The sequence below is a fragment of the Heterodontus francisci genome, chromosome 10, assembly GCF_036365525.1.
Source record: "Heterodontus francisci isolate sHetFra1 chromosome 10, sHetFra1.hap1, whole genome shotgun sequence".
Lineage (NCBI taxonomy): Eukaryota > Metazoa > Chordata > Chondrichthyes > Heterodontiformes > Heterodontidae > Heterodontus > Heterodontus francisci.
In genome coordinates this window covers 107636681-107708769 of record NC_090380.1, presented here as the reverse complement: position 1 = coordinate 107708769, position 72089 = coordinate 107636681, and the positions used below count along the sequence as shown (strand labels likewise).

Genomic DNA, 72089 nt, shown 5'->3' with positions numbered 1-72089 from the left:
AAAAATCGAACATACCCTAATTCACAGAAAGATGCAAACCTTCACTATAGACACCAAATCATTTAGTTAAATGACCATGTAGTCTAACATTTATCCATATGATCACACTATTACTCAACAATCCCAACTGTACACACACAGAAAGCTACATTCAGACAATGGCTTGAAATCACAAAGACAGGGCTAAGTATAATTTATGTGCAATGAAAGCCATGGCCTGACATGGTAGCACTCCTAAAGGAAACATGACTCCACTCATTTGCCAGTTTGATCGCATGAAGAGGTCAGGAACAATGTTGCCAGTTTCTGGTTGCTTAGTAGGACAGCCACCATAGAAACACAGTAAATAATTCTACAGGGCTGATCACAAGACTCTGGATGGAACTTTACTTTACCAATTACAGAGACATTTAGTCGTGAATTGCGGCTGGTGCTTGTTGTTCTGCATAGCTCATTGTAACACTTGTTTGTTCTCAAAAGAACTGAGTGTGGGACTGATCAAAAGATTTGAATAGATTTTTGCATTTCAAATAGATAAGAAGCAGTAAAATTGGTATCTTTTGTGTTACATTTTTTCTCACATTTTAAATCAAATTATCAAAAAAAAATCAAAAATCAAATAGGGAATTCAGAAGAAGCTTCTTTACCCAGAGAGTGATGAGAATGTGGAGCTCGCTATCAAAGGGAGTGGTTGAAGCGAATAGAATATATGCATTTAAGGGGAGGCTAGGCAGGTATATGAAGGAGAAGGGAATAGAGGATTATGCTGGTAGAGTTAGATGAGGAAAGACAAGAGGAAACTTGAGTGGAGTATGAACACGAGCATTGACTGGTTGGGCTGAACGGCCTCTTTCTGTGATGTGTATCTTATGTATGTAATTCTACGTATGTACGAAGTGATTTCAACCTTAATCTCTAAGGCTAGTCCTCCTCCTCTACCATTTTCCCTATCTTTGACTTGTTCTTTGTAGACAGGACCTACTCAATTTTCCACTTTGTCGGGTAGATGCCAGTGCTGTAGCTGCACTGGAACAACTTGGCTAGAGGTGCAGCTAATTCTGGAGCATAAGTCTTCAGCACTAACCCGGATGTTGTCGGGCTCATAGTCTTTGCTGTATCCCGCGCGCTCAGGACTTTCTTGATATCCCATAGAGTGAATCTAATTGGTTGAACTCTGGCATCTGTAGTGTGGGAGCCTCCAGAGGAGTCCAAGATAAATTTTACATTTGGTGCTTCTGGCTGAAGAAGTTTGCAAATGCTTCAGCCTTGTCCTTTGCACTTATATTGGGCTCCCGCATCATTGAGGATGCTCCCTCCTCCTCCGGTTAGTTGTTTAATTGTCAACCACTATTCACAACTGGATGTGGCAGTACTGCAGAGCTTTGATCTGATCTATTGGTTGTGGGAGCTCTGAGTTCTGCCTATGCTACTGCTTCCGTTGTTTAGCATGCAGGTAGTCCTGTATTATAGCTTCACCAGCTTGGCACCTCATTTTAGGGTATGGCTGTTTCTGTTCCTGGCATTCTCTCCTACACTCCTCTTTGAACCATGGTTGGTCCATTGGCTTGATGGTAATGGTACAGTGAGGGATATGCTGGGCCATGAAGTTATACATTGTGGTGGAGTACAATTCTGCTGCTGCTGATAACCCACAGCACTTCATGGTTGCTCAGTTTTGAGCTGCTAGATCTGTTCTGAATCTATCCCATTTAGCATGGTGGTTGTGCCAAACAACACGATGGAGGGTGTCCTCTGTGCAAAGATGGGACTTCTTCTCAACAAGAACTGTGCGGTTGTCACTCTTATCAATACTGTCATCGATAGATGCATCTGTGACAGGTAGATTGGTGAGGATGAGGCCAAGTAAGCTTTTCCCTCGCATTGCTTCTCTCACCACCTGTCACAGGTTCAGTCTGGCAGCTATGTCCTTTAGGACTTAGTCAGCTCGGTGATGAGGAGAAATTTCTTCACTGAAGGGGTTATGAATCTTTGGAATTCTCTACCCCAGAGGGTAGTGGATGACACGTCATTGAATATATTTAAGGTTGAGATAGACAGATTTTTGGTCTCTCAGGGAATCAAGGGATATGGTAAACAGGCTGGAAAGTAGAGTTGAAGCCGAAGATCAGCCTTGGTCGTATTGAATGGCGGAGCAGGCTCGGTGGGCCGTGTGGTCTACTCCTGCTCCTATTTCTTATGTTCTTATGCTCTTGTGGACACTTAAGTCTCCCACCCAGAGTACATTCTGTAGCCTTGCTACCCTCAGTGTTTCTTACAGCACTTCTTCTACTTCACCTCTTGGTCAAAGAATTAGGTATTAAGGAGCATCTTGAAGGAGGAAAGAGAAGTAGAGAGGTGGAGCGGTTTAGGGAGGCAATGCCAGAGCTTAGGATCTAGGCAGCTGAAAGCATAGCCTGCAATAGTGGAGCAATTAAAATTGGGGATGATCAAGAAACCAGAATTAGAGATGAGCAGATAGATTGGAAAGTTGTGAAGCTGGAGGAGATTACAGGGATAGGAGCAGCAAAACCTTGGAGTGACCTGAAAACAAGTTTCAGAAATTTAAAATTGAGGTGTTGCCTAACCGGGAGAGAATTCAGGTCAGCGAGCACAGGGGTGATGTGTCGGTGGGACTTGATAAAGACACATGCAGCAGAGGTTTGGATGACCTCAGGTTTACAGAAAGTAGAATGTGGGAAGATAGCCAGGAGTATGTTGAAATAGTCAAGTCTGGAGGAAACAAAGGCATCGATAAAGGTTTCAGCAGCAGATGAACTGAGGCAGGCAATGCTACGGAAGTGAAAATAGATCTTAGTGATCACACAGATAATTAGTCAGAAGCTCACCTCAGGGTCATATATGATGCTAATGTTGCAAACAGACTGGTTCAGCTTCAGATTATTGCCAGGGAGAGGGACAGAGTTGGTCGCTAGGGAACATAGTTTGTAGGCAATGGCTTCAGTCTTCCCAATATTTAATTGGAGAAAATTTCCGCTCATCCAGTACAGGATGTCAGACAAGCAGCCTGATAATGATGGCAGAGGGGTCAAGCAAGGTGGTGGTGAGATTGAGCTGGGGTCCGCGTATATGTGGGAAACTGATTTGGTATTTTTGGATGATGTCGCAAAGAGGCAGCATGTCAATGAGAAATAGGAGGGGGACAAGGATAGATCCTTAGGGCACACCAGAGATAATGGTGTGGGAGCAGTAAGAGAAGCCATTGCAGTAATCTCTGGCTACAATTAGATAAGAATGGAACCAGGTGAGAGCAGTCCCACCTGGCTGGATGACAGTGGAGAGGCATTAGCAGAGTTGGAGTGGTCCACTGTGTCAAAGGCTGCAGATAAGTCGAAAAGGACGAGGAGGAATAGTTTAGTCAAGATCACATAGGATGCTATGGATGAGATGCACTTGGAAGGGGGTAGGCTGCTGTGGAGAGAAATTTGGGAGAAATGGGGGTTTAAGGCTGGTGTTGGATACATGGAGGTTTGGTTTGGTGGGCAAGAAGAAGGGGAGAAAGCAGCAGAGACAGCTGAATGAATGGTATCTATCTTGATGTTCAGGAACTCATCATGCTTGCTGTTGCATGTGAGGGTGGAATGAGAAAGAAAGAGGGATTTAAAGAGATTTTTATTGATTGAGAAAGGAAGCTGAGAATCTTTACTCAACAGTTTGACCCAGAGGAGTAGATGGTTTAGGCAGAGGAATGTGAAGCCTTGTAGATGTGGTCCAGTCAGAAATAGTAATGCATGTCACAGCCAGTTGTGTGCCAGATAAATTCAAGTTTATGTCCCTTGGATTTCAAGTAGCAAAGTTGGGGACTGCACCGGGAGAACAACTGGGATGGCAGATTGAAGGTTTCACTCGTGCCAAAGGCATCAAAGATGGGATGAGGGAGTGACTGAGCAAATCAGCAGATGCAGAGGTATTGTGTGAATGGAGGACCAAATCCCAGACAGTTTGAAAGTGCAGTTGTGAGTGACTTGGGCTGGATGCAAAAGGAAATGAGGTTGGAAGGGGTAGGCCGATGTGGGTTGTGAGGGATATAATGAGGAAGTTGGACATAGTCTTTTATAGTAATTAATAGCACTTCTTTTTCCTTTAGCCACTCTTAATTCAGTCCAAGTCCATCCAAAAATTGAATACTGCTCCCATATCTGGAAAGACTCTTCAAACACCTCTCTCTTGTACTTCTGGAAAGGAGCCAAGGAAAGTGTATTGACTGTTAGTGACCTTTCTCCCAACTCAGGCAACCAATCTTTCTCTCCATTGAAACCTCTTGATGTCTCAATTTACCATTACTACTATGGTCATAACTCCTTTGAAGTTTCCTCTCTGGCTCCTTCTAAGTTCCAAATATATCATGCTACCTGGTTAATGTCAGCCATAGCTGAACTGGTAGCACTCTTGCTTCTGAATCAGAAGGTTGTAGGTTTAAGTCCAACTCCTGCACTTGAACACAAAAATCTAGGCTGACACTCTCGTTCATTATTGCAGTACGGATTGTATCAGAAGTTGTCCTTTAGATGAGAGGTTAAATCAAAGCATCATCTGTCCTCTTCAGTTGAATATAAAGCAACCCATGGCATCATTTTGAAGAAGAGCAGGGGAGTCATCCCCAGTGTCCGAGCTAATATTTATCCCTCAATAAATATCACTAAAAACAGATTATCCAGTCATTATCACACTGCTGTTTGTGGGACCTTGCCTTGTGTAAATTGGCTGCCGTGTTTCCTACATTACAACAGTGACTACACTTCAAAAGTATTTCATTGACTGAAAGGGCTTGTAACGTCCTTTGATCGTGAAAACTGCTATATAAATGCACATCTTTTTTATTTTTTTCCTTCAACAATAACAACAATATGTAATTATATTAAACCTTTAACACAGTAAGACATCCCAGTCAACCATCCCTCTAAGCTATGCAGCTGTGCAGCAACCCAAAAGTCCCTGATCAGGCCGCGCACAAGTAAGCCCCTGTAAACTACTGCATGTGTGTGGCCACACAAAAAAAAAGTTAAAGGGGCCACACACTTACACAAATCACCCATGCACTCCAAAGAAAGGAGAGGAAACGGTAATCCCAAGGTACTTCAGACAAATATTGGCACCTTCTCATAGAGTCATACAGCACTGAAACAGGCCCTTTGGCCCACTGAGTCTGTGCTGACCATCAACCACCCATTTATATTAAACCTACATTAACCCCATATTTCCTACCACATCCCCATCTTCCCTCAATTCTCCTACCACCTACCTACATTAGGGGCAATTTATAATGGCCAATTTACCTATCAACCTGCAAGTCTTTGGCTGTGGGAGGAAACCCACACAGTCACTGGGAGAACTTGCAAACTTTGCACAAGCATGACCCAGAACTGAACCCAAGTCACTGGAGCTGTGAGGCTAACCACTGCGCCACCCATGCCAAAGGAGATATTAGGATGGGTGACTATAAGCTTGGTAAGTATTAAGGAGTGTCTTAAAGGAGGAGAGAGAAGTTGAGAGATGGAACTGTTTAGGGAGCTTCCTCTATATTGGCATTGTGGTGGGACAATGGCGCAGTGGTTAGTACTGCAGCCTCACAGCTCCAGCGACCTGGGTTCGATTCTGGGTACTGCCTGTGTGGAGTTTGCCAGTTCTCCCTGTGTCTGCATGGGTTTTCGCTGGGTGCTCCGGTTTCCTCCCACAGCCAAAGATTTGCAGGTTAATAGATAAATTGGCCATTATAAATTGCCCCTAATATAGGTAGGTGGTAGGTGGTAGGGGAATATAGGGACAGGTAGGAATGTAGGATTAGTATAAATGGGTGGTTGATGGTCGGCACAGACTCGGTGGGCCGAAGGGCCTGTTTCAGTGCTGTATCTCTAAATAGATCTCATTTATATTGAAATCAAAACTCATCACACATTCTGCTTGCCCATGTCATTCTTTCCCAAGACATGGATGGGTGGGTTGGAGGTGGATGGGATGCAAAAATTTACAACATATCAACCCTGACTCCAACTTGCCCCCAACCTGGCCACTTCAAGTTTTTAGAATCATAGAAAGTTTAAGGCACAGAAAGAGGGCACTTGGCCCATCGTGCCTGTGCTGGCCGAAAAACGATCCACCTATTCTAATCCTATCTTCCAGCATTTGGTCCGTAGCCCTGCAGCTTACGGCACTTGAGGTACATATCCAGACTCCTTTTGAATGAGTTGAGGGTCTCTGCCTCAACTACACTTTCAGGCAGAGTTCCAGACCATCACCACCTACTGGGTGAAAAAGTTTTTCCTCATCTCCCCTCTGATTTTTCTACCAATTAATTTAGATCTATGTCCTCTCATCACTGACCTCTCTGCTAAGGTGAATAGGCCCTTCACCTCCACTCTATCCAGGCCCCTCAAAATTTTGTACATTTCAATCAGATCTCCCCTCAGCCTTTTCTGTTCCAAAGAGAACAACCCCAGCCTATCCAATCTTTCCTTATAGCTGCATTTTTCCAATCTTGGCAACATCCTCGTAAATTTCCTCTGTACCCTCTCTAGTGCAATTACATCCTTTCTGTAATGTTAGGAGGGTGGGTTGGGAATCATGCCACCAATCCGCTTTCAAATGGAGGATTAGTCAGTAAATACGTTTAGCGTGATTATGTGGCTCCATCATAACAGGAGTTTTTATTTCTAACCCATGGATGACTGGTTTCCCAGAGCTTGGGAATATTGGCTCCCACTCCTCCCACCATGTCCTTCCACTCTTCCCAGCTCCACTCCGCTGCAATCTTCAACACCCAACTTCCCCACAATCTCTGATTCCCTCCATCCCCCATGATCGCCAACTCCCCACCCCACCTCCCGCGATCATAGAATGCTCACGGGCGAGGCCCAAACTTGAAAGGTGACGACTTAGGCATGTTACCAGAGCATGGTCTGCATTCAGGAAAGAATTTGCCTCTTTAGAAAAGGAGAACTGGAAGGGTGAAATTGATGGAAAAAAGACTGATAGAAAGAAAACAACATTAATTTCCAATCCTGATGAAATGTGGGGGAAAGGCACTAATCACTAACACTACTGGACTGTTAGGGGACAGACATGTACTTCCTCAGCATTTTTGAATGCCCTTAACCAAGAGCTGTCACTGTGAACTGGGGGAGAGGTGAAAGTATGGAAAATTAATCCTGATTTTGAGGCTGAAATTTCTGCTTTCAGAGCTTGTTCACGTCGCCTTAGGTGCGCAGAAAGAACCAATAGATGGCGCCACGTGCTAACTGTTATATGTGTTTTGCATGTTGGTCGCAATTCCGAGAAAACTCAAATAATCTGAGTGAAAAAGGAATGCAACAATTAGTCTCAGCTCCTCTGCATTAGGGAGAGAAAATAATCACCCAGCAATTCTGTTCCTGATTGCTATTCAGATTCCCTTGCTGGACCTCAGGATCGAGTTTGGCTTTGATTGCCTTGGAGTCAAATTGCACCCTGATAACTCACTCTCAGACTCACCTATAATGTGGGTACTTAAGGCATGGTATTGAAGGGATTCCAATGTTCAGGGAACTGTATCCTATTGAAGATTCGCATCCATGGAGAGGACAATTCCAAAGTAAAGAAAACTGACAAGAGAAAAAGGGAATATATTTGGGATCATGTCCTACGATGAGATTGATGTGGAAATTGGAGACACAGTAAAACCAGATTAACTCAGATTGATAAGGGTAGAGTGCTGCACACTCATAATTTCATTAGCAATTCATTGACTGTGCGCTATCTGCTATTGTTATAGTATGGGCATGGATAAGAGAGAGAGAAGACAATTTTTCTCTTCTCTATCTTGGGGAACCATGCAATTTGGAGCAGGAGTGCAAAGTCTATAAATTAATAACAAAATTGCGTTTGTTGGCATCACCCAGGACCATAGAATGTTTACAGCACAAAAGGAGGCATTTGGCCCATTAAGCCCATGCCAACTCTCTGCAAGAGCGGTTTAACTAGATCCACTCCCTCACCTTTTCCCCATAGCCCTGTAAGTTTTTGGCCAGTACCTCTTCAATTTCCACCCTTACTTCCCTCAGCATTCTTGGATGCATTCCATCCGGTTCTGCTGATTTATCAACTTTAAGTATAGCCAACCTGTCTAGTACCTTCTCTTCATTAATTTTAGCCTATCCATTGTTTCAACTAGCTCCTCTTTCACGATGACTTTGGAAGCTTCTTCTTCCTTGGTAAAGACATTTACAAAGTACTCATTTAGTACCTCAGTCATGCCCTCTGCCTGCATGAATGGGTTTCTTTTTTGATCCCTAATCAGCCCTACCCCTCCTCTTGCTACCTATTTACTATTTATATGCCTATTGAAGACTTTTGGATTCCTTTTTATGTTAGTTGTCAGTCTCTTCTCGTACTCTCTCTTTGTCCCTCTTATTTCCTTTTTCACTTGCCCTCTGAACTTCATTTATTCAGTCTGGTTCTCACTTGTATTATAACCTGACATCTGTTATACGCATCTTTTTTTCTGCTTCATTTTACTCTCTACCTCTTTTGTCATCCAGGGAGCTCAGGCTTTGTTTGGCCTTCCTTTCTCCCTTGTGGGAATGTATTTTTCAAGACAACTCATTGTTTGATTTCAGTTTTGCCTGCCAACCTGATTCCAATTTACCTGGACAGATCTGTTCTCAATCCACTGAAATTGGCCCTCCTGCAATTAAGTATTTTTACTCTAGATTGTTCCTTGTCCATTTCCATAGCTGATCTAAACCTTATGATACTATGATCACTGTTCCCTATATTTTCCCCTACTGACACTAGATCTACTTGGCCCAACTTATTCCCCAGAACCAGATGGAACAATGCCCCCCTCCTTGTTGGGTCAAAAATGTACTGATCAAGAAAATTCTCCTGAACATACTTCAGAAACTCTTCCTCTTCCCCCCTCTTTCCCCTTTACACTATTGCTATCCCAGTCTATATTAGGATAATTGAAGTCCCCTATTATAACTAACCTATAATTCTTGCATTTCTCTGTAATTTACAAACTTGCTCCTCCATATGTTTCCCACTAATTGGGAGCCTATCGAATACACTCACTAGAGTAATGGCAGCTCTATTGTTTCTTAACTCTAACCAAATATCCTTGACCCCTCCAGGATATCCTCTCTACAGCACTGTAATATTCTCCCTAATCAATCTGCCACATCTCCTCCTTTCTTTCCTTCTATATCTTTCCTGAACACCTTGTATCCTGGAATATTTAGTGCCCAGTCCTGCCCTTTTAAGGGCCAGGTCCCCAATATCATCACAACATCATATTCCCATGTGGCTATCTGCACCTGCAGCTCATCAACCATTTTAATCTCTCTTCATCTGCTTATATACATGCACTGTAAACCTAATTTAGATCTTATTGTATCCCCCCCTTAGTCTGACCCCACCTAATACTTTACTATTTCTTGCTATAGTGAGATCTGTTTTTCCCAATCCTTTGTGCAGATTTTTTAAAGTAGGGGGAACCAGTATTCTGGTAAGATTGCAAAAATGTGGGAAATTTCAACTCCTTTTGATTGTCTTGCCAGAGACTCATTTTAGTGAACAGTGACCGAATGTGACTATTTTATATAGTGATGACTACTTTGGAGGATGAAATCCCACAAAGTTTGAGATCTCAACCACTATCATTAAAATGGCGATCACCTTTAACTATGTTACATATGTACAAAAGGCATTCAAACAACTGCTTCCTCCTGTCGTGAAGAAGTAGATCCTCTATGGCCATGTTTTCAGTCACTTCATCGTCTTCATGATCTCACCTCACCTCCACATTTTTCTATAGCCTTTCTAGTGTTATATATTTGTTCCTACCACCCTGCTCCAACAGCACAAACAAGCCATCCTGAAAGGACATTGGTGCCGGTCTGTTGAGGTGCAACCCAGCATGCCTGTATAGGTCCCACCTCCCCCAAAACCAGTGCAATTATCCCAGGAATCTAAAGCCCTCCCTCCTGCACCATCTCTCCCACCACGTATTAATTTGCTCTATTCTCCTACTTCTATACACACTAGTGTGTGACACCGGGAGCAACCCAGAGATTACTATCTTTGAGGTCCTGCTTGCGTGTTTCTTTCTGAGCTCCCTAAAATCTGCCTGCAAAGCCTCATCCTTCTTTCTATCTATGTAATTGGTACTGATAGGGACCACAGCCTCTGGCTGTTCCTCCTCCCACCTCAGAGTGCTCTGCAGCCGCTCAGTGACATTTTGGACCCTGGCACCAGGGAGGTAACACACCATTCTGGAATCCCGCCTGGGGCTGCAGAAATGCCTGTTCTCTTAAACTATTGAATTGCCTATCATTATCACTATCACTTTCCTGATCTTCCTCCATTGGTCCTGTACAGCTGATGTTGCCATGTTGCCATGGACTTGACTCTGGCTGCACTCCCCTGAGGAACCATCACCCTCACCAGTATTAGGAACTAAAAACTGGTAGAAGAGTGAGATGCACTCAGGGGACTCCTGCTTTACCTGCCTGGTCCTCATTGACTGTCTGACGGTCACCCATTTCCTCTTTGCCTGCACACCCTTAAGCTGTGGGGTGACCACCTCCTGACATGTGCTATCCATGTAGTTCTCAGCCTCACAGTTGCAACATAGTGACACCAGCTGCTGCTCAAGCTCCAAAAGCCGGAGCCCAAATTCATCCAGACAATGACTCGTCCTATATATGTGGTTTTCTAGGACACGACGTGGTTCCCACATGGAACAGGATGTGCATTTGACAGGACTGAGATTCCCTGCCATGCCTCTGTTTATTAGACAAATTAAACTTACCAGAAATAAACTAGCTTGCTCCCTGATGCTTGCGCTCCCTGCGAGCTCTGGTTGCTCTGTTGCTCCACCCCGAACTCCCTCTGGTCCACGCTGCTGACCTCCGGGCTCTCTGATTGTTGGCCACATCCCCTACTTCATATATACAATGAATATACTGAATATACAATGAGCACAGGACAGAACAGTAGCAATGGAGACAATTACTTCCTGGGAATATTACACTCCCCTGGAGGGAAAAAAAACAAGGATTGACAACACGGATTACAAAGAGACATGGGAAAAAAGAGGGAGCTGAAACAGATTTTTTTAAGTAGGAGGAACCAGTATTCTAGTAAATTGCAAAAATGTGGGAAATTTCAACTCCTTTTGATTGTCTTGCCAAAGACTTATTTTAGTAAACAGTGACAGAATGTGACTATTTTATATAGTGATGACTACTTTGGAGGATGAAATCCCACAAAGTTTAAGGTCTCTGCCACTATCATTAAAATGGCGATCACCTTTAACTATGTTACATATGTACAAAAGGCATTCAAACAACTGCTTCCTCCTGTCGTGAAGAAGTAGATCCTCCATGGCTATGTTTTCAGTCACTTCATCGTCTTCATGATCTGAACTCACCTCCACATTTTTCTATAGCCTTGATGCACATGTGTGATGTGCTCTGTGAAACTTTGCAATACAGAGTGGGGAGGCCTTGCAGGCAAGGTAGAGACACGAGCAGGAGGCATCCTCAGACAATGATGTTACAGCGAAGGTGCAGCAGCACACGTGCATGGGAGGATGAAGATTATGGAGGCATCGCTGACAGGGTGAGCAAAGAGCAAGGGATGTTTGGCAACACCTTATTGCTGAGTGCTTCCACTACCCCTGAGGTGCAGAATATGCTCCCCATCTCACACATCACCGTGCTGCATCTGGTAGGCAGTCTCCTGCATCTGTGACATCTGTGTCTCCACCATTACCAGCAGCAGATGACTGAGCCATTGCCCATGTGACTGCACTGGCATGGCGATGATGTTTTTCCATACATTGGCATTGCTCCAGGGCAATGATGTCATAAGAGGAGACATAGTCGGCACATGCTGGCATGTATCATTCACACAGTAAAAAGGAGACACCTGTTAGACAAACTCAATTAATGAGAAGTTAACAGAACATAGACGTTGCACCGTGATAATCCATACCAGACATGGTGTCTTTTTTAGCCACTTGCGGGTGCTCTTTCTCTGTGCAACCTCTGCGCTAGCAGCTTGACTGGAGGCAGGCTCTGATCAGGAAACCCTTTGGCTTTGGATGACTTGGGCGGTTGTCCTCTGGGTGCACAAGGCCTGGAGGGCCCCAGCTACCTGAGGGCCTCCTGCACCAGTGCAGGGCTCTCCTCGGACGTCATGGCTGCTGGAGCTGGTCTCACCGGTGGACGGGCTGAGGAGCCGGTGTCCACATTGGAATTGCCCTGAGAGGAGACCCTACATATGGACGGCTGGCTCTCCACCTCCCTCTCAAGGCTGGTGGGAACCTCGCTGCTCTCCTGAGAAGGACCAGGTGCAGAGACCCTCTCCAGACCCCTGGTCCCTCTCTCGCCTAGCCACTGCTGCATCCAGCTCATGGCCGACGTGAAGGTTTGCAGGTCAGAGTGCATCTGTTGGATGTGGCTGTCCATGAGGGTCTCCATTCTCTCCATGGAGGAAGCCATTTGCCTGGGACATGGCAGCTGTCATGGCCTGGATGGACTCCCCCATCGTCAGCTCATAGCTGCGCATGGCCTGTGGCATTTCCGCCAGATGTTACCTTACCTCTCTCTGCAACTCCAGTAAGCCCTGTGCTGTCGACACCAGAGGGTCATCATCAACCTGGGTCTCAGCATGGGCCTGGCCAGTCACAGTCCTCTAGCTGTCAGAGGCCTCGGCTGTCTCAGCCTCAGCCAGCTGCTCAGGCATGTGTGTGGTGCTATCACTAGCTTGTATCCAGACTCTAGAGCCGAATGCATTCACACCGAGGCGAGTGTTTCTGCACTGGTGGAAGGTGCGGGAGTGTCATGGGATGCTGTGTCTTCTGAGATTGTCTCTTCCTCACAGGTGCTGGCACTGTCTGGGGACTCCGTCGACACTCCGCAGCATCGCCCTGCTAGATACAATGTGAAGAGCACAGTCCACAAAGGAAATGTTTCAAATAATCATTGTATTTGTCAAAGAGATGAATGTTCACCCCAGAAGCCAAGCTCCAATTCTGAATTTGGATGTCATCCATGACTGCCATGTAGTCCGGGGGACTCCTCCTCAGCTTGGGTCAGTGGTCGGAAGTCTGGCACCCCTCCTCCAGTCCTGGAGGACTCCACATTGTGTGCACTCTTTGCCTGGAAAAGCAAGGATGCAGATGTTAAACATTGACATTCAACAACATGATGCTTTGCACAACAGGGGCTCTAAAACAAAAGGTGAGTGGCAATCAGTGTGTCAGACAGACTCAGCTTGTCATGTAGGTGCCATGGACTGGGTGCACATGAGGGATTAACTCTTTCACACATGCAGAGACCCATGTAGCATCAATCCTCCCTGCCTGACCTCCCTGTGTTTGACACAGCAGTGGCACCATGTGCCACTCTGTGTGAGCAAACCTGGGTTAGATGGGGCCCCAAAAAAACTCTGAGCGAATGAGATTGTTCATTCTCTTGTGGCACTGGTTGCAGTCATGGTGGGTGACCCCATGGCAGCTTACCTCCTCTGCAATCTCCACCCAGGCTTGCTTGGTCAGGCAGGAGGGCCTCTGCTTGCTATCGCTGGGAAAAAGGATCTCCCGCCTTGCCTGCACAGCCTGGAGGAGACTGATCAGGGCGGCATTGCTGAATCGTGGGGCCACCTGGATAGCACCTCTGACATCTTTCAAAGTTGCAGGGATGTTGTTGTCAAGATGTTTCTCTGGATTCGGAAGTGTGCAGCAGCAGACAAAACGGTTCACCTTTGTAAGTAATGTAGGGCTGGTTGCCGTTTAAATACGGCACCAGTGCCTGATAAGTTGTCACTTGATGCCATATACGGCGTCGTTCAGCCCGCCCCCTCCGTGTCATTGGGAGGGTGGGGGGGGGGAGACATGTGGCCATGCGAATGAACCGTCACATTTGCAATCGCGGTGGTTCTGCGACGTGTGTTCTTTACATGCGGGCCGCAAATTTTTCTGCTCACTGCCGATTTGGCGGCAGGCTTTTAAAATCCAGACCATCATGTTTCCATGGGATGCCAGGAGGCCCTCTAGGACCACCCTCATAAGGGGGTGCAAGCAGGCGGTCAGGGACGTCAATTTCCAGCATCTAGATCAGAGGATTTGCCACAAGACGTCCAATGACTAAGATCAATGAATGTGTATTCACATGACATCTCCTACCCACCTCTCCACCAGCCTCTCTCACACTGCTCAATTCACCACATCCCCCTCACTCATTCAGTACCAGACCCTGGCACTCAGGACTCACGCATAACATCTGGATACTCCAACTCACCCTCACACACTTACCAATGCTGTTCGCCTCACACCCACCTCTCACTGCCTCCGCGTACCGCCAGCTATTCAGCTATGCAGGCACATGAGCCAAACATAGTACGACACAATCTTACTCTTTCTCGCAGGAAGGGGTGGCAGAAAATAGAAGGGAGCAGTGCGGAGACAGCAGTGGATAAGGACGCCCGCATCTCCTGAGCCTTACGGAGGAAATGGTTCTCTGCATCAGGACCCATGGTATCCAGCATTGCTGGGAACATTGATGACAATGGTACGTTTCCGCTTTATTCCCCCTTCTCAACCCCAGCTCACCCTCATCCTGCTATCTGCCCTGATGAGCAAGCTGCAGATGATGTTACCATGGACCTCTTGCTTTCCACCCCACCCCCTTTCCCTCACCCCAATCTTCACCTTCTGATTTCAGATTTTAGACATCCAAGAATTGTCACCTGCTCAGCCACAGCAGCCCCAAGGGAGGAGAGAGAGCCACAGCACGGTTCTAATGAAGAGCCCCATCACTTGATCTGGCACTCGCAACCACCAGTTCAGAGAGTGGCACTGCACATACTTTGAAGGCGAGTATAGAGTTGGGGTTAGCACTTGATGAGTCACTGGGCATCAATGGGCTGCAACCAGGCCAGAGGTTCTTTTGTCAGCTCAACTCAATGAGACATCATACAGGAGAATGCTGACAGGCATCCAAACCAAACAGCTCCTGTCACTGCTAAGGAGCATGGAGAAGTCCAGCTCCAAGTTAGCAGATTGCATTACACAGAGCTTAGCCTCTCTGCAGCTTCTGCTCTCTCTCCCTGTCATGCTGCAGACACAGAGGAACTGCACTTGCAGCCCCCATGCCTGTTGCAGCCTTTATGTGGCCAGGTCACAAAATCCTCTGCCTCTGAGGATGCAGCAGCACTCTCTGCCATATCCAGGAACTCACCACCACACCTCCAAAAGCAGTCCAGTAAACTTCCAGAGAATTTGCAATCGCAGAAGTTCTTCAAAATTACCTTTCCTGCGAGTTGAGTGCCTGATCCTTGAAATAATGCTCGTGATGGGCCCCTCTTGCAGCTAAATGCTTGATTTTTGATGAGTGAAATGTGTGGTCGAAATTTGGAAAATGAGCATCACATCGGCCAGTCGGGCTGTATGACGACATGATAGGACTAGTTCAGTTGCTTCTGGCAACTAGGGGATGCCCGCACAAGCACCTGCTCAAGATGATGCACAGCGCGGGCCTCACCAGAGGCAACTGGAAGAGTGCACCCCCGGAGGGCCATCAGATTTTGTAGCACCACAGGTAAGGAGCCTACGGCTGCTAATGGGAGTGTGGCAGGGTGGGGCGCAAGCAGATGGGGTCCGATCCCTGATTGGGGATTTATTTGGGTTGGAAGGATCCGAACCCAGTGAAGGAGGTACGTTTGGAGGACTGGGGGTGGGGAAGCACTCCTGCTCCTCTTGACCCACAAGGATTGTTGTAAATGTGCTTATCTTTTCCCCGTTCTCCCTTGAACTGTTGATTTCCTGAGGCCTGGGATACCTAGCCGGCCAGGACAAGCAGGTTAAATGTGAGGCTCCCAGTCTCATTATAATATTAAAATGGCCACCACACTTCCTGGGAGTGGCTTGGCTGCCCACCCTCTATCCTGCCTCCTTTAAACTTGGATCTAGCAGATTGGATCAACACTGCCCTTGTAGTAAAGGGGCCTCTCGGGAAGAATGGCCATAATACAATAGAATTTTAAAATGTGTTTGATAGTGATTTATTGAAGACTGAAACTAGGGTCTTAAATCTAAACAAACTACGTAGGTATGAGGGGCAAATTGGATAATTTAGAAAACCACATTTAAAAGATATGACAATAGACAAGAAATGGCTAGCATTCAAAGCAGTAATACATAATTTGTAACAAATATACCTTTCTTTAAGGCACAAAAACCCCATAGAAAAAGCATTTGAACCACAATTAGCAAGACGAGTTAAAGATGATATTAGATCAATGTTGCCAAAAAGAGTAGTAAGCCTGAAGATTGGGCCGATTTTAGAATTCAGTAAAGGAGGACAAAGAAATTGGTAATGAAAGAGAAAAGAGAATATGAGAGTAGACCAACAAGAGACAGAAAAACAGATTGTAATTATTTCTATAGGTATGTACATGCACCTGAAGTGCTGTAACCTGCAAGGCTATGGATCAGGTACTGGAAGGTGGGATTAGATTGGGTGGCTAGTTTTTTTCAGCCGGTGCTGACACGATGGGCTGAATGGCCTTCTTCTGTGCTGTAATTTTTCTATGGTTCAATGGTTCTATGTAAATAGGACAAGATCAGTGAAAGTAAATGTGGGCCCATTAGAGATGGACATGAGTGGAATTATAATGGGGAATAAATAAAGGGTAGAGACGTTAAACAAATACTTTGTATCTGTCTTCACAGTAGAAGACAAAAATAATTCCAGAAATAATGATGAAGCGAGGGTCTAATGACAATAAAGAACTTAAAGAAGTCTGTATAAGTGAAAATATAGTCCTGGAGAAATTAATGGGACTAAGTGGTGACAAATTCCCTGGACCAGACTACTTGTATCCGAGGCCGGGATTTAACCCTGGGCAGACTGGAGCTGGCCACCGACTGAAAAGTCGGTGGCGAATCTGCTTCTGCCACCCCTGGGGATCTGACCCGTATTTTGTGGGTCGCTGGGCTTTAATTGGTGTGAGGTGGGACTTCCACCTACTTGCGGGCTGGCAGCTAACTGTCCCAGCAGCGCCACTGGGTGTGGTGGCCACTGCTGGGACTATAGCCCAGCTTGAAGAAGAAGATGTCAGGGAGCCCGGAACAAAGGTAAGGTTTGGTTGCCTCGCCGGGGCCTGACTGATCACCCCCAGCGAGGCAAGGGTGGTCGATTGGGGGGACAGTGGGCATGTTGGGGGTGGTTGGGGCAGTGGGGGCGAACCTCTGTCGGGCACAAACGGCCATTAAGTGGCCACTCAAGGACCTTGATTGCCCTTGGGCGGGCGGGCTGGCCATTTTTCACCGCCGCCACCCTGCGTAAAGTGGTGGCAGAGGCAGGAGTGGGTTGGGAAGGGCTCCCGAAGTCTCCTGCTCCATTTTACGCCACCCCTCCCACCACCATCCCGCTCTTTGGGGGAGGTGTAAAATTCAGCCCCTAGAGTTTTAAAAGAGGTAGCTACAGAGATAGTGGATGCATTGGTTTTGATCTTCCAGAATTCCTTATAACAGTGCCCAAGGATTGGAAGGTAGCCAACAGAACCCTGCTACTTAAGAAAAGAGGAAGAAAGAAAACAGGGAACGATAGGCCAATTCATCAGTTAGTTACATCAGTAGCAGTTAAAATTCTAGAATGCCTCAGGTAATAGGGCACTTAGATTAAGCAGAGTCAACACAGATTTATGAAAGGGAGACTATGTGTAACAAATGACTATTAGGTTGGATAAAGGGAAACCAGTGGATGAAGTTTATTTGTATTTTCAAAAAGCATTCAGTAAGGTACCACACAAGAAGTTATTACACCAAATTAGGATTCATGGGATTGGGGGCAATTTGTTAGCATAGATTGAGGATTGGTTAACGGACAGAGAGTAGGATTAAACAAGACATTTTCTGGTTGGCAGGCCGTAACGCGCAGGGCACCACAAGGATCAGTACTTGGACCTCAGCTATTGCTTCTTCTTCTTCTTCTTTGGCCTCCTTGTCTCGAGAGACAATGGGTAAGCGCCTGGAAGTGGTCAGTGGTTTGTGAAGCAGCGCCTGGAGTGGCTATAAAGGCCAATTCTAGAGTGACAGACTCTTCCACAGGTGCTGCAGATAAAATTGGTTGTCGGGGCTGTTACACAGTTGGCTCTCTCCTTGCGCTTCTGTCTTTTTTCCTGCCAACTGCTAAGTCTCTTCGACTTGCCATGCTTTAGCCCCACCTTTATGGTTGCCCGCCAGCTCTGGCGATCACTGGCAACTGACTCCCACGACTTGTGATCAATGTCACAGGACTTCATGTTGCGTTTGCAGACGTCTTTAAAGCGGAGACATGGACGGCTGGTGGGTCTGGTACCAGTGACGAGCTCGCTGTACAATGTGTCCTTAGGGATCCTGCCATCTTCCATGCGGCTCACATGGCCAAGCCATCTCGGGCGCCGCTGCCTTAGTAGGGTGTATATGCTGGGGATGTTGGCCGCCTCGAGGACTTCTGTGTTGGAGATACGGTCCTGCCACCTATTTACAATCTATATTAATGACTTAGATGAGGGGACCGATTGTAATGCATCCAGGTTTGCTGACTGTACAAAGTTAGGTGGGAAAGTAAGTGAAGAGGACGCAAAGAGGCAGATGGAATGCAATGTCGCTAAGTGTGAAGCTATCCACTTTGGTAGGAAAAATAAAAAGAATATTTTTGAATGATGAGAGACTGGTGTCACGATCTCGCAGGGAGTAACTAAGAAATAAAAAATGAACTGAGGAATTGAACTCCAAAATGGACACTTTGCGACAAGACAAAATGGAGTAAGAGGCCAGATGACCTCTCCTATACTGCGAAATCACATGGTAATTGCTGGAAATCTGAACCAGACGTCATGTCTGGTCAAGTGTTGAAGAAACATTGGAAATGCTAATGGCCCGTTCTATGTTAATGGCTACCTTTTTCAACCAGTTGGACTAACAATGACTTGGCAGACATAGGGCTGGATTTAGTCCTCCCCCAGGCGTCGGGATCCGTGACAGAGGGAACCTAAAGATGCCTCTGGGCGAGGGCTGCCGCCCACCCTGACGCCGGGAGGGCCCGGCCCGATATTGCCGGCGGCTGCAAGGCCTTGTGGTGGCCCACCCCGCCGCTTGGCGACAGGACCGCCATTTAAATATTTAATAAATTAAAATTAAAAATGAATTATGCTTACGTCCTGCCGTCCTTCCTGGTGCGATCATCGTGCCCCTGGCCTGTACTCCCACCCCTTTGGATTCCTGTCCGGGAAAATGAGGCGCCACACTGGTGGGGAATATAAGAATATAAGAAATAAGAGCAGGAGAAGGCCATTTGGCCCCTCGAGCCTACTCCATTATTGAATAAGATCATGGCTGATCTGATTGTGGCCTTAATTCCACTTTCCCCTTAACCCTTTACTCCTTAGTTGATCAAAAATCTGTCTAGCTCAGTCTTGAATATATTCAATGACCAGCCTCCACTGGTCAATGAGGTAGAGAATTCCAAAGATTAAGAAAGAAGAAATTCCTCCTCATCTTTGCCTTAAATGGAAGACCCCTTGTTTTGAAACTGTGCCCCCTAGTTCTAGAATCCCCAACCATGGGAAACATATTCTCAGCATCTACCCTGTCAAGCCCTCTCAGAATCTTATGTTTTAATAAGATTAGTTCTCATTCTTCTAAACTCCACTGAGTATCGGGAGGGGGGGAGGAGAAACGTTTTTCAGTGCAGGATAGTGGGGGGGAACCAGGGTCAAATTTACATAATTGGTGTAGGGGACAGTGTGAAGGGTTTTAGGTTAAAGTTTATGCACTTTAAAAAAAATTTGTTCATGGGATGTAGGCATCAATGGCTAGGCCAGCATTTTATTTCCCATAGTTTGATACAAACTGAGGGCATTTTAAGAGTCAACCAGATTGATGTAGGTGTGCAGTCACATGGAGGGCAGCAGATTTCCTTCTCTAAAGGGTATTAGTGAACCAGATGGGTTTTTACAACAATCGACAATGGTTTTGTGGTCACCATTAGACTAGCTTTTAATTCCAGATTTTATTAATTGAATTCAAATTTCACCATCTGCCCTGGTGGGATTCGAACCTATGTCCCCAAAGCATTGGCCTAGGCCTCTGAATTATTAGTCCAGTGACATTACCAATATGCCACCGCCTCCCCTTTTGGTGGGGGTGGGGGGCGGGTGGGTGACGGGGGGGAAAGGTCAGGTGTGGACAAGGTAAGTGTTTTGGGGGGGAGAGGGCAAGTCATTAATTTGATGGTTATTGGAGGGGTGGGGGCGGCGGCCCGCCCCAGCCATTCAATTGAGCTGCCGCACGGAAGATTGCGGCGGCTCTACAACATGCGGGTTGGTATGGGTGGGCCGCCGTTTTTATTGCGCACTGCCAACCTTGGTGGCGGGCACAAAAGATGCAGCCCGGCGAGTCTCCGAACTCAAACTCAAGATAATAGGTGTGAAAAAAACACCACTGTATCAAGATGGCATAGAGATGAGCAACATCCAAATCCATTGTCTAACCAGGGCCGCACCACCAAACTATTGATGAAAACACAATGAGAGAGAAACCTTGGTCACCTGACAGAAGCCAAGTCCCTGATGAGGTTTTAATAAGACACTTTGCTGAGCCACAAAGACAGAAGCCAGGAGGCTAAGAGAGATCAATTCCAGCAAAGAAGAAGACACTGCCAGAATACCATTTTAAAAACTTCTCGCGGCCGAGACAGAAGGTGACCTTGAAAACTACCTACCTGAGGGATTGTAACAAGTCTTTTTGCCATTGGACTGTGACTGAGATTTAACCAAAAATGTCTGCAGCAAAGCATCTGTCCACCTGAAACTTTCCGAGTTTAACTACAGTGAACCATTTAAATTTAAATTTTCCTCCTGGAAAAGCAAACAAGGTTTCAAACAAACTCTTTTTAGAAATACCAGACCTAAATGCATGTTATCTTTTAACCTCCGTCTTTACTTGTGCGTGCATGTGCGTGCGTGTGTGTTAACAGGTGAAGTCGCGAATTTTCAGGTTTTGGTTAATAAACATTTATCTTTCTTTAAACCTGTGAGAAAACCTATCATTTGTCTGTTTATTGACCATTAATATGTTCAAAGGTTAAACACAATTCTAATCAAAACACTGTGGTCAGTTGAGAGGTGACTAAGGAAAACCACAATCATTTTCCATAACCCTGGAAAATGTGTGCATTCAGAGGACCTGGGTGTCCTTGTACATGAATCACAGAATGTTAACATGCAGGTACAGCAATAGGAAAGCAAATGGTATGTTCGACTCCAATCCCTTTCTAAAAAAAAAAGCTAAGAGTAAAGATGTCTTATTGCAATTGTACGAGGCATTGGTGAGGCCACGACTAGAGTGCTGATTGCAGTTTTGGTCTCCTTACCTAAGCAAGGACATATTTGCCCTAGGGGGAATGCAATGTAGGTTCACTAGATTGGTTCCTGGGATAAGGGTTTAGTCATATAAGAGATTGAGTAGACCAGGCCTATATTCCTGGTAGTTCCAGAGATGTAGAGGAAAGGATAGCGAAGATGATTCTCGACAGGAGCGAGAGTAACAGGGTAGTTGTTATGGGGGACTTTAACTTTCCAAATATTGACTGGAAATACTATAGTTCGAGTACTTTAGATGGGTCAGTTTTTGTCCAGTGTGTGCAGGAGGGTTTTCTGACACAGTATGTAGACAGGCCAACCAGGGGCGATGCCACATTGGATTTGGTACTGGGTAATGAACCCGGCCAGGTGTTAGATTTAGATGTAGGTGAGCACTTTGGTGATAGTGATCACAATTCGGTTAGGTTTACCTTAGCGATGGGCAGGGACAGGTATATACCGCAGGGCAAAAATTATAGCTGGGGAAAAGGAAATTATGATGCGATTAGGCAAGATTTAGGATGCGTAGGATGGGGAAGGAAACTGCAGGGGATGGGAACAATCGAAATGTGGAGCTTATTCAAGGAGCAGCTACTGCGTGTCCTTGATAAGTATGTACCTGTGAGGCAGGGAGGAAGTTGTCGAGCGAGGGAGCCGTGGTTTACGAAAGAAGTTGAAGCGCTTGTCAAGAGGAAGAAGAAGGCTTATGTTAGGATGAGACGTGAAGGCTCAGTTAGGGCGCTTGAGAGTTACAAGCTAGCGAGGAAGGATCTAAAGGGAGAGCTAAGAAGAGCAAGGAGAGGACACGAGAAGTCATTGGCGGATAGGATCAGGGAAAACCCTAAGGTTTTCTATAGGTATATCAGGAATAAAAGAATGACTAGAGTTAGATTAGGGCCAATCAAGGATAGTAGTGGGAAGTTGTGTGTGGAATCAGAGGAGGTAGGGGAAGTGTTAAATGAATATTTTGCGTCAGTATTTACAGTAGAGAAAGAAAATGTTGTCGAGGAGAATACTGAGATTCAGGCTACTAGGCTAGATGGGATTGAGGTTCACAAGGAGGAGGTGTTATCAATTTTGGAAAGTGTGAAAATAGATAAGTCCCCTGGGCCAGATGGGATTTATCCTAGGATTCTCTGGGAAGCTAGGGAGGAGATTGCAGAGCCTTTGTCCTTGATCTTTATGTCGTCATTGTCGACAGGAATAGTGCCGGAAGACTGGAGGATAGCAAATGATGTCCCCTTGTTCAAGAAGGGGAGTAGAGACAGCCCTGGTAATTATAGACCTGTGAGCCTTACTTCGGTTGTGGGTAAAATGTTGGAAAAGGTTATAAGAGACAGGATTTATAATTATCTTGAAAAGAATAAGTTCATTAGCGATAGTCAGCACGGTTTTGTGAAGGGTAGGTCATGCCTCACAAACCTTATTGAGTTTTTCGAGAAGATGACCAAACAGGTGGATGAGGGTAAAGCAGTGGATGTGGTGTATATGGATTTCAGTAAGGCGTTTGATAAGGTTCCCCATGGTAGGCTATTGTATGGGGTTGAAGGTGATTTAGAGCTTTGGATCAGAAATTGGCTAGCTGAAAGAAGACAGAGGGTGGTGGTTGATGGCAAATGTTCATCCTGGAGTTTAGTTACTAGTGGTGTACCGCAAGGATCTGTTTTGGGGCCACTGCTGTTTGTCATTTTTATAAATGACCTGGAAGAAGGGTGGGTTAGTAAATTTGCGGATGACACTAAGGTCGGTGGAGTTGTGGATAGTGCCGAAGGATGTTGTAGCGTACAGAGGGACATAGATAGGCTGCAGAGCTGGGCTGAGAGATGGCAAATGGAGTTTAATGCGGAAAAGTGCGAGGTGATTCACTTTGGAAGGAGTAACAGGAATGCAGAGTACTGGGCTAATGGGAAGATTCTTGGTAGTGTAGATGAACAGAGAGATCTTGGTGTCCAGGTGCATAAATCCCTGAAGGTTGCTACCCAGGTTAATAGGGCTGTTAAGAAGGCATATGGTGTGTTAGCTTTTATTAGTAGGGGGATCGAGTTTCGGAGCCACGAGGTCATGCTGCAGCTGTACAAAACTCTGGTGAGACCGCACCTGGAGTATTGCGTGCAGTTCTGGTCACCGCATTATAGGAAGGATGTGGAAGCTATGGAAAGGGTGCAGAGGAGATTTACTAGGATGTTGCCTGGTATGGAGGGAAGGTCTTACGAGGAAAGGCTGAGGGACTTGAGGTTGTTTTCGTTGGAGAGAAGGAGGAGGAGAGGTGACTTAATAGAGACATATAAGATAATCAGAGGGTTAGATAGGGTGGATAGTGAGAGTCTTTTTCCTCGGATGGTGATGGCAAACACGAGGGGACATAGCTTTAAGTTGAGGGGTGATAGATATAGGACAGATGTCAGAGGTAGTTTCTTTACTCAGAGAGTAGTAGGGGCGTGGAACGCCCTGCCTGCAACAGTAGTAGACTCACCAACTTTAAGGGCATTTAAGTGGTCATTGGATAGACATATGGATGAAAATGGAATAGTGTAGGTCAGATGGTTTCACAGGTCGGCGCAACATCGAGGGCCGAAGGGCCTGTACTGCGCTGTAATGTTCTAATTCTAATTCCCTGGAGTTTAGAAGAATGCAAGATGATCTAATTGAAACATATAAAACTGTTAAGGGGCTTGACAGGTTAAATGCTGGGAAAACATTTCCCCTGGCTGGGAAATCCAAAACATAGGGTCACAGTGTCAGAATAAGGGGTTGGCCATTTAGGTCTAAGTTGTGAAATTTCTTCACTCAAAGGATTGTGAATTTTTTGAATTCTTTACCCCAGAGAGCTGTGGATGCTCAGTTGTTGAGTGTGTTCAAGAAAGATGTCGATAGATTTTTGGGTACTAAGGGAATTATGAGATATGGGGATAGTGTGGGAACAAGGAGTTGAGGTAAAAGATCAGCCATGATCTTATTGAATGGCAGAGCAGGCCAGATGGCCTACTCCAACTCCTTTTTCTTACGTTCTTATGTTCTTCTAAGTCCGGATGTGAAGTTAGGTTGGGTTTGAACTGTGTCAAAGGCTGCATACAGGTTTGGGGAGGAGGATGATGATGGAAGATTTGAAGGGGAGTGGGAACCATTAACAATATCAGCTAACATGGAAGACAGGAAGGGAAGTTGCGTGGTCCGCAGTTTGGTGGGTATAGGGTCGAGAGAGCAGGAAGTGGGTCTCATAGACAAGATGAACTCGGAGAAGGCATGACGGGAGGTAAGAAAGAAAACACAAAAAGTTCTGAGTTCAAGGCTGGAGCAGGGGGGAGCATTAGGTGAAGTTTGGCCCTGTGGATTAGGGGAGGGGAGTGAAGTGGCAGAGGCAGCTGATGGTTTCAATCTTAGTGACAAGTCAATGAGCTGTTTGCACTTGCTGTGGAGGTGAGGGTGGAGGAGGTAGGGGGTAGTAGTGGGATTAAGGAGAAGGTTTGTAATGAAGAGAAGCCATGAGATAGCTTTGCATTTGGGATGATCCTGGAATAGTGAGCAGTTTTTGCAGAGAAGAGCGAGACTTGATAGTGCTTCATGTAGTTCCGTCAGATCTGGTAATGAATGGCTAAACTATTTGTCTGCCATAAATGTTCATGTCTGTAGCCCTTGGACTTAAGGAAGCGGAGTTGAGGGTTGCACCAAGGAGAATGACTAGGGTGAAAGTATTCCCAATTGGGAATAAGGGCATCAATGCTGGAGGTGAGGGTTTAATTGAGAAGATTGGTCACTGCAGAAATGTTATGGTGAATGGATGGCCAAAGGCTAGACAGTTGGGAATTTGAAAATAAGTGACTTGGGGATGCCAGGTATGGTCACAGAAAGAAGTGGAATTGGAAAGGGAAAGGGGGAAGATGGATGTGGGTTGATAGCATATGAACCAAGTTTTCAGAGGTGGCCTTTTATATGGTTGATAGAGTGGGAGTCGAGACACCATGTGAGATGACAAAATCAAGGATGGCTGTGAATATGGCTGAGGAAGGACATCAGTGAAGATATCTCAGTGAGAAACCTGGCATGGTACTTGGGTGTGCAGTAGAGAATTAAGATTTTAAATGAGAGGTAAGACGGGTGGAATAAGGTGAGATGCTCAAAGGAGGAGAAGGTGCCAGACCAAGATGTGATAAAAGCCACAACATACCCACAGTGACATGAGTGGGGCAGGTGATGGAAGGAAGCTTCATTAAGTGGGAAGATATCATCACCCAACAGCCAGGTTTCCTTCAAGGCCATGATGTTGGTGTAATCATCTGCAATAAGCCCATGGATGACAAAGGCCTATTCACAAGTAAATGGACATTCTAGAGGGAGATGCAGACAGGGGAGATAATTGCTGGTCCACTGGCAGAGCCAACAAGGAAAATACTTGGAGGGTTGAGTGGGATGTGACTGTGATTGGCAAGATTAGATCACTGTGGATGCATTGTGTGGGAACTGAGAGGGTAGGATGGGCAGTTGGGGTTGCTGTTCATAAGGAGAATGCAATGAGTGCCTCAATGGGCACTTAGGAGGATAAGAGTAGGCTCATGTAAGAGGCAGTAACATCTGGGATGGTGGCAGGAGAGTAGGGAGATAGAGAAGTGGTGAAGGGCTGGGGTAGGGATTTGGGAGGCCAGAGCACCCAAGAGGGGAGAAATGAAAAGGGGCATGATGACAGGAGAGAGGGTCTCAGAGGAGTAAAGAGAAAATAAAATAAAAGGAGGAAGAAAATAAAAGTGATTTAACAAGCTATCCTTTAACATTTGGGGGTTCTGTGTTTGGATCCAGTCCAACTGATGTAGTGTGGAAAACTGCAATAATTCGGAAATAAAATGACTTCAATTTCAATCCAATTACCAGTGGGCTCAGGCTCAAAAAACAAATTCCCATAATTTAGCACAAATGGCAATCACACTCAGACAGGACATGGGGCTCATTGACGTGGGAAACAGAAGCAGAAGCATCACACTGGTGGAGTTGGGAGGTTACAGTTAAGATGTTGTGATAGTGCACAGGGAGCTTTATTCTGCATTAGATGCACACTATCTTCATTTGAGGGACCTTATTGTTGAAACACAGAGACAAGATGCCTCAGCAATTACATTCCTCATCTTGGCAAGCTCAATTTACAAAAAGGTATGTCACTGGAATTAGTTGCACTGCCTCAATTACTTCTTCCTGATTATCTGTGGATAAAGCCTTGCATGAAATGCTACATCATTGTACATCTTTTCTTAGTTGTTTTACACCCCCAGCACTGGCCTTGGCTCAATGTTAGCACTCTCACTTACTCAGGAATTTGTGTGTTCATAGCCCACTGCTTGAGCTTGAGCACATAATCAAGGCTCACACTTCAGTGAAGGAGTACTGCACAATCGGACCGCTCACCTTTAAATTAGCTATTAAACTGAGGTCGTCGCTGCTGTCTCAGTAGAACATAAAAGATCGCACTTGAGAAGAGTAAGGGATTTCTTTTGGTGCCTTGGCCAATATTTATCCCTCAATGAACATAAGTAAAACATGGTAGCTGGTCACTTACCTTCTTGCTGTTTGTGGGACTTTGCTGTGTGCAAATTGGCAGCTACATTTCCCAACAACAGTAACTGCACTTCAAAAGTACTTAATTTGTGAAGTACTTTGAGATGTCCTGAGGTCATGAAAATAATTATATAAATGCAAGTTGTTTCCTTGAAATGTAGGGTGTTCTCTGGCAGCCTGGCTAATATTTATCCCAGATTACCTGGATGTTTATCTGATTGCTGTTTGTAGAACCTTGCACTTTGCAAATTGGCTTCTGTCTTTTCCTACATTGCAACAGTGACTACACTGCCAAAAATAATCGCGACATCCTGAGTTAAACTAAATGGAAGTTCTTTTTTTCTTTTTTCTTGATGAATAAAACAAAATCTGTTCTTGTCACATTTGCAGTGCGCTTGTCTTCATTTCTATGCTTCAGGTATCATTGCAACGGAGAATCACAATTATCTATTAATTTTCCACTATCCACTGTGGGACTTGGGTCCAATCTATAATCGGAGGCAGTAGAAGACCTACTCGTGGAGACATACGCATACACACATGCACGCATACACGTGCACACAGAGGAAGTCAGAGCATTAAATCCACATTGGTCTCTTTATACAAAGTGTCATGACTACTTTGAAGGGTTTGCGATTATTCAATTCTATCAATTAAAATCATTTTTCTTAAAGCCAAGTCTTAAGATTTCTGTGTTTCTGAGATAAGTGGGAGAGTGAATGGAAATTGAATACTGAAATTGTCTTTTAAATTCAACCATTAAACAAAACAAGGCCAGGCATTAAATTGTGAGACTGTAGTATTGCATTTGGGAATATATAATTTACACACATTAAAAAAGTGAATCTTAGCATTAGTTACACAGACAACATGATTATTGTTACAGTACATTACAGAATATTACTGATGTGCTTAAAATAATTGATTAAAAGCCTCCTAGAATCATGGAATTGTTACAGCACAGAAGGAGGCCATTCAGCCTGTCGAGTCCGCACCGACTCTCTGCAAGAGCAATTCAGCTAGTCCCACTCCCCTTTCCCCGTAACCCTGAACATTTTTGCAATTTTTCTTGGTCCTAGACATGATTAATATGCATTACTCAACTGCTACATTTTTTAAAACAAGTATTAGAATCCATTTGACATGTTGCCTCAATTAACAATTTTTCTTAAAAAAAGACATGTGATTTCCCTCATGAGGAATGCAAACAGTATCTAAATAATTACATGAGGAAAGAGCACAATGCAATATTACACAAAGCAACCAGTGCTGTACATTACGTAAACATACATTATTTAAAAAATATAGTGAACTTTCAAAAGAATAGTGAAGCATAAATTAAACAGTTGTATAATAAGACACAACAGCAAATTTTTTTCAAAAAACTTGCACATTTGGTGTTCTCCACATTAAATAACAATAAATAAAACTGTTACATCAAATTCACACACCAGTTGTACAAACACAAATAAATTATTTCAGTGCTGTGCCTTACACTTTTTATCACAATTTAAATTTACACTGGAATGTTTTCTCCCTCTTCACGGAGACCCAATTAAAATCTATACGTAGTAGCAAAGGACCATCTCTTTGCGGCAGCTGACTTTTAGATTCCAAAATTCAAATTGAACTGCAGATGCAGAGTGAGTTCCGATCATTTTGATTCCATTGGCCCAGCTATGAAAATGAATAAGGGTAGGACATATAGAATTCAGAATAATGCCACCCAATCCACTCTGTGGCTCGTCCCAGGACCACACACTGGGATAGCAGAAAGCACCTCTTGGGGATCATTGGACCTGTGTGCCTCAGGTTGCTCCAAGAATCATAAGATTGCAGGGGAGACCAATATTACTCTTCCCTTCACCACCCTGCCCACCCCTTACCCCATTCCTTACTTCCAGGCCCAAATACTGGGTGTGAAATTGGCAGTCTATACTGTTCGCTGGGAGTTGGAAAAGTCTCTTGTGCTATCTGGAATCACATTCTGTCTGCTGGGATCAGAGCTGTCCTATTGTAAAATGTGCCAAATGTGTCATCAGACAGTCCACAGGAAAGTGAATGCTTAAATGTTAAACGATAATGTATTGTAGAAAGAATCAAGTTTATACCTGACCTATTGCCATTCAAATAACCTTATAAATCTCAATTGCTATTTCTTCAAATGCTAATTTATTTCCCTGTCCTTTTCTGCCAATCTTTTCCCTTCTCTTCTTTCCTTTCTTGAAAGCAATCGACACCCTCTCGATGTTATTGTGTCTTCAAACTCTTCCCTTAGGGAATAGTGTGAAGTAATGGAAGGATTTGCAGGTTGATTAACAGTCAGACAGGCTGTGATGTGATGCTCCTTTCATGGCTGTAACCATCTTTATACCAGCTGATATTGTGGTTAGTCCTATATACCCCCACCCACTAGAGATTAGTATCCCACTGATGTCAACCAGAATTTAAAGATGGTACTCAGCAGGACATTAGTTCAAAAGCTGCTCCTATTGACTCACAGACAGGAACCACTAAGCCAAAAGTTCACTCATTGGTCCCTCACTTAAGTGACCATTAATTATATATGAATCTGGGCATTGAGTGTTCGAAAGCTATTAAATTACAGGGCATTAGAGCTTCCAACAGGGTTTGATGGATAACAGTCAGAAGTGGGAACCCTGGTTTAACTTCCCATCTCTATTGGAGGAAGGCAATTGCAGTTTCTCTTCCAGCACCCAGACTGAGACCAGACAACTAGTGTACGGACTGGGGATCAAACAATGAAGCTTCCTGTTTAGTGTGGTTTATCTGCTTTAACCAACTGAGCCATATTGTGGGAGATTTCCAATTCAAAATTAACCCTGCTATTGCTGAACGGTTAGTATAATAACTACTTTGACAAGCTGTTGATTGGTCTGATTGGCTTTGGCAGAGAAACAGGAGCCACTTATATCAAATACTACAAAAGATGACTGAGATGAAAGCAGATTTGTTGCTGTGGAAAAATACTCAAAATAATATAAATAAAAATATGGAGTCCTTTTTTCTCATAGCCATAAAATTGGACTTTGAAAAGCAATGGGAATGTTACTGGTGGCTGTTTCAGCTTTATTTGAACTAATTTGGCAGTAAGGCCCTGTGCCTTCACATCAGCTTCAGGAAATGCAAACACATCTTTATACAAGTGGACAATTAGAGATTATCATGGATAAACCAGAGCAAATTGATTTGGCTTTCGCTGATTGAAACACAAAATACTGGAATGGCATGGTGGGTGGGACCAATCATCAGAATAGTAGCTTTACTACTGCTTGCCTAAACAGTTGAAGACACCCATCCAAAACCTGGTGAAATTAACACTCATCACCACCAGACTGTTTACAGTAAATTGTCTAATTGTATCAATTCCACTGCAGCCTCAAATCAGCTTACATATCTTTGCGTGGTTTCCATGGTACTATGAGAGACTGGAATCCTTGTTTGATGTACTATCAGACATATTCCAATAACAATAATTGCAGAAATTGTATGCTTTTAATTACTGGTCTATGAGAAAGCTGAACCTTGCCATGCTAGGTGTAAACTTGCTTTATACACAGACTTCCACCACATAGGTTCTGGGGACTAAACACAAAGACCGATGGTGTTTATGTCAACTCATCACTAAAAAGGTACATTAAGAATAGCTTGCTCCGTTTCATACAGTGCTGGGGTCCCTTTGGGAGCAGAGATATGTCTCAGCACCTGAGCAATGTAGACTCCTGTCTGAGGTTATACAACAAAGCCCAATGAAGCTTCTGATTGGGTTATGTTTGGATTCTCTTTGCATGGAAAAACAGTTAACAATTCAGTCCAATCAGACAGGGTCTAAAAGGAGTTTGCATGCCATAGTTTTCTGAAGCATTGTTTAAAGTTGGAGACTGATCCAGAGCAAATTGGGCATTAGCAGTGTCTGAAGATGTTGGTTTTTCTTATACTGTACCATACCAATGAGTGACATAAAATAATGATTTTCAGCAATGGCATACACAAAAATCAACTAGTGATGTTGGAAGCGTGCAAGGGCCTTCATGCTATGTAGGGGAGGGAGGGAGATGCGGAGAGGGTGACTGATTTGTTCCAACTTCCCCTGATAAATTATCTTTATGTATCCCATCACTTAAGGCTGGCTACTCAGTTAGGTTCAATCCTATTATAGGTGCCAAAATTTCTCCGCTTTAGCCTGGGAAAGTTGAGACCCATGCTAATATCTTCACTGATAAAGAGAGGAAATTCCTTACTTACGGGAGTATACATGATTGGAACAATCTTCCAGGAAGAGAATAGAGACAAATAAATCGGTAGCATTCAATTAATGCATTTAGATGCCAGGTTTGGGAGAGTTAGGGCATCAGATGCTTGAGCTTCAGTGGTCTGAATAGCTCTTTCCTCATCTATGACTGTTCTTATATTTACAGCTGTCCCATCTGAGATCAACTAATTCAGCATAAGGAAGAGATTGAACCTGCCAGCTTCCCATCTGTATGGTTCAGTACTACATTGCGTATTTAGTGTAGTGGTTATGTGAGTGGGCTAGTAATCCTAGTAAGACTAATAAGCCAAATAATGAGATCAAATCTTCCCTTGATGGTCTGTGAATTTGAATTCAGTTAAAAAAGATCTTGAAATAAAAAGCTGGTATTGGTACAAGTGACCATGAAAGCTGTTGGATTGTTATAAAAACTTAACGAGTCAATTAATGCACTTCAGGGAAGAAAACTGGCAGCATTTATCCAGGCTAGCCCAAATGTGACTCCATTTCAACACCAATGTGGTTGACTCAAGTGGTCGAGCACACTACTCTGCTTCATCAAAACAACAGTAGGAGGCATACTGTCACCACCTTCTCAGGGCAAATAGGGATGGGTTCAAATGCAGCTATGCCAGCGATACCCCTATTCTGAGAATAAATGTTAATGCAGCCATTTGGAAAAGTGGCAGTGCAGCAACTCTTAACTAGATGTGGCCCATTTATAACTGGTTTGGCAGCTGAACTTCATTAAGATGAGGGATGAAACTGGAAAATGAACACATTAATTATAAAATTGCACGTTCTCCCACCCGCAAATGACTTCTGATTAGATAGCTTCTAGCACTGGTTTGACGGTTACCATGGAAATCATAACAAGCTAATCAGAAACACACTGAATGACTCCAATACTGAACATGTGAGATCATGAGTAAGGTCATCTGTTTTTAAAGCAAAACACTACTTGTCCTTTTTTAAAATCCTGGAATTGGCAGGTGACAGCAGTCAGTAAATCCCATTGTTTGAATGACATATTGACCTTTTGACACTGACCTTTAGCAAGTTCAGAGCTGCAAACCACAGATTCTTTGGGACATGTGTATCTGTTTCCTGTTGAAGTAGGGATGCCACTTGCCCAATCTTAAAATAGACACTGGTTTTTCAGGCGGCTGTACTAAAATGTAAACTGGACGGGAAGATGCGTTTCTTCGAAAATAAGTTTTGTTCCCACTTGCTGCTGTCTTTCGTGATGTGGTGCTGTTAGTTATTGATGTTTTCAAGATATTTGATAAACTCTCATTATGAGCAAAGCAAGTATCAGCAGTCAAGCCCTGAACCCGCTCCCTTCCTTTGCCTCTAATTCCCAAGTGGCAACCTTACAATGAAGTTCTGCTTTATCAGTTCTAGTATCACATTAACTATTAATCCCTTGCTCCTGCCAGCTCAAAGCATGACCTGAATACATCGTAGCACAAGTATGTATACAAAAAAATCTTTTTTCTTTCAGAGGGAAATAAAACATAAACTTGCTCTTTCTTCTGTAGTTCCATGTGCTCCAATGCAACATCAGTCTAGAAGACAAACAGCATACCAAGTAGTGTACATAGTGGGTCAGGGGAACACAATTTAACCTGGGGACAGATATTTTATCAAGTCAAAAGTAGAAATTTGAGATGATAATTAATGTGGATGTTTCATAAATGCCATGTTTTCTGGGAAAGACATCTGAACTGTGGTGAAAATTCCCATGCTAGAATTTCTTCTTTTAGCGATTGGAGACAGATATTAGAACTAGTCAGTCTAGTTATCAGGAGTATCAAGTTGGATTATCTGTATTCACTTCCCCTTTGCCATAGAATTCCAAACAACACAGCCATTCCGCTCTTTGCTCCTGTGTTGCATCAAATTTGTAATTACTGAGTGGAATTGTATCTCGTTGCATTAAACTATTCATTAAGAGAGTCCGTTAGGAGTGGTTAACTACCTCCTTTAGGTGTTACTGTGAGAGGTAATATCATCAAGCACTCTAATAAGACGTTGCAATCTCTGTGACATAAGTTCCTCGCAATGCTGTACACTCATTGGCACAATTGGTTCCTCATTCCATCCTTGGATAGTGAGAATTCCCTCTCTGGTCAGCTGGCTTCTTTTATTGTAATATGCACAATGGTGAGTGAGCCAAAATGCAGCTTTCCTTGTATTATCTCAATCGAACACCCAGGAATCAGTCACTGGCTCCAACTGAATGACCGCAAGAGAACAAAGGAAAATGAACGTTAAAACCCAGGGCAAGGTTGTGCTGAAGTTGCAGACATCAGTTTCCTTGGGAGGGATGGAAAGATTTGTGGAATCAATGCACCATCTGGTAGCCATTGAAAGGATGGCTACACAGATCTCAATTCCATGTAGGTGAGGGATGCATATGAGGTAGGCAACATGCAGGTTGGTGTCATCGTCTAGGGCAATGCATCTGATGCTCTCCCACCATGGTGCAATACCAATGTGCACTTGTTCGGTTCACAAGACAAATGTTGCCCATGCTTCGATTGTTCTCAGCTTCACAGCAGTGCCTGTTTTATGTCAAGACATACTGACAATTTTATCCCTCCTTTTCTCCAAGTATGTTTTCATTTTAGATTAAAATAAAACACCGAACAAAATGACAAATTAAAAAAAGACTCTTACTGGTAACTGTGCATTAACATTTTCTCAGAAAACATTGTTTAAATGCTGATGGTCTTTGGGACAGGGGGCATCCTTTTGTCAGTTTTCCATATCCATTTTTGCACTGAACAGTTCTGGTTTGCCAGCCAGTGTCACAGGTTCTGGAGCATGACAACCATGGTCCCGTTACCCACTTGGGCAGGTTGGACTTTGCCGCCAGAGTCTTGATGGCGTTCTCATTGGTCGGCAGCATTTGCTTCCTGGGAACAAAATAGCTGTAGCGCACGTCAAGTGGTTTCCCGGGGTCGGTGGCAAGAATCTGAATTATCAGTGGCTCCTTCAATGGGCCGTGACCCATTGAATGCATCTGGTCATCCTTCTGGCTCCACCCGCTGTAGTTGAGCACAGTGCCGTTTAGATCGATGATGGTCTCCGAAGTTGAGATCATGTACTTGCCATTGAATAGATAGTCCCCGTTCTTCCGTTTAACCGCCAAGTAGGCAGTGAATCGCTGCTGACCCTTCGGCTTGTACTGCCGCACTTTGATATGCGTAGCTCCAGCAGGAATTCTTGCTACTTCTTTGTATCCAACACTGAAGGAACATAAAGGTAAAATGAAATTTGCAATGGGAAAGAGATTATTTTATTGACAACAGTTTACTATTTCCATATGCTACATACAGTCTTCTATTCCCTTATAATATTTATGCAATCTTCCATGTCCTACAATCTGTATAGGGTTTGTTAATCCCCTGTCATATAGACATGATCTTCCTTCTAATCCCCTACAATATACTTCGGGCTAAATTTTATGGGCCCTTGGGAGGCAGGCTGGGAAGTGGGGGCTGGGGGCTGTAAAAGGAGCCCGTAAAACAGCGAGGGAAGATGGGGATGGAGTGCCCATCACCTTCCCGACACCATGCAATTTTGCTGAGGGCAGGGAAAGCCAAAGATGGCCTTCCAGCCCAGAGGCCAACCGAGGCCCTTAAGTGGCCACTGCTCCCTCTGATTGGCCAGCAGCTCTTGGAGGTACGATCCCTGTTCTTAAAGGGACAGGAACCCCAGATGGCGGGAAGTTAATTGGCTGCCCGCCATGGAATTCGGCCGGGTGCCCAAAGCAGGGCTGAAGCAGGGCTGCCCCCTGCCTTCTGGCCCGCCAGGATCCCTGCCATCCAGGTAAAATTCAGTCCACCGGGTCTGTTACTCTGTAACATAAACTGGGTCTACTACTCTCCTGCTGTATTAGAGTTGAGGCCAAGATGAGATCAACCATGATTGTATTGAATGGCCGAGCACGCTCGAGGGGCTGAATTGCCTACTCCTGCTCCTAGTTCTTATGTATTCTCTACAGTCAGTTACTTTAATAGATACATTCACTTATTTAAAACAAATAGATTAATGACTCTGTTAAAATAGTGTACAAGAAATTTCAAACAAGTGGAGGAAGCCCAATGTAATCGCTAAACAATAGTCTTAATGATGCCTTTCACTACCACAATGAATACTGGAATAGCTTCAGGTCCATCCCCTTGTCCTTTTATCCCTCTTGAGTTCTTATGAAAGTGAACAAGTGAAGTGCCATGAATTACTGTCACGTTCTATACACGTGCAAGATCCCAAGGCTGGTGGTTAAGACCTCAAGTGTGAGTGATCCACCAAAGAGTAGGAGAGTTGGTTGACCTGATACACTGCACATAGATGCACTAAACTTGTTGAATAGCTGGTAGCACTTGGTTTTGAAAGTCTCAGTGGCCCAACACATGTCTGTCCTTGAGGCAGCATGAGACACTGTAGCCAGGCTGCACATCTGGATCGCGTGTTTGCGAACAGAATTTCCAACAACATTAAACAGACCTTCATTCAGGCGCAGGAGATTATCATCTCTGTGGCTGTGTCTTGAAAGCCTTTTGATTTTCAAGCTTATGTATCTCAGCATGACAAAGCTGGAATTGCACCAGAGCACGGTGTAGCATTTGATAACCTTGTGGCCTCAATAATTACAGCACTTAAAGTAGAGCTCAGGCATACAGAGATTGGGCACTTCAACCAGTTTGCCTGCCGCATTGCAGAGGCCAGTCTGAAACTGCTGCCATTTATTTTTCATAACATTCCTCTGAACACTGAAATTTCCTTAAGTTCAACCCATAGGAGCTGTCTGTTCCATAAAACCTTGCACTCGCCAATGTGCACCAAGGCAGACTCACTCAGAGTGCAACAGAGCTTAACCCTTCCGTTAATCAGCCTTAATGATGCAGACAGCCTCAAAACAGATCTATAGTCTTTAACAATTTCATCAAACACTATGGACCACTCCAATGTCCTCGGGACATTCTAATGGCTTTTAACCCTTTTACTACCCAGCGCAGACACAAATTCCCTCATAACAGTTCTATAGTCCCAACACTATTCAGATGCACACCTATACTCATACCCACCCAATGGCTGTGCAGACACAAACCATCAAGGATGCCTCACATAACTCAGTATCCACGTGCTATTTGTGATGACACCTTCAGGACTGCTGGCAGTGGCCCAGTGACCATTCTTCATGTGTGGGCCCAGGTAGTGAGTTATCAGGTTATCAGACTCCAAGAGGTATGCAGCTGAACCCAATTCTGTCTTCACTTTCCTGCAGGTGGGCTACTAGATAGCGATCAGGAATGGGAATTCTGCCGTATAAATCACTATGCATTATCAGGTATAAGACAGCTAATATGGATTGAACTGAAGGAATGTCAGCGTTTCGAGGAATGTTATGAAAAATTTAATTCCATCAGTTTCAGACTGGTCTTTGCACAGCAGGCAAACTGGTTGAAGCTCCTTAGCTGAGGTTAAATGTAGCATCTCAATTGTCTCTCTCGCTGAGATCAGCTAATTCAGCACAGGACATGAAGTGAACTTGCAACCTTTTGAACAGTACATGTGGTACATTTACCCACTAAATGATTACAATGTCTATTATACAGAGAAATACAAGATAGAGAAATGTTGGGTCAATGGGAAACCACAGGGGGCAGCCTGAAAATATTTGGAGACTGCTGATGTAAACATCATTTCCTCTCTTCCTGACAATTACTGCTCATTAACTTAACTTAAGTACATCTCTTAACTAGCTAAGTACTGACCTTCCTGCACTTTTGGAGATGTCTGATCCCTGCTCTTTTCCTTGTTTTACGATAGTTTAGGGTCTATTTGGATGTTAAATTGACGGGGCTGCTTTCAGAACCCAGAATGAAAAGCTCTTCTGGTTACACTTGGCTCCTACTAAATGCTGAACAGCTGATCCGCACTGGCAGATTTTCAAAGTTTCTTCCTGTTACTCGCCCTCCCCATACACCTTGCTTTCCCAAACGGACTCTGTGCCCAGGTACATTTTAAATAAAGTGCTATTTTAAATTTAAAGGCAGAATGTTAACACAAGTGTTAACCTAAACAATCTAGAGAAAGAAAAACACAGCCAAGGCTCTTACTCCTGATCGTTATGCAGTGAGCACATTAGATGTGCATGTGTGGGTGCCATGAAAGGACAGGATCAGCTCGATCATATTGTCATTGATACTTCATTGCCAAATTATCAAATTTGACTCCATTCTCAACAAACCTGCCAATAGTCATAGTGTAGGCTTACACATGAAGAATGGTAGCTTGGAAGAGGTATTAAAAATCTGCTGGTGCTGATGGAACTGTACCTAAATGAGTGTCAAAATCTTTAGTAGAGCTGAGAGGAAAATTAGGCAAATGAAATGGCTATATAGTCCATTTTCCTTCACTCAAATGCTTCACTAACATCTGTCCCCACAAAATATAAATTTAGAAAGATATCAGTAGGATTAATGCTGCCAGAGGGAAATTTAATATAAACACATTAAAGGCTCGTAAAATATCACAGACACTAATTTCTACCTTATAGCACGACATAATGTATTGTGACATTACCTTTTCTTGGTAAAACTTCGAGATACTTTCACACAGGTAGAACTATCTCCCCCACAGACTCCACATTTGTCATACTGCAGTTTAGAGCCGATTATACCATCACAGCCAGTCCTGATACAGCGTCCCCGCACACATACCGAATTACTGTATGGTTGGCATTCCGTTCCGTCCGTTACCTGGGGATTAAAGCAAAATACAATTCAAGAAAGGAGAAAGGAACTGGAGAACTTTCAGGTAATTCCTGAGTCACCCTTGCTGACTCCCAATGTTCAAGGTAAACCCATTGTATGTGGAGTAATTCAGTCGAGAAATCTGTCTGCAACATCATTGGAAATTGCAAAGTGGAATATGAAGTATTACGTTTTAAAAATCTTACTATCGGGCTCTTAGTTAATGTGTTAACTCAGTTGATATGCCATATCCTCAACTATGACTGTTGGTCATACAATATTACATTGACCTTCCATCTGCTCTCCTGTAAATCTCAATAAAAAATAATTGAGTCAAACAAGAAAATGTCTGTACTAAAGGAGTCAGTTGCCAGAATAATTTTCGGCTCCTGTAAGACAGTTGGGCCATCTGTAGAGACCTCCATCTGTAGAGACCTCCATGCACTATAGCTGTAAATGCTTACAGATGCTTTTTAGTTGTTAATGCAAAGTCTAGGTGAAGGGCCAAGGCCCATTGTGTAGAACATCATTACGATCGAATAGAGTCGGAGTGAAGAGGAGATAAATCACAAACTAGTGGCTAGGTGATACTAAATGTGGATTTTTAAAGCCTGTTCATTGTAATAAAAAGATTGAGGGAAGGAAGGAGTTTTGAAGCCGAGGGGAATAAAGTAGAGACATGCAATGAGTTTCAATTTCAACACAGAGAAGGTGGAAGAAGAGAGCATTGAATAGTTTAATCCTAATTTTAACAGGTTCGGTGTTGGTGGGGACAAGACGGGCAGGAGCCCCTCACAGATATGTAGCTTATGGCAGGCAACCTTTATGCTGTCAGAATCCTGGTATTAAAGTGATGGAGGTGAGAATGCAGTGGCTTTCACCCAGCCACCACAATAAGCCACCCGTCCAACCCTAGCCAGCTTGCCAACAGGCTGGTTTAAAATCGGGACTAAATTTGTATTTATAGCTTAGAAGGCACGTAAAGTTCAAAGCAGCAGTGACCACAGTTTCATTAAATTAGAGGAAAGTCTGAAAAGTTTCAGTGGAGAGAGCTTTAGACTGGAAGTGAGAAAAGGGTCGCCTATCAAACAAGCTATTTCTTGAACACTGCCCCAAGAAGTGGTTAAAGGGGATTGGCATGCTGAAAAGCAGGCAACTTGTTTCTAGGACAGAAGCAGACAGTTCAGCAGCATTCCAAGTCAATTGTCCTTCCTTACATTTAAGTTGTTTCCTTTTATGAATATCCAGCTCAACCAATAATTGATTCTGAGCCACACCCGTACAGGATCATTCTTTCCTCCCGCCCCATTTGTAAGACACCAATAGCAATTAAGGAAGCCAATAAGGGCAAATGCCCACAAAAGCCCTGACAGTAAGTACTGATTTTGGGTATTTCATCTGAATTATGGTTACAGAATAGTATCTCACATTGGGTGGGGAGGGAATGTGTCAAACCTATTGTCAACAAAGCACATGTTGGCTCTCCCGAGAAGAGCTCAGAAACATTAAATATATGGCAATGATACTTTATATTATCTAAAAGTCATTGGCAAATATGCTAAGAAATGCATGCCTTCTTCAATATAGGTGAAAAGAGCCAAAAAGTTAAGAGCATTTTGGTCTTTAAATTGCATACAACTTCTGTTGTAAAAATACGCTGACTGTCAATCTGTGGGCAAAACTTCACATATTTAACTCCACATTCTGGCTCAACAAAACTCTTTTGATAAGAAGCTCCGGAGAATACTTAGATTAAAGACAATCTTAACTTAATCAGAGGTTCCATTTTATGTAAAAACATGCATTTTTGTGCTTATCAAGATGAGAAATGTCAATGCTAAGGAATGGAAATCTTCCTGTTTTATCAAGAGGATGCAGTCTCAAGTTAGCTGTAGCACTGGTCAGATATAAACTCCTTCAACTACAGAAATACCCTCTTTATAAAACAGAATTGCACAAGGTAAGCTGAGAAAATCTTCTGCTATGTATTTTAATTCCTATCCACAGTACAACACGCACTACAGCACTTACATTTCCATTTCCAAAAAGAGAAGGTTGAGAGGAGATTTGATTGAGGTGTTCAAAATTATGAGGGGTCCAAATAGAGTTATACAGAGAAACTGCTCCCATTGGTGAAATGGTCAAGAGCTAGAGGAGACTGATATAAGGCGAATGGCAAAAGAAGCAACGGTGACATGAGGAAGAATTTTTTTTATGCAGCGAGCGTTTAGAATCTGGAATGCACTACCTGACTGTGTGGTGGAGGAGGATTCAATTGTCGCTTTCTAAAGGGAATTGGATAAGCACCTGAAGCCAAAAAAAATTTCAGGGCCAATGGGAAAGGGCAGGGGAGTGGGACTAGCAGAGTTACTTTTGCAGAGACACGACGGGCCAAATGACCTCTTTTGGATCTGTAACCATTCTCTGATTTCCCTCAGCCACATGTACAGAATTTCTGTGTGGGACTACCATGTAGAATCAAACTATGGGCTGTATGTTCACTTGAGACTGGGCTGAGACTATTCCGAGCTCATATTGCTTGGGATTCTGACAGCTGGCAGAAGAGAAGAGGCTCAACCCATCATTTTGGGCTGAAGCCAGCTTGCATATCAACCCAACAGACCACCCAGTTCCATGTCACATTATTAAAAGTGAACCACGGAGACACAGGTCTAGAAATTGGTTCATTCCAGCCTGCCGATGGAGCAATCCCTGCGCTGGAATGGGTAGCTTGAGGCACACCTAATATTGGACCTTGGACCTCAGTTATGAGACAGATGAACCCGCAGATGCCTGCTGGGCAACCTGAGGCAGCTCACTGGTGAAGAAGATTTCAATTTTGAGCAGCAGTGGCCCTCAGGTAGTTCCTAGGAAAAGGGAGAAGTTATCGTGAGGGAAGGGGAAAGTAATCGGGTGGGGGTGGGTGTGAGGGAGGGACGTAGAACTCATGGTCTTAAGCACTGAAGTTGAACACACCGCATTCAAAGAACAAAGAACAAAGGACAATACAGCACAGGAACAGGCCATTCGGCCCTCCAAGCCTGAGCCAATCTTGATGCCTGCCTAAACTAAAACCTTCTGCACTTCCAGGGACCGTATCCCTCTATTCCCATCCTATTCATGTATTTGTCAAGATGCCTCTTAAACGTCACTATTGTACCTGCTTCCACCACCTCCCCCGGCAGCAAGTTCCAGGCACTCACCACCCTTTGTGTAAAGAACTTTCCTCGCACATCCCCTCTAAACTTTGCCCCTCTCACCTTAAACCTATGTTCCCTAGTAACTGACTCTTCCACCCTGGGAAAAAGCTTCTGACTATCCACTCTGTCCATGCCACTTATAACTTTGTAAACCTCTATCATGTCGCCCCTCCACCTCCGTCGTTCCAGTGAAAACAATCCGAGTTTATCCAACCTCTTCTCATAGCTAATGCCCTCCAGACCAGGCAACATCCTGGTAACCTCTTCTGTACCCTCTCCAAAGCCTCCGCGTCCTTCTGGTAGTGTGCCGACCAGAATTGCACGCAATATTCTAAGTGTGGCCTAACTAAGGTTCTGTACAGCTGCAACATGACTTGCCAATTTTTATACTCTATGCCCCGACCGATGAAGGCAAGCATGCCGTATGCCTTCTTGACTACCTTATCCACCTGCGTTGTCACTTTCAGTGACCTGTGGACCTGTATGCCCAGATCTCTCTGCCTGTCAATGCTCCTCAGGGTTCTGCCATTTACTGTATACTTCCCACCTGCATTAGATCTTCCAAAATGCATTACTTCACATTTGTCCGGATAAAACTCCATCTGCCATTTTTCCGCCCAAGTCGCCAACCGATCTATATCCTGCTGTATCCTTTAACAATCTTCATCACTATCCGCAACTCCACCAACCTTTGTGTCGTCCGCAAACTTACTAATCAGACCAGTTACATTTTCCTCCAAATCATTTATATATACTACAAACAGCAAAGGTCCCAGCACTGATCCCTGCGGAACACCACTAGTCACAGTCCTCAGAAAAGCACCCTTCCACTGCTACCCTCTGTCTTCTATGACTGAGCCAGTTCTGTATCCATCTTGCCAGCTCACCTCTGATCCCGTGTGACTTCACCTTTTGTACCAGTCTGCCATGAGGGACCTTGTCAAAGGCTTTGCTGAAGTCCATATAGATAACATCCACTGCCCTTCCTTCATCAATCATCTTTGTCACTTCCTCAAAAAACTCAATCAAATTATTGAGACACGACCTCCCCTTCACAAAACCATGCTGCCCCTCGCTAATAAGTCCATTTGTTTCCAAATGGGAGTAAATCCTGTCCCGAAGAATCCTCTCTAATAATTTCCCTACCACTGATGTAAGGCTCACCGGCCTATAATTTCCTGGATTATCCTTGCTACCCTTCTTAAACAAAGGAACAACATTGGCTATTCTCCAGTCCTCTGGGACCTCAACTGTAGCCAATGAGGTTACAAAGATTTCTGTCAAGGCCCCAGCAATTTCTTCCCTTGTCTCCCTCAGTATTCTGGGGTAGATCCCATCAGGCCCTGGGGACCTATCTACCTTAATGCTTTGCAAGACACCCAACACCTCCTCCTTTTTGATAGTGAGATGACTGAGACTATCTACACTCCCTTCCCTAGGCTCATCATCCACCAAGTCCTTCTCTTTGGTGAACCCTGATGCAAAGTACTCATTTAGTACCTCGCCCATTTCCTCTGGCTCCACACATAGATTCCCTTCTCTGTCCTTGAGTGGGCCAGGTAAGAATATTTTTGATTACCCTTGTGGTGCAGGCATTGTGACATGTTTTTTTTTGCAGCTATCTCCAGATATCACTTTCATGTAAATCTACTTCTCAGGCACAGACATGCACACTCAGACTGTATTTAATGACAACAGAATGGATGCAGCCACTCATGATCCAAAGTCCACACCATTACCTTTTGAGAAAACACGACATAGTATCCTGTTCCTTTAGCTCGACAGGTCAATTTACACACATCCGCAGGAATCACGCCAGCGTACTTTGGAACCCATTCCACAAACGTTTTGACTCCTTTGGCATCGGTCTGATACCCATTTCGTGCCTCGCACTGCTCGTGTCGAAAAGATTTGCCTATTTAAATGCAAATTTTTTTTGAATAAATTATACATTGGATTTATTGGTTGCTGTTCATCACTACAGAAGTGGTCCCTCCTTAAACATAGGAACAATACACACTAACCAAGTGTTTTTAACAAACTGTATCAGGCACTATAGTGGTGTGAGGTAAAGCTCAGAGAAATGACTAGTGAACCAAACAGGCACCAGTGGATTAAGAATAAAAAGATACTCCATGGAAATAACAAAGAAGGCATTTCTATTGGTCTTTCCATTTAACCGAACTGCCTCACCGAATAATAGGCTTCTCCTCAGTTTGCTGCTCCCTCCTGCCCAATATTGGGCTCACTACCTGACCTTACTTCTATCTTAATAAAAGCAAAATACTGCGGATGCTGGAAATCTGAAACAAAAACAAGAAATGCTGGATTCACTCAGCAGGTCTGGCAGCATCTGTGGAAAGAGAAGCAGAGTTAACGTTTCGGGTCAGTGACCCTTCTTCGGAACCCTTCCGAAGAAGGGTCACTGACCCGAAACGTTAACTCTGCTTCTCTTTCCACAGATGCTGCCAGACTTACTTCTATCTTTCCCATTATAGGGCTCTCCTCTTAACAGTACCCACTCCTCTAATATTGGATTCGCTACTTAATCTTACTCTCTTCTCTAACAGTAGGTTCTTCACCTAACCTTGCTCCATTCTTCCAATATTGAATTTGCCCCCTAACATGATTTCCCCCTCCCACTCCAATATTTTCTTCTGTTATCTTTAAGCAGCCCCTGAAGATTGAGGTTCTCTTCCTAATCTTACCGCCTCCTCTCAGATAATGGGTTCTTCACCTAACCATATCCCTTTCATCCAATATTGGACTTTTCTAGCCTTATATCCAATGCTCCCCCCTCCTCTCCAATAAATGAATCTTTTCTGCTATCTTTCTGCTCCTCCTAAGTGTTAGGCTCCCCTCCTACCCTTATTCCATTGTATGATATTGTACTCTCCTACTTTTCTAACCACTGCCAATATTTGAGTTTCCTCCTAAATTTACTGAACTCTCTTTCTACCCTGATAAACTTCATTCCACACATAACTCGCCTGCTATAGTGCCATAGATAAATTGGCCTCACGATGTCTCAAACGCTCAGTCTGTGGTATTCCTCCAGCTCACTGCTTTGTACACACAGCATGACTTTTAATATTTTCCACTGTTTTGGAAATGCAATCCTTTTTCGATTAAATGACTAGAATATAAAGTACAGTCATGCAAACAGAAGGCTGGAAAAAATTCACTTTTCTGGCATCTTGCATTCAGACACTACATCGTTAGATGCCAAGACCAACAGGATCTGACAGCAGACTTAAAACACGAGCCACTGCTAATGCTTAGAAGAGTGTAAATAAGCCCTCGGTTTCTGAGATGAGCGACCCCACCACTCCTTTATCCCTTTTCTGTACAGACCTACGAGGGACACATCATTAACATCTTTACCAATGTGAATTTCTTCAGAAATTTCCATTCAATTCATATTTTAAGGCAGTGTTTTGAAAACTTTGCTAGCTTTTGTTTTTGTTTCACACGGTCCAATGGTCAGATTCCTTTAGGAGATGAGTATGCCAGGTCTGAAATCCATCATTTAAAACATGCCAGACACTGGCATATCCCCTACCTCTTTAGGCACTATTCACCTCAAACTATTTTCCATTACATTATGTGCTGCAAATGCAGCTCAATATTACAGGCATTGTAAGATTGAAAAGTTCATGACAAAATGTGCTCATGATGATGTTACTTTCAAGATTTTTAACCCTGTTGGAATGTCACTAGATAATGAGCCGAGAGCAACAATTGACTATTCCATGGTATCCCGAACTCTGTCAGAAGGCCACGGGAACATCTAGAGCGAGAGAACTGGCTGTTTCCCTTGTCACCTCCCTTGCCCTGTTGGAATGCCACTCACAGTGTCTAGTTGACAAGTGACAGTTAGAAATTCTCTATCTCTTTAGTATTGGATATGCCCATACTGTTGCAAATGAGCTGGTTAACTACACGTGGCGTTTGTTTGTAAATCTCATCTGGAGAGACATTCCTGAAATATTGGCGAGATAGCTTGAATATGTTCCAAGCAGGCTGATGCTAAAGCTTAAAGGATAAATTGCTTGAAATTTTTTTGGTCCGTTTTCTCTCCTGTACCCATGCAGATGATGGTCAGGAATTTCCTCAGTGCTCCTCCTGCTCTTTTACCGTAAATTCCTGCAACTGAGTCTGAGGGGTTTTCGCAACACTTCTGGCAAAGTGATGGTGGCTGAGCAGGAGAAGTTCACAGGAAATTCCTGTTCAATTAGTATGGTTCCATGAATCGCTATCCCAAGCGGTCAAGGACACAAATGTCATGTGGTAGCACTCTAGTCTCAGAAGGTCATGGGTTCAAGATCCACTACGGGATTTGAATACAATCTGGTTTGACACTCCAATACAGTATTGAGGAAGTTCTGTGTTGCCAGAGATTGTTAAAGAGACATTAAACTGAGATCCTGTCTCTTCATATTGAGAAACATTAGCGATCTCATGACCTTATTCAAAGAAGGCAAGGAGTTCTGCAATCCTAGACAAAATTTCTCCGTCAACCAATACCACCAACAAAAACTTAACTAATCTTTCATTTCTACTGTCTGTGGGATCTTACAATGTGCAAAATGGCAGCTGCACTAGCTTGTGTAATAGGGAAATCAGTGCACGTGAAGCATTTGAGCTTTTTCAGCCAAATATGAGACACGTGAAACAAATATGTCTTTCATTCATTATGTATCATTGGCTATTCAATTGATGGAGCAAGGCGTGGAGGTAAGCCCAATCATGTCTTTATCTAATGTCCATATGTACATTTTCCAGGAGCAGTCATTGGCTGTTTTTCCTTCCCTGGTTCAAGGATACCAAGTCCAATTCTAACAGCCCTGCTCTTGCCATGTCTGACATCAAATACCTTAGCACAGGTCAATTTTAGGGATCTGGTAGCTCAGGACCTCAACATATCTTGTCTTATGTCATGCTGGGCCCCCACCTGCCAAGAATGAGGCATATTAATTTTGTTGTATGGACATTAAAATTCAAATTGTTGCTGGGAAGAAGAGAAGGCCTGTTACAAAGGCTGCCAGACTTGGATGAAGAACATTTGCATACTAACAGACAGTGCTTGGAGGACAAAGGGGCTATTCCTGCTCCAATTTAACCCACAATGGACTTTGAGCACCAGGTATTGTGTGTAAGAGATAGTCCAGGGTCGGCTAAGACAAGAGAATCCACAAACAAAAATGGTCAGACCAGCTAGTCACATGACTAACCTGCTTGTCAACCTGGGTTTTTCTGAATTGTACAAAGAGTTTGAACTGAAGAAAAGACTGTTTTGCTCCTGGAGTGAGAAGAGCTCTCCTGTCTGCTGCTATCTCTTTCTCACAAGCCTCTGGACCCAATGAGGAGGCATGAACTTCAAGAGAGAAAAGTCGCCTACATCGAACAAGGTTTAAGAAGAATACTGGGCCCCAATGAAAAGCAAGACCTACCTACAATCAAGACTTTACAGCGGGTTCGAAGAACAGTAACCAAAACCATATTCAGATATTGCCTCAAACTTTTCCACTTTATTTTTTCTGCTCTTTTCTGTGTTTATCTGAATGCATGTATCGCGTAAGCATGCTAGCATGGGCTCGTTGTGTATCTGTAGGCGTTAACTGAATTAGAGTTTAAGTTTAATAAAGTTCAACCTTTTTTCTTTAAACCTAAGAAAACCTGTTTGGTTAGTTTCTTTGCCTTATAATTGGAAGTTGGTGAATAAGTATTCGCTAATGGGGAGCTAAAAAAAAAAGTGTGTTTAAAATTAAACCCTGTTGTGGTAAGACCAGGTGAAAGCTGAGAGGGAACCCTAGACCCCTTTCTTACCTGGTCCTAACACTTATTTTTATTTATAGATACAGCACTGAAACAGACCCTTCAGCCCACCAAGTCTGTGCCAACCAACAACCACCCATCTATATTGACCCACCACCACTATATTGACCTACCACCTACCTAGGGGCAATTTACAACAGCCAATTTACCTATCACCTGCAAATCTTTTGGCAGTGGGAGGAAACTGGAGCACTTAGTTAAAACCCACACGGTCACATGGAGAACTTGCAAACTCCGCACAGGCAGTACCCAGAATTGAACCCGGGTCCCTGGAGCTGTGAGGCTACGGTGCTAACCACTGCGCCACTGTGCCGCCTTATCTGTTGAGAAAAGGGGGAAGGTAGTTGACAAATGTGAGCAACTTTAAAAAAACATTTTGATTACTCAAGGATTATCAAGTTAAAGACACCCAATGGTTTTTTTTAATGTAATGAGTATCTCAGAGCATTAGGGAGAAGAGATAGGTACAAAAACAAGAAGTGAAAGAATTGGGGGAGCTAGGCTTTTCCATATAGATGTGCTATGGTGGGCTGAATGGCCATCCTCATCTGCATTTCCTATGTGATCTTGTAAATTAGTTGGACAGGGAATCAGACCAAAGGCACAGGTCAAGAGAAAGGTTATTAAGAGCCTATTAAAGGCAAAGAAAGAAATAATGAAGTAAAATGTTTTTTGGAACAGAATCCAAGAGGCCAGGAGTATAATAACTAAGACTAGTCTCTGCTTAGTACAACAACAGTCACCTCCACAAACTCAAACAGTGGGCTGCAGTTTAGAATGTCTGTGGTGAATGACCAACATGGCTGCTCACCATCAGAAATGGTTTAGCAGACCTAAGCAGTGATATTTTGCTTTCGATGTAGCCAAATTTACCTGTTACTCCAATGTCATCTCGTAGGGCAAGGCTTAATTTTGAGGATCAGATTGAGGAAGGAAAACAGTGAAGAAAGAATTAATATGTGCATTAAAGTTTCTAAGGATGCATCACTGCTCAGAGGACTGAAAAAGGAGGCAATTTCAACAAGAATGACATCAGGAAACTGATGCGTAGCAGATAAAGAAAGGTAGGAGTGCTGGTAGAGCTGGAGATGATGGAAGTTAATGGGATAGAACAAAATGAGATCTGAATTTGAATGTTACTCTGCCTCCATGGGTGGGATGTTATTGAATATATAGACAGACAGTCTGGTGAGAAGGAATGAGTCAATGTTGATGAACCAATATTATGATCAGTTCCCTATATCAGCCTAGCTAGGGCTCCTAAGTACCTTAATGAGAAAAACCCAGGTCATACCAACTGTTTATAATTTTTTGACAATAGGTTTAGTGTTCCTCTAGTTAATTTTGTTATTAAAAATTCTTGAAAGATAACCTAAAGGCTTAGTGGGTACAGGCACCACCGACTGTAGCACTAAGACACGCGGACCAAAAAAAGTCCCAAATTCAATCCTTGCTTTGTGGTAAATTGACAGATCTTATTTGGAGTAACAGATAAGACACTACAATAGGCCACAGTGCCCCTGGGCTGGGGAGTGTGTGAAGTGGGGGTTGGAGGGATTGGGGGGAAGGTTGGAAATTAGCCAGGGTTCCTGTGTTGATCACAATACAGTGACCTTACTGGCAAGTGCACTTGGGTATAAGATGGGATCAGATTCAGCAATGACGCCTTTGATAGACAAATAGCCCATAGATATCATGTATTCAGGAAGGCGACTTGGGCAAGGAAGGGGAAGGAGAGAAAATCGACCAAAAACATTGTGCCTGATGGATGTAGTTTATCTCTACATGAAGAGGGGTGGTAGGATAGACGTACCAGTTTGTGGACACGGTGTCACATTGCAAGATCGATGGATGGCGCGCTTCCCCACACAGTATTTTCCATTGTATCTGGGAGCAGGATTGTTGCAGTGGCGACGGGCAAACTGTATTCCCCCTCCACATGTCCGTGAGCACTGTCCCCAGGAACCCCACGACCCCCAGTTTCCATTAGCCGAGGCCTATAACATAAGGAACAACAAATGTAAATCATAGAAAGCCATTACAATTTGGCAGAGTTAACAATGTCTCAACAATGCTTCAGTGTCTATAGGATTTTCAATAGGACATTTTTCAACTTTACTGGCACAAGAACAGGATGGTATTACCATCATGATCACTTAATGAGAGGTACTGCAGTGTGGCCCATTGTGTCCCCACCAGCTCTCCGAATGAGCAATTCACTTAGTGCCATTTCCCCGTCTTCTCCCCGTAACCCTGCAGATTCTTCCTTTTCATATAACAGTTTAATTCCCTTTTGAAAGCCTCAATTGAACCTGCCTCCACCGCACTCTCAGGCAGTGCATTATAGATCCTACTCACTCACAGCGTGAAGAAGTTTTTCCTCATGTCGCTTTTGCTTCTTTGCCAATCACTTTAAATCTGTGCCCTCTCATTTTCCACGAGTTGGAAATGTTTTTCCCTATCCACTCTGTCCAGCCCCTTCATGAGTTTGAATACCTCTATCAAATCACCTCTCAGCCTTCTCTTTGTATGCTTTATTAACCGTGCTCTCAACCTGTCCTGCTAGATCTGGCTCTTGCTCAACATCCAAAGCCTGGCTTGAGGCTTCCCTCCCTATCCCACTTAGTTAATTTATCCGCTGAACTAGCGGGAGAGCTTAATCTAAAATGTCAACACTTGCAAAATGCACTAATTTGAACCCTATATATCTATTCATTGCACTTTTAGGACCTGAAATTATGCCATAGGTGTAGTGCATGCACATTTTATGCATTTGTCTGAACCTCTGCTCTTCGCTATGGAACAGGTAGCGCTAACTTATTTATTCTAAACGTTAAGTGCTCACATGCAAGTAAGCCATTGTATAATTTCAGGGCCACAAAGCACTGAACCCGGACAGATATTCACAGGGCAGGTTGCAGTCTCACTGAGCGCCGCGACCAGCGAATGCTCTTTTTATGAAAATACTCGGATGACTTTTTTTTTTAATTCTTCGAGAACTGGAGGAAACCAACTACTGCTTGGCAGCCAACATCAAAAGGGATCTGTGGGAAAATAGCTTTTGCGTTACGACATCGGAATGAAACAGACCGTTTGTTCTCTTGCTTACTCGCTTTATTTCCATTGGAATGAGGCACCAGCGTCTTTCTCAGCTGCACTCTTGGTCCTGGGCTGGCGCTGGAATAACATAGACCGCTGGGCCTATTGCTGCCTGAGATTTGCTGCCTTCAATCCCTCATATCCCAGGGCAGCATACCATATCACAATAGAAATAACAACACATAAAGGGGACATGAGGTGAATGCATAAGATCATATCCTCACTACAGGTACACACACACACCCAGGTCAGGAGTGGAATCTGACATCTGAATGCGAGGAATTGAAAGTTCACGCTCTGCGATCGATGCTGCCACTCACCGAGTAATACCTCCGTTTGGTTTTGTCCACGCATTTCCCATGGAGACAGATCCTCCCCTTGCCGCATGGCGTCCCTTCCACTGCGGGCAGCTTCTTGGTCATGCACACCATCTGCCCCTGACGGATAACGGCACACCACAGGCGGGAACACACATCCATCCCCGGGCACACTGTGTACTCGGGCCCGAAAGCCAGCTTGCACTGACGGACAGCATCGTAGCTCTGCCCTGGCAGCTCCTCAGGTACACGGAGGGGCTTCTTTGGAGGATCAAGGAGACAATCCCCTAGAAAGGAAAGCAATCAGCACACCATAATATAAGATACTCACACGCGCATACATCTCCTACAAAGAGATCATGTCACTTCAAAACAACTAAAAAGTTCAATGTAAACTAGCTTCCCCGGTAGAGTGTCACTGAGTTCCTGCTTTGATCTTGTGCTGTTAGCTAATTTCAGTCCAGGGCAGTTGCTACATTTAGCCTCAGTGCCACTGAACTGAATGGAGAGGCAAAATATTGTTTTGTGTGTGTGTGTGTGTGCACATGAGCATATATGAGCATATACATATGTGTGTGCTTGTGTGTGTCATATAAACACACAGATTAGCTGACTGGCAACTGCTATTTCTCCCCACGGTCAAATGTTGACTCACACACAAGAATAGGCACTTGGGTGAGTTACCAGAGCTGGTGCCTGAGGAACTGTACTCCTCAGTGAGGATCAGGAGAGGATGGGGGGAAATTGGAATAAAGGAAGCTCAGTGCAATCTCATTCATCTCTGAATGATTAAAAAGATGTGTCATTATAACAGCGACAAGCAAATGTCATCCACTTAGTAACTTGACAGTGTCTCACTAAACTACATAGGTGAAAAGGCCCAGACTTATTCATTTCAAGACGTAGCATCATTGACTCTAGTATAGTCAAAGCAGCCAATGTCCTTGTGAAGTGATGGAGATCTATGCTTGAAAGTAGTATTTTCCTGTTCTGTCAACATCAGCCACTTCCAGGGCAGTAGCATGGCTTAGATGTCAAGTAAAGCTTCTTCTGCTCTACATCTGTTTCAATCCTAGATTATCCTCCCTCCTTGCTGCCCCTGTTGTGTTCTATTACTTCCATTCCCTACCTTAGGCTTCCTTGTGGTGCTCATGAATGAGACTGTGCTGAATTACCAGTTGTAATTACACACACTGGAGAATTGATTTAGAATGTCCAGATTTATTCCCCATGTTCTAATTCATTGTGCAATCTAACCTCCAAGACTTAGTTGAGATGTTAAACGAAGACCCTATCTACCTCGTCCATGGACGATAAACGTCCCAAGGTGCTATTTGAAGAAGACAGTGCCCTGGCCAATATTTTTCCCTCAAGCAACACGACCAAAAAAAACAGCTTGACTGGTGAGTCATCTCACTTTCTGTTTGTGGGACTTTGCTGTGTAGAATTAGCTGCCATGTTTAATCATACAACAACATTGACTACATTTCAAAAAGTAACTCACTGGTTGTGAAGCATTTTGAGGCATCCTGAGAGATGTAATAAGCCTACATATCAATGCAAGTTTGTTCGGTCATACTTTCTCTTTGGAACATTGCAATAAATAAACTACTGAGCTATGATTGAGGCATTTCCTTCTAATTCTGTTTGCACCACAATTTGCACTAATTTTACTTTATGCTTTCTTTGGCCTTTCCTTCCAGTTTTCCTTCCCTCTCCTAAGGTGCTGATGCATGCTGGCCTCTGGTCGTTCTTCATGCATGAACCTACAAAAAAAATTCTGGCAGGCTTTTTTGTTGGGGGAGGCGACACAGCTGAATCTGATCATGCTCTCATCAAGGCCCACAGAGATTTCCCAGTAAGGATGTCACCAGAGAGTGATCAGCAGCTGGATCCCATCTGATTTCCACCTCTAAACAGACCAGGGGCCTAGGGCCTCACTTGCGATCAGCATCACAACACAGACCAGAGGTCAAACCTAGGATATTCTTGGTCTGGATGGCTCAGTAAAAGAAATAAAAACTTGCATTTATATAGCACCTTTCACAACAGGATGTCCCAAAGTGCTTTACAGCCAATGAAGCACTTTTGAAGTGTAGTTACTGTTGTAATGTAGGAAAACATTGCAGCCAATTTTGTGCACAGCAAGCTCCCACAAACAGCAATGTGATAATGACCAGATCATATGTTTTAGAGATGTTAGATTGAGGGATAAATATTGGCCAGGACATGTGGGATAACTCTCCTGTTCTTCAAAATAGTACCATAGTATGTTTTATTTCTGCCTTAGAGAGCAGGTTTGGACCTTGATTTAATGTCTCATCTGAAAGATGGCACCGCTAACAGTGCAGCACTCCCTCAGTACTGCACTGTGGTGTTAGCCCAGATTTAAGTCTCAAATCTCACGAGTGGGACTTGAACCCACAATTTTCTGACTGTGAGCCAAAAGTGCTACCAACTGATCCACAGGTGACAGCATCATGACTGACCAACTGAGCCATTGTAGAACTGGTCATGTTGGGCAACAGGAGTGCGATTGTGCTCTGCTGGCATAGGCTATAATAGGTTTGATACATGACTAATATTAAAACACAAGAGCTACTCAATAATACAACATAAAAGGAGGGGTATAGTCAATGGACTGTTATTAGCACATCTGCGAGTATACGTACCATGACCGTCATCAAAGAACTCTGTTACTGTAGCAGAAGTGCACTTGGACCATGGTTTGGAGGAGTCGATGCTGGTTAGAATGGAAGACATTAGCCGTTTATCTTCAGTCAAGCCATAAGACTCCTCACAAAACTTGGAATCATCATGGGACAGTCCCAGGAGATGTCCTTTGATCAACAAGAAGTAGTTATATTAAAACACAAGTATTCTCTGATTAGATGCCTTAAACAGTTGAGTTTAAACATAATTTCACTATTTAAACTATCAAATGCCTTCTTGATAAACAATCCCACTTCAAAACCCAAGCAAGGCATCACCTAAGCACTGCTTCTTGATTTATCTCATCGACACTCTTTTCAAACTTAATTGGTGCCCAGCACCATGGATGTTAGTCCTGTTCAATGGATCTTCTGGCACCATTGCCGTCTGAGAGGCTGGAAAGGCATCTGCTCCCACAGTCCTTGCCCAATCCTATTCTCTGGAACCAGATTCAAATTTACAGAAGTGGTCGTAGGGCACCACTCCCTTTGTTCAGATCATGAAGAGGGTGCAGAAGAGATGAATTAAGGTGATATTATGGAGGAGAGGCTTTAGTTATGGAGAGCGATGAGAGAAACTTGGGGTCATTTCATTACAACAAAGAAGGTTATACAGACGTTCAAAATTATGACAGGTTTTGATGATGTAAGTTGGAAAAATCTATTTCCACTGATTGATGTGTCAAGCACTGACCCAGATTGTCACCAATACAATGAAAAGAGGAACTGCAAGATTTCTTAACACGCAGCGCATTATTAGGATGTTGAATAGCCTACCAGATACAGTGATATTCACATAATCCACAACAACTTTTAACAGGGAAGTAAACAAATATTGTAAAATGAAAAAAATTAAAAAGGTTTGACGAGAGGGCAGGGGAAAGGGACTAGGTGAATAGCCCTTTCAGAGAGCTAGTATACTTGCAATGGGCTGAATGGTCTCCTTTGTACTGTGAAATACTCTGACTCGATGACCGTTTTCTTTCTTCCTATGGGAAAGCACCAGGCTACTGCTTAACACATCCCTTTCCAAAGCAACCATAGATGGGCCTGTGGGAAATTATAGCTCAAAAACTGCCTTGCTACTTCCCATGCCTTCATATTGGGGGCCAATCCATCTCTCCATTTATCTCTTGAGCTTGATACATATAACAATAAATCACAAATCCTCAAGCAATGACAGACACTTGTCCCTTTGAACCCTTTATGGGGTTCTTATACATGGGTTGCTTTATCTGGGAGTATGTACAGATTTCTTTGTAGAAGTACACATACCAATTTCGTGAGCGACTGTAAATGCAGCGTGGAGGCCGTCATCTTCGATGATTGCACAACTGCGCTCAGGAGAACAGATGGTTCCCACATCTGCCATTCCCAAAGTATCACATGAATGATGTCCACACAAATTCTGTGAATAAAGTAATGAAAACACATTAGATTCAAACTAGAGATTTTTTTTAAATTTAGAAGTTCAAATTATAAACAGAACATGCTAGAAAGACACAATAGGTCAATCAGTATCTCACTGATGGGTTCACACTTGAGGCAAAGCTTTCATCATTAAGACATCAATAATGAAGGCAGTGGACTATTAATACAACATTATCCAACCAACAATTGCCTCACTGCACATTGACTAGATGAAGAGATTCACAATCAACCTGAACACTGAGCTAGAATATTGCTTTGTTTTGTGAACACACACCAATTGATTCTTAATTAAGATCATAAAATGCAAAGCAGATGAGTCAGTATTTGAAAGAAACATCACTTGCATTTATATAGCAACTTTCAATATCTCAGGATGTCTCAAAGGGCTTTATAGCCAATGAAGTACTTTTGAAATGTAGTAATTGTTGTAATGTAGGAAACATGGCACACAGCAAGCACCCACAAACAGAAAATCTTTTAGTCATGTAGACTGAGGGATAAAGATTGACTGGGAATCAGAGATAACTTCCCTGCTCTTCTTTGAAATGGTGCCATGGGATGTTTTACATCCACCAAGTCAAGAGACAGAGCCTCAGTTTAATTTTTCATCCAGAAGGCATCTCTGACAGTGCAGCACTCCCTCAGTACTGCACTGAAGTGTCAGTCTAGTTTTTTGTGCTCAAGTCTCTAAGTGGGATTTGAACTTAAAAGCTTCAAACTTAGAAGCAAGAGTGCTACCACTTCAGCCATGGTTGAAAGAGTAAAATGCATGCTAAGATCTGAGATGAGACCTTCCACCAGGAATGGAAGGCATATGAAATGCTAACCAGTCTTTTCTCTTTGTCGGGTTTTTATACATAGGTTGCCTTATCAGAGAGTATATACAGATGTGCTTTTCTTGTACAAGCGCACATTCCTATTTTGCGAATGGTGATAAATGCAGCGTGGAGGCCAGCAACTTCATTTCTCTTTCACATGCTCACTGCTGCGTAATTCCAGGATATTGATGCCTTTGTTTTGATTTAAAGCTCAAGGCATATAACAGTTCCCCCTCACCTCCTTCTAGCACATTGTACAAACTTACTATGTTACAAAGCTTAGATGAGTTATATAATATCAGCTGCGTGAGATGCAGCTGCAGTATGTGGGAGCTGGTGGACACCAGTTTGAACCATGGTAAACATGTCTGCAGTAAGTGTCTGTGGCCCGAGGAGCTTCGGCTCAGAATCAGTGAGCTGGAGGCCGAGCTACAGACACTGCGATGCATCAGAGAGGGGGAAAGTTACCTGGACACTTTGTTCCAGGAGGCAGACACACCCCATAGGATAGGGTCTTCTGATTTGGTCAGTGGTCAGGGACAGGAGGATGTGACTGTGAGTGAGGCAGGTAAGGGAATTGAGAAGGCAGAATGGAGGAGGCTCAATGCTTGCAATTGTCCAACAGGTTTGAGGTTCTTTCAGCTTGAATGGATGAGAGCAAGGGCTGCAGGGTGGAAGAGCTAAGTAACCATGGCACCATGGTACAGGAAGCCATTCAGATGGGGGGATTAAATAGGAATGCAGTGATAGTAGGGGACAGTCTAGTCACGGGGATAGACATCATTCTCTGCAGCCAAGAGTGAGAGTCCAGAAGGCTGTGTTGTCTACCCAGTGGCAGAGTTCGGGATATGTGCTTGGGGCTGGAGAGGAACTTGCCGTGAGAGGGGGAAGATCCAGTACCAATGACATAGATAGGACTAGGAAAGAGGTTCTGCATAGGGAATATGAGCAGCAAGGGGCTAAATTAAAAAGCAGAATCTCAAAGGCAACAATCTTTGGGTTATTACCTGAGCCATGAGCAAATTGGCATAGGGCAAATGAGATTTGACAGTTAAATGGGTAGCTCAAAGATTGGTGTGTGAGAAATGGGTTTCGATTCATGGGGCATTGGCACCAGTACTGGGGAAAGTGGGAGCTATACCGTTGGGATGGTTTACATCTGAACCATGCTGGGACAAGTGTTCTGGTGAGTTGTATAACTAGGGCAGTAGAAAGGGCTTTAAATTAAATAGTGGGGGTAAGAGATCAAGTGAGGGAAGATGTAATAATTTAAAGAGAGAAGAGAAGGCAAGAGAGCAAGATAGCAATTAGAATAATGATAATCAGGGTGTGACAGGAAGGGACAGAGTGTACAAACTCAAGAGTGAGCCAGCAGATAAGACTAGAGGTTGTGAACTAACAGAGTGGAGGAGGGCTCGGGAGAGGTGAGATTTAAAAATCCAAAGAGAAAGGCCAAGGCATCGGAACAGTATAGCATTGTGGGTAAAGACAAGCAGAATGGGACAGGAAGGGACAGAGAGTTTAACAGAAACTGTACATCCATAAATAAGGTAATTGAAGGGAATAGATGCAAAAAATGAAATTTAAGGCTCTATATCTGAACGCGCGAAGCATCTGCAATTAGATAGATGAACTAGTGGCACAAATAAAGGTACATGATTTAGATCTAATCGCCATCACAAGACATGGTTACATGGTGATCAAGGTTGGAAAATAAATATTCCAGGGTACACAATATTTCGGAAAGACAGACAGAATAGCAGAGGAGGAGGGGTAGCACTGATGGTAAAGGATGACATACGGACAATAGAGAAAGGATCTGGCCTCAAAAGATTATGAAGTTGAATCAGTAATGGTAGAAATAAGGAATAGCAAGAATCAGAAAACAGTGGTAGGAGTAGTTTACAGTCCCCCTAACTGTAGTTATACCACTTAATAGAGCACTAAACAAGAAATTGTTGGAGATTGTATCAAAGGTAATATATTAATTGTGGGGTACTTTAATCTTCATATAGGCAGGGTCAACGAAATTGGCAGGAGTGGTCTAGAAGATGGGTTTGTAGAATGTTTTTGGGACTGACGTTATGGAGCCAACTAGGGATAAAGCTATCTTAGATCTAGTATTGTGTAATGAAGCAGGGTTAATAAGCAATGTCATAATAAAAGACCCACTGGGAAACAGAGATCATTGAATTCCATGTTAAGTTTGAATGTGACATGATCCAATCACAAACAAGAATCTTCAACTGAAACAAAGCCTAATTATGTAGGCATGAGGGGAGAACTGGCTAAGGTAAATTGGGTAAATAGACTAAAAGGTGTGGCGGTAAATAAACAGTGAGAAACCTTTAAAGAAACAATTCAAAATGTTCAACAAAAATACATTCCTTTGAAAAATAAAAATTCAGTCAGAAAGACCCATCTGTGGCTCACTCAGAAGTTAAGGATAGTATTAGAGTAAAAGAAAAGGCTTACGAAATTGCAAAAAAAGATTGGCAAATATGAGGACTGGGAGTGTTTTAGAAATCAGCAAAGGGCCACCAAAAAGTTGATAAAAAAGGAAAAAATAGAATACAAGAATAAACTAGCTCGTAACATAAAAACAAATTGGAAGAGCTTTTATAGGTATATAAAAAGGAAGATAGTAGCTAAAGTAAATATTGGTCTCTTGGAAGCAGAGACAGGAGAAATTAACATTGGGAATGAAGAAATGGCAAAGGCATTGAACAAATATTTTGTGTCTGTCTTCACAATAGAAGTCACAAGTTCCATATCAGAAATAGGCAGTAACCTAAAGGCCAAGAAGAGTGAGGAAATTAAGGAAATTCATATCAGAAGAGAAGAAGTATTGGAGAAATTTAAGGGACTAACATCTGACAAATCTCCATGACCTGATGGCCTACACCCTAGGGTTCTAAAAAAGATAGCTGCAGAGATAGTGGATGTGCTAGCTATGATTTTCCAAAATTCCTTAGATTCGGGAATGGTCCCATCAGATTGGAAGTTTGCAAACATTACACTGCTTTTCAAGAAAGGAGGGTAGCCTAACATCAGTCATTGGGAAAATGTTGGAATCTATTATTACGGAAATCTTAACAATGCACTTAGAAAGGCTTAGTATGATTAGAATAAGTCAACATCGTTATAATAAAGGAAATTTCTGTTTGACAATTTATTAGAATTTTTTGAGGATGTAGCTAGTAGGGTAGATAAAGGGGAACCAGTAGATGTAGTATAGCTGATTCCAAAAGGCAAAAGATGCCACACAAAAGGTTAATTGACAAGACAAGGGCTCATGGAGTTAGGGGTAATATATTAGCATGGATAGATGATTGGTTAACAGACCGGAAGCAACGAGTGGGCATAAACGGGGCATTTTCAAGATGACAGGCAGCAAATAGTGGAGTAGCACAAGGATCAGTGCTGAGGCCTCAGCTATTTACAATCTATAATAATGACCTAGATGAAGAGACAGAGAGTAATGTATCTAAGTTTGCTGCTGATTCAACGAAAGGTGGAAAGATAAGCTGTGGGGAGGACACAGAGAGGCTACAAAGAGATATAGACAGGTTAAGTGAATGGGCAACAAGATGGCAGATGGAGTATAATGTAGGGAAGTATGAAGTTAGGCACTTTGGCCGTAAGAATAAAAAAGCGGAATATTTTTTAAAAGGTGTGCAATTTGTGAATGTCGATGTTCAAGGAGACTTGGGTGTGCTTGTACAAGGAACACAGAAAGTTAACATGTAGGTACAACAAGTAATTAGGAAGGCAAATGGCATGTTGGCCTTTATTGCAAGGAGATTGCAGTACAGGAATAAGGAAGTATTGCTACAATTGTATAGGGTTTTGGTCAGACCACATCTGGAATCCGTGTGCAGTTTTGGTCTCCACATTTAAGAAAGGATATACCTGCATTGGAGGCAGTGCAGTGAAGGTTCTCCAGATTGGTCCCTGGGATGAGGGGGTTGTCCTATGATGAGAGACTAAGTAAATTGGGCCTGTATTGTCTGTAGTTTAGCAGAATGAGAGGTGATCTCATTGAAATATACAAGAATCTGAAGGGGCTGGATAGGATAGACACTGAGATAGTTTCTGCTGGTTGGGGAATCTAAAACACAGGGTCACTGTCTCAAGATAAGGGGCCAATCATTTAGGACTGAGATGAGGAGAAATTACTTCACTCAAAGGGCTGTGAATCTTTGGAATTCTCTACCTCAGAGGGTTGTGGATGCTCGATGCTCCATCGTTGAATACATTTAAGGCTGGGATCGACAGATTTTTGGTCTCTCAGGGATCAAGGGATATGTCAAGCAGGCAGGAAAGTGGAGTTGAATCCTATGATCAGCCATGCTCATTTTGAATGGCGGAGCAGGCTTGATGGGCCATATAATCTACTCCTGCTCCTATTTCTTGTGTTCTCAGACACCGGAAGCATCAGAGGAATGTATGATGGCATTAAGAGAGCTCTTGGGCCAACCATCAAGAAGATCGCCCCCCTCAAATCTAAATCAGGGGACATAATCACTGACCAACGCAAACAAATGGACCGCTGGGTTGAGCACTACCTAGAACTGTACTCCAGGGAGAATGTTGTCACTGAGACTGCCCTCAATGCAGCCCAGCCTCTACCAGTCATGGCTGAGCTGGACATACAGCCAACAAAATCGGAACTCAGTGATGCCATTGATTCTCTAGCCAGTGGAAAAGCCCCTGGGAAGGACAGCATTATCCCTGAAATAATCAAGAGTGCCAAGCCTGCTATACTCTCAGCACTACATGAACTGCTGTGCCTGTGTTGGGACGAGGAAGCAGTACCTCAGGACATGCGCGATGCCAATATCATCACCCTCTATAAAAACAAAGGTGACCGCGGTGACTGCAACAACTACCGTGGAATCTCCCTGCTCAGCATAGTAGGGAAAGTCTTTGCTCGAGTCGCTCTAAACAGGCTCCAGAAGCTGGCCGAGCACGTCTACCCTGAGGCACAGTGTGGCTTTCGTGCAGAGAGATCGACCTTTGACATGCTGTTCTCCCTTCGTCAGATACAGGAGAAATGCCGTGAACAACAGATGCCCCTCTACATTGCTTTCATTGATCTCACCAAAGCCTTTGACCTCGTCACCAGACGTGGTCTCTTCAGACTACTAGAAAAGATTGGATGTCCACCAAAGCTACTAAGTATCATCACCTCTTGTGTGCACATCTCATATTTCATTGCTCAAGAATGGTCTGAAGCAACTTTGTGATGCTTTGCTGTTTAACCCGACTCATTTGTCAGTCTGCTGCCCTAGTACACCCTGGAGCTGTGGTCTAAATAGACAATCCAGGTAATTGTAACCACTTGTAAATTTCAGATTCTAGGTAAGAAAAACACAGCATGAAATAATTGGCTTCATTTTTGATTATATCCTTAAGATTGTTCATATTTCTAGGTTGTACTTTGGAATGTTTCAAAAATCACAACCAAAACTATTATTTTAAAAATCTCTTGAGACATATATTTTATAGTTTTAGTAAAATAATCATACTGGCATATGTTCTCCTTTAAAATTGGTAAGTTTGAATTAATATTTATTTAAGGTTGACTCTTGCGATGTCCTCTGACTGTCCTGTGTGATCGTGCATATCCGTGTACTTTCACTGAAGGTAACATCAGTTTCAGCTGTGATGGCCGTACAGGCTGAATTGAACGGCCTGGTAATGATCATATAATGAACAATGACCACTTGGATGAAACCTTTAGATTAGATTAGAGATACAGCACTGAAACAGGCCCTTCGGCCCACCAAGTCTGTGCCGAACATCAACCACCCATTTTATACTAATCCTACACTAATCCCATATTCCCAACAAACATCCCCACCTATCCCTATATTTCCCTACCACCTACCTATACTAGTGACAATTTATAATGGCCAATTTACCTATCAACCTGCAAGTCTTTTGGCTTGTGGGAGGAAACCGGAGCACCCGGAGAAAACCCACGCAGACACAGGGAGAACTTGCAAACTCCACACAGGCAGTACCCGGAATCGAACCCGGGTCCCTGGAGCTGTGAGGCTGCGGTGCTAACCACTGCGCCACTGTGCCGCCCTAAAGGGTGCTGATGCCCACGGAACTGTACCCCAGCAAGACTCAGCACCTTCAGCAGGGAAGAGGTGTGTGCGTGAAAAATAAATCAAAGAATTAAAGATTGTAGTGTTAACCGATATGTTCAGGAAGGTGATTGTGTCATTCTGCCCTCCTCTTTGGATACAAGATACCTTAGCCTATGTTTAACATCTTAATTTCTGAGGGTCTACAGTGCAGTTCGAGGCTGCTACACATCTTTGCATTCAAATAACACAGAAGCATGAAACTTAAGTGGTTAGGAGTGCTCAATAAATCACAAAACACTGGCTCAAAACTAAAATGGGGGTCATCGCGATTCAGTGTTCCCAACTCGGAACACATCTTGGGAAATCACGGGCACACGACAATGATTATCCAGCCATGGATGGAATCACGGGCTGAACGTTTGTGTTTTCCCAAGATGTGTTCTCTGCAATTACCACATCATGGAATTGCCTGTTAACTTCTCAGAACAGTTGTATATGAATGAATAAAGCACCTTACAAAATTTCTCTGCTTGATATTTCAATGGATGTGTTAATTCATCTAAAATAAATATTGCAGTCCAGTGTATGTTGTTTGGTAACACTCCCCAGCCTATGTGTCCTGTATATATTTTATACACAGGTTAGGTAAAAGGGTATGTTCTATATGCATTTCTATAACTATAGAAATAAAATATTTACTAATTTGCTTGCTTTAAGTTAGTAAATTAGGGCCACAGTGCAGGTCACGACCTGTGTAAAACCATGAAGTAATGATTAGATGAATGGCTCAGAACTGCCAAGGCTCTGTTTGCTGTTAAATAAACTGTTTCATCCTTAGATAGAATGTTTGCTCTGCGAATTTAATGAGTTGGGGTTTCTCTCTGTCTGTGGATGGTACAGAATGCTGGCAGGCAGCCCAAGAGGGGCTATATCCGCAGACTGTGCAAACCAGCCATTAGTGGCTCTCTGAAAAGGGAGATGGAGAGAGAAAAACAACACTGCAGAGGGACAAAAAAAATCATAATTGTAAAATAAACATGTTAGAGGAAAGAGGTAATGAGTGGTGTTTTCACACAGGTCCCTGGCAATAGTTCAAAGATTCCAGAATCAGGTGTCTGCTGGTCAGCACTATGTTTGTATTGCTGCCTCCACTTAAAGGCACAGGGCAACACAGCTGGGAGTGTTTTTTTTGGCTGACACAAAATCTTTTGGAAAATAAACAAACATCTGTGAAAGTTCATAGCAACATACACAGACACATATATATGTACGCAAGCACACAGAAACAGACAGCCTTATTGTTTATTATTTACCCAATAGTAGGACCCAAAAACCCATGTTACAGTATTAGTCACAATTTTGTTCCGGTGTGGGATTTGATAGTTACTTTGTCAGCAGTGAGTTTTGCCTGAATAAGTTCATCTATTCATAGTATGGTTATTGATAAACACAAGGTGCTGACCACCTCCTCACCCTCCCCGCCCCCACTAACTGGTTTGACCTGTCTCTGCCTTACTTCTGTTTCAATCTTTCTGTTCCACCTTTCTCCAAAAGGGAGTTACTATGAAACTCAGGAATTTAAAATTTATTTTTTTAATTCCAAAAGAAAAAATATCATATGGTAGGAAGATGGCTGGGTAATTAAGGGCTATTTTTCTTTGCAATATACAAAATGACATGGACAGGTTGCTTCAATGAAAGGCGTATTATCTTCTGATGAAAGGTCACACAAGATACTTTGTTGAGCTTGTAAACAGAGGATTGCGCCACAAGGTAATTGCACCTGATAACTTAAAACAAATTATGTAAAAGTAATAGAATGTAGGTGACTGTCTTGCCAGCAGTTAGGCCATGGCACAACCCAGGAATCTGACAGTCTTTCAACCAAGATCTTGAAGCAGGTTCTGCCAAAGATCAATCTGGTTAAACACTGATTTTATGTTCCCATTTACTTGCCTCCTCTTTTGAAGGTGCTGACTTGTGCTGGAGTACAATTCCATTGGTGCTAACATCCATCCAGGTTATCGCGTATAAGCTATTTTACTCTGGAGGGTATCACAGCACACCCCAATCCACAACACACCCACATCCAATATCCACCCTGCCTGCTTTCTATCAGGGGTCACTGAACAGCAATCAGGAGCAGGAAGCCTGGTGGATATCTTTCCCTCCCCTGGCACTGCGACTCAAGCACTTATCTCTTGCTTGACATCGCAAAGCTAAGCACTGGTCAAGGATCAAACTTGAGATCTTCCTGGTCTGTACGATAAATGCATTTACTCAGTAAACATTCAGGGAGTGTCTTCTCCATGTAAAGGTCACCCCATCCAACTCATTACACTGGGACTAAGTTCTCAATCGGAGAAGTAACTGATTCTGTTACATACATGGGGCTGGATTTTGCACTGGAGGTGGGAACCCTGCCTCTGCCTTTTCGTGCCCCCACCCCCATCCCCGGAGTGATTCTCTGGTCTTTTCAAATCAAAATTTCAGAAGGCTGGATCCCTGCTTCCATGAGCTGCTGGTCAATCAGAGCGCCGGCAGCTCAGCAGTATCGGCAGCGCCACTGGGAGCATTGGCCACTGTCTGTACCGCAGAGGCCCCAGACCCAGGCCCAGCGCTGGAAATCCAGGTGAAGAGATGAGGCAGGGTCACTAGGGCTAGTCCAGAAGGCCCCAGCAAGGCGGGGCTGGGGGTGGTCTTGCAGTCCAGGAGGAGGGGGGTGCTGGTGGGTGAATTGGTTCCCAGTGGGGATCCTCATGGGCCACAAATTGCCCCTGGAGGAGGAACCCCCACTCACACAAGCCCACATGGAGGGCACCTCATTTTACAAAGCGTCTTCCCCACGTGATGGAGGCCACTCCCACCAGTGGTCGCAGTAAGAGGCCCTTAATTGGCTGTTAATAGGCCACTTAAGGGCTTCAATTTGGTCTCTGGACGGGAACGCTGTTGTCGGCTTATCAGCTCTCGGATGATTGCTGGGCAAGGGGCCTCCGACCCACTGCTCTACCCGCCACCCATCACGATTCTCCATGCTTCCCCCTCGCCTCCGATGCCGCCTCATGGGTCCACACAAAATCCAGCCCATGCACTTTCAGCAGTTGGCAAGATTGGATCATTTGAGAGACGTCGAAGTGACAGATTTTGCTTCAGCTTTTAGACACTTTCTGTATTGGATTTTTTAAGTCACTCTTTATAAATTTATTAATTATTGCGACTTTGAAAGAAATTATCTTTATGGAGCAGTTACTGATAGTGGAAGCATGCCTTCATAATCTGTGAAATTATAGATAAAATCAAATTTATTTTACATTGTCAAATTGAATTTAGGAGAAATTAAATACAGTAGTAATCAATGTGTGAAATTATAGTCGTTGTGTACAGCTGGAATTTCAAGATGATGAATTGGAATTTTAAGATCTTCATTTTCCGTTTGGTCAATACCAATCCTTATTTCAAAAATTAAAGCTCAGGAAGCAAGGCTAAAGGACTCAAGTCCATTGTGCAGGCCAGTATCGAGGTGGAAATAAAAAGAAGGCAAGTATGTCGAAAATTCTGCTGACATTCACTGTCTTGGCTCACACATGAAGAACTGCAACTTGAGCAAGGTGCTAGGGGCAGGGCTAGCATCTAGATAGCTGTACCTCAGCATGACTTAGAGATTCAGGTAGAGGATGGGAGAGAAAACTAGAGTGTTTCTACTGTACATCACTTGTACAATGTTTCTTCTCCTGAGAATGCTCTCATATGGAATAAGGACAATTGTTTTGACATTCTTGGCACTCAAATGCATTAAGGATGAGACTAATGAGTCATGAAAGTATAGTAGCCTTTCTTTGAAAGTGCAATCCACTGACCTTTCAATCACTACATTACACAATCTGTGGAAACACAGAAGCATACCACTACACTGAGAATAATTGGTGCTATTTGTTACCAAGGTCATTACATCCTAATGATGGCATCTTCAGGATGGGCAGCTAGTCTTAAAAGATGAAAGATTCCTTGTTAGTTTGGGCAATAGGTGATAGGGGTGTGAAATACCACTTTGGTTTGCAAGCTAGAATTAGTAACAGCCTTTCTGGTAGCTCTACTCGACATGTCAATCACTGTGATAGCTTGCAAGACTTAAGATAGTACAGATGTAGGAAATCTGTCTGCACATTTCCACCCATTTCCCTCGAAAAACACACTTGCCTGGTTACACAACTAGACTCCTTTAAAAGCTTATATGTTTGCTTTTTCCAGCTTTATCCTCTTGTCCTCTGATTCTGGTTTGAATGTGTGGTTCCAGTGGTGGGATTAGTCCTCTAGTAGCTCACACCAAATGGTCATGACAATGAGCACTGGAATGCTAGTCAACTGTGGAGGGTGTAACAGGTCATCCCAATCTTGTCTTTTGCTGACCTCCACACCAGCAGACTTTGGAGTAGTGTGGTTGGTGGCAGCAGGTGGAGTCATTAGATCGAGATTGGGAACAAGAACTCTGATTTCTTATACTCACTCGTCCAGGGGCATTAAGGACAATTGCAGTGCTATTGCTTCTGTCCAGCTGAGATCAGTTAATTTAAAATTGATCGGGAGAATCAAACCTGGAACACTCGTCATCTCAATGGCTTAATATCACCACAGGTAAGAGCATGTTAATAATTTTAAGGTCCTGGTAAAAACTGAGTTACAATGCATGATGAATCTTGATTTCAATGCAGTGAGGTTGCAGGGAGGGAAGGAACCTATAGAATGACATATGTTATAGCTCAAAAAAGCGAAGAAGCTCATAGACACAATAAACATAAAAAGAAAGATGATGACTAAGAGCGAAGTTGGACCATAGAAGTGGTGGTATGATCGACTATCAGATGACAAGCTATTTTTAGGAGTATGAAGGAAGTGCTGGCAAAGCCTCCCCAGATACCAATGCATATATTCAAAGCTTGGATAGATTTGGTCTATATTAAGAGCTAACCATCTCTTTCTCCCTTCATACCTCTATCCATCATTTGTTCAGATGAGGAATTAATTTGTATGGAAACACTGTGGCTCTACTTCTCTCAAATATTGCAATTTCTCTGGTAGTTACAGACCGAGAACTAATACCCAAACTTCCATGGAGGCAGCAAATTCACCTACGCTGGAATAAGCACCTATCTACTTAGCTGTTGAGCCACACTGATCAGGAAGGTCCTAAATTTGATTGCTGGTCTATGCTGAGCTAACTGATCTCACCCAGGTTCACAATTGAACACAATGCCCCAAGCTAGCAAAGGAAAAACTAGCAATGCCCCTTGCTGCTGAACAGTGTCCAGTGACTCATGCTGAAAAGTGGACACTTACCGAGGGCAGTATGAGGTCAGGTGTTTGCAGTGACTGAACAGCCTGCAACATACACTGTCGAGGCTCACTGTTGAATAATTGCTGCTCGGAAACTGTCACCTATGGCAGCATTTCACAGCAACTAGTTAATGGTTTGAGGAAAGGACAGGAGGAAAATTGGTAAGAAGAAGAAAACATTAGCCTAAGAAAATTCAAGCCAGGTTTTTTCCAGAACTGTATAGGTGGAACTGGACATATGTTGGCTCAGGTCATTCTGAAATCTAGATACATCCTCAAGAATACAAAGTTCCAAACTTGGAATATTGCTGAATTTCCATGGTCTTACAAACACAAAAAATAAGAATGAATAAGTGAAAAAACACAAAAATGTATGATCACCATAAATATAATGCCATGTGCATTGAGAATTGCAACTCCACTTGAGTGTTAAAGAGACATCTATACCAGTTAAAAACTGTCTGGCAAGCCAAGGTCAACAGGTAATACAATGATCTAATTGACATTAAAAAAGCTTCACTGTTTTGCATTTGCTTGAGGTAATTAGTGACAATGCCATTTGTAATGAGTGGGGTGGGAGGGGGTGGGTGGAATGGATGAGGGGTGGTCAGGCAGTTCCAGGATTTGGAGCAACAGGGTGAAGAAGGGCCAAAATCCATGTCAAAGCTAATATCTTCCCCCTCATTCTTGCCTGATGGTTCTGCCTTTAACTGGTGAAAATTCCTCTTTAATCTGAAGCTGAATTCCATGAGCTTTCTAAGGTTATATGGCTCGAGAAGCAGTGAGGGTAAGGAGGGAGGTTTATGTTCACAAGAGTTCCTCCAGGCATTGAACTTACAGACTGCAGCTGCTGAAATTCCCACGAAAAAAAAACATCCAGAACTGCTGACTGGATCCCAAGGCTGGTCCAAAGGGCCTCGAATTAGCATAAGGATAACTTAAAGGGGCACTGTCTTTCTAGGATAAAATGTGTTTGGCAAAACCTACTAATGTTAATTTGCAGACGATGAGTAGTCATAAATTATTGGTCGGAACATAATTCACTCAACTGGCATCACGTGTTTTGTGAACAAATGAAAAACAAAATTTACCAGACAATTTTTCATTAAGATGATGCCTCTTTAATTTAGGAAGCACATGCTACTAGCTCGCAAGCCACGGAGTTGTATGTTTATCAACATTTTACTGGATGGGAGGGTGTTATTGGTGAGGACTGATTTCATCCTCATTCCTTCAGCAGAAGCGAGGAAAATACACACCCACAACCCTCCTGCTCTGAGGAGACGGGGCTCTAAATAGTGAAGAAAAACTCAGGATCACACTGCCAGACACCGCCACCAACTCCAAACCAACTGCAGGATGACAATGGACCAATACAACTTTTTGTTTAAAAAAAACCTTACATTTAAAATGTAATTAATAATTTTTTTTAGCCTCTTTGGTCAGTAAAAAGAATTCCAATCATTACATTCCCCGGGGACATTGAGATTTTTAAAAATAAATGCACACACCTTCTCTGGCATGCAGAGGTTAACGTTACTCTTTGAACTGCTGCTGGCCACCATATCAATGTTGAACCATGCCAGTGCCAATCACCAGCAGCCCAAGCTGCTTAAAGGCACAGACTCTCTGCTTTACCAGGGCAGGTTCAGTGAGAGTACACATCCAATTTGTGTACGGTACTAAACTTGACACTTGTTCTTTCAAAGGCGCGCATTGACATTCACCGACTGCTCTGTAATCAGGTCCACGGTGACTGAATTGCTGGAGTTCTCATTCTATATTACATGGGATTCAAGGATCCTCAGGACGGGGATGACCCCACTTCCATCTCTCCCCAAACCCCCCGCCATGAAAATCTTATTTATAAAAGAAATGGTTTCAATGCAAACAGTTAACACTTGTCGAATTTTGCCATGTCTAGGTGGATGTATGTGTGTATATATAATGTGTGGAAAGCTGACTTACCTCCCGGGTAAAGAGGATGGCAGCATCGTGGTGTTCTGCGTGGTTATCGCCCGGCCGGTTTTGCTTGTACTGCCACCTGCAGAAGTTTTTCAGGGTGGCCGCGGCGTTCTTGTTGATCTCGGGCCCCTTGTCCACATCGGTGATGACCATAATCTTGACCACGGCCAGGCGGACCGGGTTCTCGATGCTGGCGTGGCCGAATAGCTTGGAGGCGATGGAAGCCAGGGTCAGCAGGTAGTGCTGGATGTTGCGCCCGTACTTGTGGGACATGGACTGATCGGCCACCAGCAGCAGCTCGACGTGCCGGGCTCTGGAGACAGAGCGCTTGAAGCGTCTGCCGGCTTTGGAGCCTCCCGGTGTCTCTGAGCCATTGGGATGTTTGTGCTTGGCACCGTCCTCGCCCTTCTTCAGTCTGGGGGCACGGATCTCACAGCGGCTGGGCTGAGCCAAGGTCTGGAATCTGAAATGATCTCTCGCAAAGACATGCAGCACTTTGCCGGATGTGTCTCCAAACACCTGGTGCTCCCGGGCTCCGGACCTGAGGAGCGGGCTGATGGTGTAACGGGAACGGCCAACCGCGAAGAAACCATCCAGACCCCCGCAGAGGTTAAAGACAGCCAGGGACTCGGGCTCCGAGTCCACGGTGCCCCGGTAGTAGCAGTGGCCGCTCAGCCCGCCTTCCAGTTTCAGGGGAGCCAGAACTCTGGCATTGAAGTGGGGCGAGGTGACAGCTTCATCCCTTTCCAAATCCAGCAGGAACCTCTTGCCGTCCGCGTACACGATGTAACCGACCTTCCCGTCCCCGGCGTATATGCGATCCACATTGTGGACCAGCCCGCTCCTCCTCCGCCATCCCCTGCTGTCAGATTGCCCGGCTCGGGAGGCCGGTACTGGGCCAGGTAGAGGAGGCTGACCGGCTGCAAGGCACAAGAGCAGAGTCCGGGCAGCGAGCAAAACAAACAGCACCATGCTTACAATGAGAATAACAGTTATCAAAACACACAGATCCTTAAAATGATGATTTTAAAAACCATGCAAAAATAAAAAGAGACGCAATTGAATGCAACAAATGTAACCTTCCCAAACTTTCAAACTTCTCAATGCATTATCTTGCACCAGTCAATGCATCAAAATATTTATTATAAAAGAAAAGTTCTTTGTATAACTGTGCCCCCCTCACTGTAACTGGAGGAGATCTAAGATGTGAGGCGGTGTAACAATGAATTTATAGCAAATTCTCAAACCGGGACGGCTGCAACAGATCGTCACCGCTGCGTCTTAAAGGCAGTTGTGACCGCCCCTTCCCCAGGCAACATCCTGCTATAGTAATTCAATCATTGCTGTTCAGATAGCGTCACTCATTCATTTCGTCAAGATATTGTTGGGAAATAAATTCAGGACCCATTTAACGGTCCACGCTTCCAAAACTTGGCTGCACAAAAGGATTTGACCTTACATTCAATCATCGTAAAACTTGGGTTCCCGGGATCCTTTCCAGACATGTTTTATTATTTATTTGCCTAGCAACAGAAAGGGACATTCATCCCATAGGGAATAAGATGCCCGGGTCATCAGCGTACGAATGCTGCTGAGAATGACTTTGTCCGCTATCATTACGCAAGCGTTAACCCACTGCAAGTAAGCAGGTCAAAAGGATAAAGGAACTTTATAGCTGTGTTAAAGGCCTGTACTCTCAAACGGTACAGTGTAATTTCAGTGGTGATTACGAGCAGGGGATCTGTCCTGGTGTGGGACTGACTGACAGGACTAGGAAACTCTTTGATTCTCGGTCTGAGCTGAGTTAGGACCAAAATAGTGCGGATGCTGGAACTCTGAAATGAGAGCGGAGTTAGCTGGGATGTAGTCGGAGGTGTTACAACTGGCTTCAGATCCCTGGGCTAACAAAACAACACGACATTGTGGGGACCCCCCTCCCTCATCCCCCCCCCCCCTTATCCCCCTCCCTATTCCTCCAACACCCCCCCCCCCCCCGCCCCCCTCCAATCCATCCAAGCTCACATACCGTGTGGTCCCGGGTGGAAAGATGCTGTGTGGAGATGTTGGAGGAGGACTGGATCAGCCTGGGTTGCGATACACCTCTCACACGCTTGGCAATCTTGCCGACGCTCTGCACAGGCTTAATCATGACGATTGACCATTTGGGGAAGGGGTCTAAGCACTGTCAGTGCTTGTGGAGTCACTCCCGAGCATGAGTGAGGGGCTGCAGGAAGGGAGGGGACAATATGGAAATCCAACCATTACAGAGGTGGTAATGAGTGCTTCGGATTGCTCCTGTTCCGTTTCCCATCCATGTCCTCCCCCTCTCACTCCCTCTTCCCTCAACGTCTCAGGAAACCATCTGCGATCAGATGGTCTTTCATTTAGCCTATAAAAATATATAATTTCTGGTCGGGACTTTAGGAAATGTGTCAACATTACTTCACCTTTTAAAAAGATGTTTAAAATGTAAACAGTTTTCAAATTACTAGTTTTTTGCACTGGACAGCACGGTTGCTGCGTCTTATGCTGGTGATACTAGGGACTTTATATTTATTAAGTATGAGACAAGTGCGGGAATCATACTGAGCTCCATTTACATGGTTATGATGTATAAATAGCGGGCAACATTTTAAAGTGGCAGTCACTTCTATATATTCATAACCTTTATGCAGGGCAAATTTCACATACCTATTCAGGGCGATACTTACGTTGTGTATATTCTGAAGCAATAAAATACCCGCACGAAGTTGTTTTAGGGAAATCTCTGCAGCCTGACAACCATCCCGTGCAACATTACACTATGAACATATCGTATGAAATTATTAGCATCATTTCCATGCCCCCGTACTCCCAGTAGGGAGCAGTGCTCACAGACTACATGTAGAGGACGCAGGTTCAATGTCCCTGGGCTAATATCGGTCCGTGTTCCAGACTATCTTTCCATTTATGTAGACAGAGACTAAACATATAAACATGTTTAATGTTCACAGTTATCTATCTCCATCTATTCACTTCTCTCTATCTTTCTTTATCTATGTATCCATCCACCTAACGATCGCTCTATCAATTCCCCTATCCTAATCTAAGTATCTATGTGTCCATATGTATGGGAAAAAGCACACAGATCATTTACAAACATAACGATGGACCGTTTGCTAAATGGTTGGATTTTATTGACTGGTTACTTCAGTACAGTGGCCGGGAATTTATGGGGAAAGGCTGGGCGAACAGAACAATTTACAGTTCGCGCACCACAATCTGAACAAATCTCGCCACAGATAGAAAA

General features: G+C 43.7%; 1 protein-coding gene across 1 annotated transcript; it reads right to left on the bottom strand.

The window, feature by feature from the left end:
* Nucleotides 1-27730: 27730 nt before the first annotated feature.
* LOC137374709 (A disintegrin and metalloproteinase with thrombospondin motifs 5) lies at nucleotides 27731-70005 on the bottom strand. Its single transcript, XM_068041248.1, has 8 exons — nucleotides 68804-70005; nucleotides 54430-54562; nucleotides 53116-53283; nucleotides 50447-50730; nucleotides 48841-49024; nucleotides 42929-43104; nucleotides 37820-37995; nucleotides 27731-34476 (listed from the first exon to the last, which is right to left on the bottom strand). The coding sequence occupies exons 1-8, from the start codon at nucleotides 69770-69772 to the stop codon at nucleotides 33918-33920; spliced, it is 2649 nt and encodes an 882-aa protein (XP_067897349.1). The 5' UTR covers nucleotides 69773-70005; the 3' UTR covers nucleotides 27731-33917.
* Between the last annotated feature and the right edge of the window lie 2084 nt (nucleotides 70006-72089).

Coding starts and splice junctions, on each gene's coding strand:
- LOC137374709 (XM_068041248.1), bottom strand. CDS start 69,772: ATGGTGCTGTTTGTTTTGCTCGCTGCCCGGACTCTGCTCTTGTGCCTT. Junction 54,563..68,803: donor CCATCCTCTTTACCCGGGAG/GTAAGTCAGCTT, acceptor CTTTATTCACAG/AATTTGTGTGGACATCATTC. Junction 50,731..53,115: donor GTTCTTTGATGACGGTCATG/GTACGTATACTC, acceptor TTTCCTTTCTAG/GGGATTGTCTCCTTGATCCT.